Source organism: Chanodichthys erythropterus, chromosome 8 (genome assembly GCF_024489055.1).
Source record: "Chanodichthys erythropterus isolate Z2021 chromosome 8, ASM2448905v1, whole genome shotgun sequence".
Classification (NCBI taxonomy): Eukaryota; Metazoa; Chordata; class Actinopteri; order Cypriniformes; family Xenocyprididae; genus Chanodichthys; species Chanodichthys erythropterus.
The window spans coordinates 44,472,707-44,544,795 of NC_090228.1; the positions used below are offsets into that span (position 1 = coordinate 44,472,707).

The 72,089-nt window shown below is 37.8% G+C and overlaps 5 protein-coding genes and 1 pseudogene across 5 annotated transcripts in view; 4 read left to right on the top strand and 2 right to left on the bottom strand.

The window, feature by feature from the left end:
* Positions 1–6,117: 6,117 nt before the first annotated feature.
* Positions 6,118–7,933, bottom strand: LOC137025046 (aerolysin-like protein). Its single transcript, XM_067393064.1, has 2 exons — positions 7,891–7,933; positions 6,118–7,082 (listed from the first exon to the last, which is right to left on the bottom strand). Exon 2 carries the CDS (start codon positions 7,063–7,065, stop codon positions 6,118–6,120), a length of 948 nt encoding a protein of 315 aa, XP_067249165.1. The 5' UTR covers positions 7,066–7,082; positions 7,891–7,933.
* A 10,218-nt stretch (positions 7,934–18,151) lies between these two features.
* LOC137025033 (aerolysin-like protein) lies at positions 18,152–19,099 on the bottom strand. Its single transcript, XM_067393050.1, has one exon. The coding sequence runs from the start codon at positions 19,097–19,099 to the stop codon at positions 18,152–18,154; it is 948 nt and encodes a 315-aa protein (XP_067249151.1).
* A 3,632-nt stretch (positions 19,100–22,731) lies between these two features.
* On the top strand, positions 22,732–24,547 carry LOC137025047 (aerolysin-like protein). The gene is made up of 2 exons (XM_067393065.1): positions 22,732–22,774; positions 23,583–24,547. Exon 2 carries the CDS (start codon positions 23,600–23,602, stop codon positions 24,545–24,547), a length of 948 nt encoding a protein of 315 aa, XP_067249166.1. The 5' UTR covers positions 22,732–22,774; positions 23,583–23,599.
* Positions 24,548–33,620: 9,073 nt separating this feature from the next.
* On the top strand, positions 33,621–37,059 carry LOC137025304 (zinc finger BED domain-containing protein 4-like). Its single transcript, XM_067393309.1, has 4 exons — positions 33,621–33,836; positions 35,296–35,837; positions 35,938–36,254; positions 36,701–37,059. Exons 1-4 carry the CDS (start codon positions 33,621–33,623, stop codon positions 37,057–37,059), a joined length of 1,434 nt encoding a protein of 477 aa, XP_067249410.1.
* Positions 37,060–48,757: 11,698 nt separating this feature from the next.
* On the top strand, positions 48,758–50,610 carry LOC137025305 (piggyBac transposable element-derived protein 4-like; annotated as a pseudogene).
* Positions 50,611–71,511: 20,901 nt separating this feature from the next.
* Positions 71,512–72,089, top strand: part of LOC137025306 (uncharacterized) — a 3,311-nt gene continuing 2,733 nt past the window's right edge. Inside the window, exons 1-2 of the mRNA XM_067393311.1 lie at positions 71,512–71,602; positions 72,041–72,089. The exon at positions 72,041–72,089 is cut by the window's right edge and continues 164 nt beyond it. Coding sequence (XP_067249412.1) covers positions 71,512–71,602; positions 72,041–72,089 — 140 coding nt within the window. The remainder of the gene's footprint in view (positions 71,603–72,040) is intronic.

A 72,089-nucleotide genomic window follows, 5' to 3' on the forward strand; every position in this document is an offset into this window, starting at 1 on the left:
ACCTGTCTGACCTTTCTTGCAAGAAATAAAAGCTTTAAAGACAGTTGGACGTGTTTATCTCTTATGCAGTAGAGTCGGAGATGATTTTTGCCACAACACTTTGCTCATGAAGATCAACTGTGACTTGACTTTGTGTTGTTGTTGTTATGGCCGCCATTTTGTGAGTGTTCTCCTTAGCGGCAACCATTACATGATTCACCATGGTGTTGCATTTCTCCGCGACACCCACAGTAAATGGAGAGCCAACAGACAATAAAGCATAATCCAAGAAATGACTGAGGGAGGAACGGGGTCCATTTCTAACTAATTGTTCTTTGAGTGGTTGGTTAACACCCTCACAGAAAAAGTCAATGAGTGCACAGTCAGGCAGATCTGAATAATATGCAATGTCCAAGTATTCAGTGATGTAATCCTCGATTGATCATGTGCCCTGCTTGATACATAATAGTGAATATGCAATGTCCATATCGGGCCAATGTTCTCCTGAAAAGCCACTGGACCCTTGTGTTGGCGAGGTCTTCTGTAACAAGGCGGGACTCAGGGTAAGATCCATCTGCAGGCTTTTATCAAACAGAGTTCGTAGTAAGACAGGCAATGGTCAAACACTGGCAAACAGGTATGGCAGAGAGCAGGCAGAATCGTAGTCGAGGAACAGGCAATGAATCAGGGCAGGCAGATATCATTCACAAAACCAGGAAACAATTAACAGTCCAAAGGGTCCAAAGGGCAGACGAAAGAGATTCATACACGGGGAACAGACAGGATCAGAAACAGGCAGACAGACAGGGTAAATAACGCTTAGAATTGTCACAAGAATAAACAACCTCACAAAGTGTGTGAGGGTGTGTGTGAATTAAATAGTCCAGATAATGTGCTGCAGCAGTATGTGGCAATTGGTGATTGGTGGAGAGAGTGCAGGTGATTGCCAGGGAGAATTGTGGGAAATGTAGTCCGGGAATGACTGGGAACGTGACAAATACATATTTAGGTGCCTTCATTCAGCTTGTATCAAATGTGTTTGGCTTATAGGTGTGATGCTTATTATCTTTTTTTTTTTTGGAATACTTGATTGTTTCTCTGAGTGTTTTAATTTGAGTTTACTTGCATAAGCCACTTTTCATTAGAAGTCATGCTCTATAATTTTGTGCTGTAAAAGAAAAGTTTAAACTTTTTTTGTTTCAAGTTTAAAGTTGTTTACTGATACATACAACAAAAATAAAATATTTCATCAGAAAAAATATTATCTTCTGTGTGTACATTAATAATTAATAAATACATGATTCACATGTGTTCACTTTACATTAAGATTCACTTTCACATGTTATTAATGTTTATAACTCATTAATAAATGGTTCGCGTGTTCACTTTACATTAAGGTTCATTTTCACAGGTTATTAATGTTTATAACTCATTAATAAATGGTTCACATGTGTTCACTTTACATTAAGATTCACATGCACATGTTATTAATGTTTATAACTCAAAAAAGGGTTCACGGGTTTCCACTTTACATTAAGATTCACTTTAACAGGTTTTTAATGTTTATAATTCATGAATAAATGGATCACATGTGTTCACTTTACATTAAGGTTCACTTTAACAGGTTATTAATGTTTATAACTCATGAATAAATGGTTCACAAGTCATTCATTATTCATTATTTCATTATTAATATCTCATCAAGTTATAGTTATTATCTTATGTTTTAATTTAAAAATAAAGGTGGAATTTCATATTTTAACAATATGCCAACAACACAAGCCATTACGATGCGTCAGTAACAAATATGTTGAAGCCAAGTGAAATTAAATGACAGGTTCAAAAGAGCACCTAAAGTTCATCTTTGCAGTGACTGTTGATTCCCACTGAGCAGAACATCTGGCTGAATCATTGTGATGAATGAAGTGAAGAAACAGTAGAAATTACTACTATTTTTAAACATATTAACATATTTTCAGAGCTTCTGAAAGTGACTCAATAAATAGGTGCGGAGGGATTTATAATTCTCACTCGACCTGTCTGTACAGGTGCTGGTCATATAATTAGAATATCATCAAAAAGTTGATTTATTTCACTAATTCCATTTAAAACGTGAAACTTGTATATTAAATTCATTCATTCATTACACACAGACTGATATATTTCAAATGTTTATTTCTTTTAATTTTGATGATTATAACTGACAATTAAGGAAAATCCCAAATTCAGTATCTCAGAAAATTAGAATATTGTGAAAAGGTTCAATATTGAAGACACCTGGTGCCACAATCTAATCAGCTAATTAACTCAAAACACCTGCAAAGGCCTTTAAATGGTCTCTCAGTCTAGTTCTGTTGGCTACACAATCATGGGGAAGACTTGACAGTTGTCCAAAAGACGACCATTGACACCTTGCACAAGGAGGGCAAGACACAAAAGGTCATTGCAAAAGAGGCTGGCTGTTCACAGAGCTGATAGGTATTAAGTCATACCTATCAGACCGTCACAATTTTGTTTATATAAACGGGGAAAAATCTAAGATAACGATAGTAAACTATGGAGTGCCGCAAGGATCTGTGTTAGGACCTCTGCTATTTTCAATCTACATGCTGCCACTCGGCAATATTATAAGAAAACATGGGATTAGTTTCCACTGCTATGCCGATGATACTCAGTTATATATATATCATCACGACCAGATGAAATCTCTAAATTATCCAAACTGACAGAGTGTGTTAAAGAAGTAAAACATTGGATGAATAGTAATTTTCTTCTATTAAATTCAGATAAGACTGAAGTATTACTTATTGGGCCAAAAACCTGTACACAGAATCTCTCAGACTACAATCTGCATTTAGAAGGATGTACTGTTACTCCATCCTCGACAGTTAAAGACCTGGGTGTTATATTAGACGGCAACTTGTCCTTTGAAAATCATATTTCATATGTTACAAAAACAGCCTTCTTTCACCTCAGAAACATTGCTAAAATACGGAATATGTTATCTATTTTGATGCAGAAAAGTTAGTTCATGCTTTCATGACGTCTCGACTAGATTACTGTAATGCATTATTAGCTGGTTGTCCTGCTTCCTCAATAAACAAGCTACAATTAGTACAAAATGCAGCTGCTAGAGTTCTTACCAGGTCAAGAAAATATGATCATATAACACCAATCTTATCATCTATACACTGGTTACCCATTAAGTTCCGTATCGATTATAAAGTATTGCTAATGACCTATAAGGCTCTAAATGGTTTAGCTCCTGTATACTTAACCAATCTTCTATCGCCCTACAATCCTTCACGCTCTTTAAGATCACAAAACTCTGGACTTCTGGTTGTACCTAGGATATCTAAGTCCACTAAAGGAGGGAGAGCGTTTTCACATTTGGCTCCTAAAATCTGGAATAGCCTTCCTGATAATGTTCGGGGCTCAGACTCTCTCACCCAGTTTAAATCTAGATTAAAGACGCATTTCTTTAGCCAAGCATTCACATAACGCATCTCATATCAGATCAACTGCACATGACTATCTTTGCTTAAAGTTATGAACAGCAGCTACACTAATTGTTCTCCTTTTGCTTTTCTGTTTTACCTCGGGACACCCGCCCTGAGGTGACTAGAGAGTACATCAGCTTCAGCTTGTATCCAGCCTCTTAAGAAGACCTCAGATGACCATCACCTGTGAAGAAATGGCGCCAGCTCCTGCGAGGACTTCAGGAGACGCAATCATCTAGATCAACATTCACATTGCACAATCTCTATATCCTAATTTATTGTTAATGTAATTCATTTTCCAGGAGCTCATTACTTCTACCTTCAGTTAAACTGCTAACAGTGATTGTAATTACATAAAGTATATTATTTGCTAATTACATTCTTTAAATTGTAATGTTGACATCCATTTTCTGTAAAGCTGCTTTGAAATGATATGTATCGTGAAAAGCGCTATACAAATAAATTTGAATTGAATTGAATTGTTCACAGAGCTCTGTGTCAAAGCACATTAATAGAGAGGCGAAGCGAAGGAAAAGATGTGGTAGAAAAATGTGTACAAGCAATAGGGATAACCGCACCCGGAAGAGGATTGTGAAACAAAACCCATTCAAAAATGTGGGGGAGATTCACAAAGAGTAGACTGCAGCTAGAGTCAGTGCTTCAAGAACCACTACGCACAGACGTATGCAAGACATGGGTTTCAGCTGTCGCATTCCTTGTGTCAAGCCACTCTTGAACAACAGACAGCGTCAGAAGCGTCTAAAGACAAAAAGGACTGGACTGCTGCTGAGTGGTCCAAAGTTATGTTGTCTGATGAAAGTAAATTTTGCATTTCCTTTGGAAATCAGGGTCTCAGAGTCTGGAGGAAGAGAGGAGAGGCACACAATCCACGTTGCTTGAGTTCCAGTGTAAAGTTTCCACAGTCAGTGATGGTTTGGGGTGCCATGTCATCTGCTGGTGTTGGTCCACTGTGTTTTCTGAGGTCCAAGGTCAACGCAGCCGTATACCAGGAAGTTTTAGAGCACTTCATGCTTCCTGCTGCTGACCAAATTTATGGAGATGCAGATTTCATTTTCCAACAAGACTTGGCACCTGCACACAGTGCCAAAGCTACCAGTACCTGGTTTAAGGACCATGGTATCCCTGTTCTTAATTGGCCAGCAAACTAGCCTGACCTTAACCCCATAGAAAATCTATGGGGTATTGTGAAGAGGAAGATGCGATATACCAGACCCAACAATGCAGAAGAGCTGAAGGCCACTATCAGAGCAACCTGGGCTCTCATAACACCTGAGCAGTGCCACAGACTGATCGACTCCATGCCACGCCGCATTGCTGCAGTAATTCAGGCAAAAGGAGCCCCAACTAAGTATTGAGTGCTGTACATGCTCATACTTTTCATGTTCATACTTTTCAGTTGGCCAAGATTTCTAAAAATCCTTTCTTGTATTGGTCTTAAGTAATATTCTAATTTTCTGAGATACTGAATTTGGGATTTTCCTTAGTTGTCAGTTATAATCATCAAAATTTCAAAAGAAATAAACATTTGAAATATATCAGTCTGTGTGTAATGAATGAATATAATATACAAGTTTCACTTTTTGAATGGAATTTGTGAAATAAATCAACTTTTTGATGATATTCTAATTATATGACCAGCACCTGTAGTTTGCTTTTGGTTTCATGTCTTACAGGTATATAATACAGTCTCTTTCACTCTAGTGCATAGTCAGTTTTATCTTTACAAGCTGAAGTTGCAAGCATGTCTTCTTTTGGAAAATACTTTTTAGGCAGCATGGGAACACAGGAGAACACAAACCGGAATTCCCCAAGTAAGCGGAAAAAGTGTCTTTTACAGGTTCATTTGACGTTAATACTGTTACGTGCTAATTTTATGTTCTTTCTTAAAGTATGCAATCACACTGAAATAATTTCTGGAGCAGCATCTGTTGGAGGAACAGGTAGGAAGTGGCTCTAATATAACCTTTGTGAAACTAAAGCACATCTAGATTGAACTGTCTAATGTTTTCTCATATCAATTCTTGCATCTCAAAGAATAGAATTGTGTGTTTTTAATTCTTTATTTCAATGTTTGTGTGATATGTTAGGCTGCATTCTTTGATAATCTGCATTAGTCTCAGAGTAACTAGAGATTTTTCAAGTTTGGTAATTACATCAAAATTTAATTGCATCATCCTTTTATATGTTCTTTTTTCTTCTTCCTTAAGCTGTTTGTAATGCGGCCACAACAATGGTGCCTGTGATGCCTCCTCCTGGTAAGTTATATAATCAAGAAATATCTGATTTGGAAATGCCATAAAAGTTTATTAAAAGTCCTTAAAAAAACACATCACCACAAAATGTTAAGACAGATTGTCTTCTTAATGTTGAGACAGATTATATATATATATATATATATATATATATATATATATATATATATATATATATATATATATATATATACACACACACACATACAGTATATAGCTATATATATTTTCCCTGAACACCCAACCCTCCCAATAAAAAAAGAACATCAAACAATTTGGCCTTAATGTAAAACAATTGATACATGATTGACAAAATTAGAAGTAATCAAAAAACTTGTGTGTTACATGTGCAATTTGTCTTAACATTACAGAGGAGATTCCCAAGTCTCCACTTTGATATCAGTGTAAGTGACGCCTCTGTATGTGCCCTTGGTTTCGTACTGTAACACACTGCCATTCTTGCAGGTGATCTGCACTGTGCCAGTGTAAGGCATGTCAAAAGAGGCTCTTCCAATGGTGATGTTAACATCCAACTTCTTCCCTGGTGGCACAGTGACATCAGTAGGCAGAGTTTCAGTTTTCTCATGTGTGTCCTCGTGACTGTGAGTGCTTTCATGTCCAACACTAATACTGTATCCTGCTGTAACTTCTGCAATCTTTGGAACCCCAGCCTTGACTTCCATTTTAAATGTTGCTGTCAAACTTGTACTCACAGACCATGAAGATTTGTGGGTTATTTTCTTTACGATTTCAACTTGTTGTTTTTGAGGGACGGAGGAGCTGTTCTTGTAAGAGAGGGATTCGATTTCTTCTACTGCCACCTTTGGTATCAGTTGGTTGATAGTGGGATAGTTGACATTGGTGAGAACTGCTGATTGAACTGCATTGAGAAACATGAATCCCATGCAATCAATGTCGGCACCACCTCTTCCTACAACTCCCAAACAAAATCCAGAGCCGACATCAATGGGATATTCTGTTTTTAAACCCCAGCTTGTCATCTTTGCAAAGAATTCTCTCCCAAGACTGGTTTTGAATTTGATAGCTCCAAGACGTGTTCCTGCTCCGTTCCCCCACAAGGACAGTGAGGTGAAACACTCACCAGGCTGGAACTTGTACTCTTGATGATTTCCAGCTGGTTCTCCAAAAGTCTGAACTCTCCCATCTGAAAGCCAAACCCTGACAGCCTTCACCTGCCATCCTCCAACCCAAACCCCGATCTTCTCTAAACTGGCACCGTTGTTCTCACCAGTAAATGAAAATGGACCACCTCCTTGTCCACCAATTAGCTCTAGAGTTGTTGGGTAGGACATCTTGGAATGAAATTGATCTGAAAATAATAAACACAGATCAGAATTAGCATCAGCTATATACTTTCTTGCAGTGTTTCCCACCCCAGATTGTGGAGACACAACAACTGTACATGTTGGATTGCTTTTTTTAACTGACCCATCCATTTCTGGTCTTCAGGACATGGTTATATTCAGATAGTAAATGTCATATATTAAGTTGGGTGTCCACCTTAGAGATAATTACCATATGTATGATGAAACCATCATACTGTACTTAAAATAAGATATTAATATCATATAATAAAATTTTGTATGTATTTGTTACTACTGCAGAGCTTTATTAAATAATTATGGGATCTCATTCAACGCTTTCAGAATCTTAATTTCGTAAATAATTTTCTTTCTGTAAATTATATTTAAAATTAACATTTTAATGACTATGTTTACTGAACAAAAATTATTTTAATTATCAAAATAAACCAAACGAGGAATAAAACCAAATAGAACAAATTTAGCTAAGTATTAACTTAGATATTATTAAAAACATTATTCTAATTTCTAGTATTTGTATCAATACTTTATGCCTTTTACCACATGCTGGTTTTACCCTGTGTGGGGTAAAAGGTCCCCTCATACATTTAGATTTTTAAACAGTCAAACAAACCCCCTTTTCCCCCTGTTATCATACACTTTGGGAGTAGTGAAGAGCACATTTTTCTTACGACGTGCCTTTAGCCCATTTGTACCCTATGCGGTGCCAGAAAATGGGGTTGGATAATCTCATGCCGTTTCAGAAACTGTTAGCTACATCTTAAATCAAGAGCCTGTGAGAGGAAGCGTACTTACATGGATGACTGCAGTCTGAACTTCTTCTCGAGAGCAGCTGGTCTGGTCGAAGCTGGAAAAGTGAGATGTGTTTGGTCAGACTGCTGCTTAAATAGAGCTCCAAAAGGGGACAGGCAGTACCTAAAACACACCCCGAGTCAGTGTAATCAGCTCCCCCCACCTCTCACTCACAATTAAACGCAATCTTTTTAAAGATGCATGTGGAAGACTGGAGATTTTGCTTGCTGATAAAATTGCACTAAATTAAAAACATGCACAAAATTGTCCAAAGCAAGAGTCTATCACAAAAAACACTTCAACATTTGCAAAGTGAAAAAAAGTGAAAAGATAAAAATAAAGGGAAAATGAATGACAAATAACCCCGACTGGATTGAATGAAGAGACAGATTTTTTGTAGTTTCTTGTATTTTTTTCCTTGTCATTCATTTTTTTCATGAATTCCCCCCTTTTCCACTCTTTGGTTTGTTTTTAGGACACTTTCCCTTTTTTTCTCACTTTGCAGACGTTAAATTAAAGTAATTTTATAGTGATAGACCCTTGCTTTAGTTCATCTATGTATACATCAGCTCTGGAGAAAACAGTGATGTCATGTGAAAATGCAGACTAAGGATGCTCATATGATTAGCTTAGATTACTGTAAACCAATCACCAGAACAAATCAGAGTGAAGAACACATTGATTTTTACTCAACTGTAAGACTTCAATGAGCATGTATCTTTCTATTCATCAAGAGTCACTCAGTTGTTGTGATGAGTGACCTCCCGGCCGTAAATAACTTCATTTCTTCAAAGAGCAACTTGGAAGTCATATCAAGTCATCTATTGAATTCACCCAATCAGATGTTGCAAGTTGATCTCATGAGTTACCCTCATGTAAATGTTTTCCTTTATCACAATGGTTTGAGTCCCTCTTCACAAGTTTCATACAAATCCATTTTTAAAAGGTCAACCTGACTGTTTATTGGTGAGAAATATTTATGTATTACACCATGTTTGGTATTGATATTTCGGTAACACTTTACATTAAGGTTCCCTTTGTAAAGGGTTTATAAAGGTGTTTGTTAATGAGTATTAAGTAATTTACAAATGAATAATAAATCATTAATAAGCAGTTATAACTGCATGAATAAAAAGGGCGACTTTAATGCAATACTTGCCAAATAGTGAGCCGTTTTAAACTCACGTGTTATAAATGCTTAATAAATGTATTTATTAACACTTATTTAACCCAAAACCAGATTCCTAGTTTATTTCATGATGCAGCAAAAATTGACTATCATAATTAGACTGAAGGGTGTTTTATTTTTGCTTTTCTTAATAAGATCTCATGACTGACACTTTTCTTACTATGTTGCTTACCAGAAGTTTCTCTTACCCATGATACTCTCCAAAAAGGTCATGATGCCAATCCACAGCAGTGTATAAAAACTGATTTGTTGTTTTTTAAGATGAAATTCCAACTTTATTTTGAAAATAAAACATAAGATAAATGAGAATTTTTATTCCAGTATTAGTTACCTGTGAACCTTAAGAGGCTGCTGAATTGATTATTTGTGCAGTAAGAGAGAGAGACGGCTGGGGTAGAGGCTAGGATATTCTGTCTGTCTGTTATCAATCTGCTAAAGTTTAAACAAAACAATGAGACTAGAACCAAAACAACCCAGCTGACTTTTGTGAAAAAGAATTAAAATGAACAGAGATGTTTTGAGACTGAATAAAAGATCATGTAAGAAACTAAGTGAAGATCTACAGAACAAATGGGAAGTTTAAAGATATGCTTTTAGGATTAACACCAAGAGCAACTTTGAAAGTGAGCAGTTTATAGTCATGTGTGTCTTGTGTGAGTGAGTGTGAGAGTGACTGGACTTTGTTTTGTATGTGTTAGTTTGGGGAAAATCCATAGAGAGTGTATATGTCATTAACTAGTTTGAATGAGTTACAGATAGGTTAAGTGAAATGAGAAATTTGGAGAAGCAGATATTTTGATTGAATCTGATGAAAAGATGATACAGAACATGGGACGAGCTTTAAGTGGATTGTTTATCCAGCTCTGTCTAATGGTAATTATGACTACTGTTGTCATTTATGATGTTGATTTGAATTACTCTCTGGATCAGTAAGTTTAAGTATTTATGGAAAATTGGAATTGTGAAATTGAAGATTGCCGTCCATGGGTTAAAACCCCTTGTCTAAATTCAACTTGGGGTCTGAATTTAAACACTGTCAGCTATGTGTGATCACAATGCGAAATGTAAAAATGTAGACTTGACGGCAGAGAAACAGTGACACACTGGCAGTAAACAAGATTATCCAGAGAGCCCAGTAACCTTCATAGAACAAAGGATGATGAGAAGAAACATCATTGTTGTTTGACTATCCTTGATCAAGTCTGTACACCATGACTTGACCTGCTAGACAAACCATTTGATAACTGTGAGGATGTGTTGTTTGTAGATGGCTCTGTCTTCAGAGACAAAACAACAGACCGGAATGGCGAAGGATAAGTTGTGACCATGGGATGTGAAGTGTTGGATTCAGAGCTACTGTCCTTTAATTATTTGGCATAAGCAGATGAGTTTTGACCCTCACTGGAGGGGGTAGACTGACTGAAAGAATTGTAATATCAATTGAGAAACAGAGTAAAGAAAATCATTGCACAGTAAATGAGTGCGCTTCAGAAGTACACCAAGCATTGGCTGAGGTACCTGCTAATTTGAGCTAAACATAAGAATAAAGTGGTCCTGTTTGTCAGAGAGTGTGCTGAGGCTGAGCTTTTATGACAGAAAACAAGGGAGAAGTTAAGGTGGAAAGAATTGTGATTATCTACACAGGTGCCCATTGTTAGGTTGGGGTGGTAGATGATCTTTGGGGTGTTGTGGTTTGAATTTTTGTTTGTGTCCAAACTAATGAAAAAAAAAAAGTTTCTGTTTCTTTAGGAAGTGCTGGAGCAGACACAGGAGATTGTGTGTAATCTGTCATCTGAAAATAACCTTGATTTTTCAAACTCTTTACAGAGCATGTTCAGAGACAGAGAAAGCTGGAGAAAATCTGGTTGCAGAATTGAATATGTATTTTAGTTTAGTGTTGATGGCAAATGTTGTTTAGAGAAACATGTCTCCAACTACTATGATCAATTGATGATGAACAATGCATCAAAAAGGGGGAAGGTAACTAAAGAATGTATGGCTGAAGAGAAAATATGCCTAAAAATTTTAAATTAGGTTGGAAGAGCTATTGCAAAGCAATGTTTTCTATTTTCTATTATGTTTTCTATTTCTATCCGTATCCTGTCTAAAATTTTCATGTAGGTGAAATCAGCTCAAGGAATTCCAAATCACCACTGAGGCTGGACAATGATACATCATGGGCTACAAAATGGATCTGTTGTGATAAGATGTTATAGAACCTAAATTTGCATGCTATATGTCTGTAAAATGAAGGATTTCTATGATTGGGTGATGTATCTGAATTTGTTGTTTGTATGAAGATCAGAAATGAGGAGCATAAATGTGACAAGAATAAGATACTTTAATATGAATATGGATGATTAGTGGTTAATCCTTGAAGAATGTGATAGTAAAATGTGACCGAGGTATTTGACTTCATGGTAAAGCCCATTCTTTATCTATCCTATTTAGCTTGCTAAAACACAGGGTCTATCCCCACAGAAAAAGCCTTAAGCATTTTCTGACTTTCTTCACAAATTTAAGAGTGTGATGTGAAATGAAGTAGAAGTAATGATTAGTTATCAATGAATGATAAGAAGAGGGAATTGTTGTGGAAATTAAAATTTTTCATATGCTTTTTACCTGTATTCTTGTGAAATATGATGCTTACGGAACATGGCATGATGTTGGCTTAAGTGGTAATGTTTAACATAGTGTTAACATAGATGTTGGAAATAGAAATAGCAAGATATGGTATGGGGAAATGCAAGATGTATGTTAAAAACATGTCTGTGTTAACAATGTGTGGAAAGTTACAGCCACTAAGGGATGTTCCAAATATGGTAAAAGGACAGAGGCTTCGGCCTTGGAGGTTAGAGATATAAAAGTGAGAGGAAGCTTTCGTTCTTGGTATTACACTCTGCAGCTACTTGTGTTTCTGTATGACCTGTCTGACCTTTCTTGCAAGAAATAAAAGCTTTAAAGACAGTTGGACGTGTTTATCTCTTATGCAGTAGAGTCGGAGATGATTTTTGCCACAACACTTTGCTCACGAAGATCAACTGTGACTTGACTTTGTGTTGTTGTTGTTATGGCCGCCATTTTGTGAGTGTTCTCCTTAGCGGCAACCATTACATGATTCACCATGGTGTTGCATTTCTCCGCGACACCCACAGTAAATGGAGAGCCAACAGACAATAAAGCATAATCCAAGAAATGACTGAGGGAGGAACGGGGTCCATTTCTAACTAATTGTTCTTTGAGTGGTTGGTTAACACCCTCACAGAAAAAGTCAATGAGTGCACAGTCAGGCAGATCTGAATAATATGCAATGTCCAAGTATTCAGTGATGTAATCCTCGATTGATCATGTGCCCTGCTTGATACATAATAGTGAATATGCAATGTCCATATCGGGCCAATGTTCTCCTGAAAAGCCACTGGACCCTTGTGTTGGCGAGGTCTTCTGTAACAAGGCGGGACTCAGGGTAAGATCCATCTGCAGGCTTTTATCAAACAGAGTTCGTAGTAAGACAGGCAATGGTCAAACACTGGCAAACAGGTATGGCAGAGAGCAGGCAGAATCGTAGTCGAGGAACAGGCAATGAATCAGGGCAGGCAGATATCATTCACAAAACCAGGAAACAATTAACAGTCCAAAGGGTCCAAAGGGCAGACGAAAGAGATTCATACACGGGGAACAGACAGGATCAGAAACAGGCAGACAGACAGGGTAAATAACGCTTAGAATTGTCACAAGAATAAACAACCTCACAAAGTGTGTGAGGGTGTGTGTGAATTAAATAGTCCAGATAATGTGCTGCAGCAGTATGTGGCAATTGGTGATTGGTGGAGAGAGTGCAGGTGATTGCCAGGGAGAATTGTGGGAAATGTAGTCCGGGAATGACTGGGAACGTGACAAATACATATTTAGGTGCCTTCATTCAGCTTGTATCAAATGTGTTTGGCTTATAGGTGTGATGATTATTATCTTTTTTTTTTTTTTTTTGGAATACTTGATTGTTTCTCTGAGTGTTTTAATTTGAGTTTACTTGCATAAGCCACTTTTCATTAGAAGTCATGCTCTATAATTTTGTGCTGTAAAAGAAAAGTTTAAACTTTTTTTGTTTCAAGTTTAAAGTTGTTTACTGATACATACAACAAAAATAAAATATTTCATCAGAAAAAATATTATCTTCTGTGTGTACATTAATAATTAATAAATACATGATTCACATGTGTTCACTTTACATTAAGATTCACTTTCACATGTTATTAATGTTTATAACTCATTAATAAATGGTTCGCGTGTTCACTTTACATTAAGGTTCATTTTCACAGGTTATTAATGTTTATAACTCATTAATAAATGGTTCACATGTGTTCACTTTACATTAAGATTCACATGCACATGTTATTAATGTTTATAACTCAAAAAATGGTTCACAGGTTTCCACTTTACATTAAGATTCACTTTAACAGGTTTTTAATGTTTATAATTCATGAATAAATGGATCACATGTGTTCACTTTACATTAAGGTTCACTTTAACAGGTTATTAATGTTTATAACTCATGAATAAATGGTTCACAAGTCATTCATTATTCATTATTTCATTATTAATATCTCATCAAGTTATAGTTATTATCTTATGTTTTAATTTAAAAATAAAGGTGGAATTTCATATTTTAACAATATGCCAACAACACAAGCCATTACGATGCGTCAGTAACAAATATGTTGAAGCCAAGTGAAATTAAATGACAGGTTCAAAAGAGCACCTAAAGTTCATCTTTGCAGTGACTGTTGATTCCCACTGAGCAGAACATCTGGCTGAATCATTGTGATGAATGAAGTGAAGAAACAGTAGAAATTACTACTATTTTTAAACATATTAACATATTTTCAGAGCTTCTGAAAGTGACTCAATAAATAGGTGCGGAGGGATTTATAATTCTCACTCGACCTGTCTGTACAGGTGCTGGTCATATAATTAGAATATCATCAAAAAGTTGATTTATTTCACTAATTCCATTTAAAACGTGAAACTTGTATATTAAATTCATTCATTCATTACACACAGACTGATATATTTCAAATGTTTATTTCTTTTAATTTTGATGATTATAACTGACAATTAAGGAAAATCCCAAATTCAGTATCTCAGAAAATTAGAATATTGTGAAAAGGTTCAATATTGAAGACACCTGGTGCCACAATCTAATCAGCTAATTAACTCAAAACACCTGCAAAGGCCTTTAAATGGTCTCTCAGTCTAGTTCTGTTGGCTACACAATCATGGGGAAGACTTGACAGTTGTCCAAAAGACGACCATTGACACCTTGCACAAGGAGGGCAAGACACAAAAGGTCATTGCAAAAGAGGCTGGCTGTTCACAGAGCTGATAGGTATTAAGTCATACCTATCAGACCGTCACAATTTTGTTTATATAAACGGGGAAAAATCTAAGATAACGATAGTAAACTATGGAGTGCCGCAAGGATCTGTGTTAGGACCTCTGCTATTTTCAATCTACATGCTGCCACTCGGCAATATTATAAGAAAACATGCGATTAGTTTCCACTGCTATGCCGATTATACTCAGTTATATATATATCATCACGACCAGATGAAATCTCTAAATTATCCAAACTGACAGAGTGTGTTAAAGAAGTAAAACATTGGATGAATAGTAATTTTCTTCTATTAAATTCAGATAAGACTGAAGTATTACTTATTGGGCCAAAAACCTGTACACAGAATCTCTCAGACTACAATCTGCATTTAGAAGGATGTACTGTTACTCCATCCTCGACAGTTAAAGACCTGGGTGTTATATTAGACGGCAACTTGTCCTTTGAAAATCATATTTCATATGTTACAAAAACAGCCTTCTTTCACCTCAGAAACATTGCTAAAATACGGAATATGTTATCTATTTTGATGCAGAAAAGTTAGTTCATGCTTTCATGACGTCTCGACTAGATTACTGTAATGCATTATTAGCTGGTTGTCCTGCTTCCTCAATAAACAAGCTACAATTAGTACAAAATGCAGCTGCTAGAGTTCTTACCAGGTCAAGAAAATATGATCATATAACACCAATCTTATCATCTATACACTGGTTACCCATTAAGTTCCGTATCGATTATAAAGTATTGCTAATGACCTATAAGGCTCTAAATGGTTTAGCTCCTGTATACTTAACCAATCTTCTATCGCCCTACAATCCTTCACGCTCTTTAAGATCACAAAACTCTGGACTTCTGGTTGTACCTAGGATATCTAAGTCCACTAAAGGAGGGAGAGCGTTTTCACATTTGGCTCCTAAAATCTGGAATAGCCTTCCTGATAATGTTCGGGGCTCAGACTCTCTCACCCAGTTTAAATCTAGATTAAAGACGCATCTCTTTAGCCAAGCATTCACATAACGCATCTCATATCAGATCAACTGCACATGACTATCTTTGCTTAAAGTTATGAACAGCAGCTACACTAATTGTTCTCCTTTTGCTTTTCTGTTTTACCTCGGGACACCCGCCCTGAGGTGACTAGAGAGTACATCAGCTTCAGCTTGTATCCAGCCTCTTAAGAAGACCTCAGATGACCATCACCTGTGAAGAGACGGCGCCAGCTCCTGCGAGGACTTCAGGAGACGCAATCATCTAGATCAACATTCACATTGCACAATCTCTATATCCTAATTTATTGTTAATGTAATTCATTTTCCAGGAGCTCATTACTTCTACCTTCAGTTAAACTGCTAACAGTGATTGTAATTACATAAAGTATATTATTTGCTAATTACATTCTTTAAATTGTAATGTTGACATCCATTTTCTGTAAAGCTGCTTTGAAATGATATGTATCATGAAAAGCGCTATACAAATAAATTTGAATTGAATTGAATTGTTCACAGAGCTCTGTGTCAAAGCACATTAATAGAGAGGCGAAGCGAAGGAAAAGATGTGGTAGAAAAATGTGTACAAGCAATAGGGATAACCGCACCCGGAAGAGGATTGTGAAACAAAACCCATTCAAAAATGTGGGGGAGATTCACAAAGAGTAGACTGCAGCTAGAGTCAGTGCTTCAAGAACCACTACGCACAGACGTATGCAAGACATGGGTTTCAGCTGTCGCATTCCTTGTGTCAAGCCACTCTTGAACAACAGACAGCGTCAGAAGCGTCTAAAGACAAAAAGGACTGGACTGCTGCTGAGTGGTCCAAAGTTATGTTGTCTGATGAAAGTAAATTTTGCATTTCCTTTGGAAATCAGGGTCTCAGAGTCTGGAGGAAGAGAGGAGAGGCACACAATCCACGTTGCTTGAGTTCCAGTGTAAAGTTTCCACAGTCAGTGATGGTTTGGGGTGCCATGTCATCTGCTGGTGTTGGTCCACTGTGTTTTCTGAGGTCCAAGGTCAACGCAGCCGTATACCAGGAAGTTTTAGAGCACTTCATGCTTCCTGCTGCTGACCAAATTTATGGAGATGCAGATTTCATTTTCCAACAAGACTTGGCACCTGCACACAGTGCCAAAGCTACCAGTACCTGGTTTAAGGACCATGGTATCCCTGTTCTTAATTGGCCAGCAAACTAGCCTGACCTTAACCCCATAGAAAATCTATGGGGTATTGTGAAGAGGAAGATGCGATATACCAGACCCAACAATGCAGAAGAGCTGAAGGCCACTATCAGAGCAACCTGGGCTCTCATAACACCTGAGCAGTGCCACAGACTGATCGACTCCATGCCACGCCGCATTGCTGCAGTAATTCAGGCAAAAGGAGCCCCAACTAAGTATTGAGTGCTGTACATGCTCATACTTTTCATGTTCATACTTTTCAGTTGGCCAAGATTTCTAAAAATCCTTTCTTGTATTGGTCTTAAGTAATATTCTAATTTTCTGAGATACTGAATTTGGGATTTTCCTTAGTTGTCAGTTATAATCATCAAAATTTCAAAAGAAATAAACATTTGAAATATATCAGTCTGTGTGTAATGAATGAATATAATATACAAGTTTCACTTTTTGAATGGAATTTGTGAAATAAATCAACTTTTTGATGATATTCTAATTATATGACCAGCACCTGTAGTTTGCTTTTGGTTTCATGTCTTACAGGTATATAATACAGTCTCTTTCACTCTAGTGCATAGTCAGTTTTATCTTTACAAGCTGAAGTTGCAAGCATGTCTTCTTTTGGAAAATACTTTTTAGGCAGCATGGGAACACAGGAGAACACAAACCGGAATTCCCCAAGTAAGCGGAAAAAGTGTCTTTTACAGGTTCATTTGACGTTAATACTGTTACGTGCTAATTTTATGTTCTTTCTTAAAGTATGCAATCACACTGAAATAATTTCTGGAGCAGCATCTGTTGGAGGAACAGGTAGGAAGTGGCTCTAATATAACCTTTGTGAAACTAAAGCACATCTAGATTGAACTGTCTAATGTTTTCTCATATCAATTCTTGCATCTCAAAGAATAGAATTGTGTGTTTTTAATTCTTTATTTCAATGTTTGTGTGATATGTTAGGCTGCATTCTTTGATAATCTGCATTAGTCTCAGAGTAACGAGATTTTTCAAGTTTGGTAATTACATCAAAATTTAATTGCATCATCCTTTTATATGTTCTTTTTTCTTCTTCCTTAAGCTGTTTGTAATGCGGCCACAACAATGGTGCCTGTGATGCCTCCTCCTGGTAAGTTATATAATCAAGAAATATCTGATTTGGAAATGCCATAAAAGTTTATTAAAAGTCCTTAAAAAAACACACAACCAAAAAATGTTAAGAGAGATTTTCTTCTTTATGTTGAGACTATATATATTATATATATATATATATATATATATATATATATATATATATATATATATATGAGATTATACACACACACACACACACACACACACACACACACACACACACACACACACACACAGATATATATATATATATTTTCCCTGAACACCCAACCCTCCCAATAAAAAAAAGAACAAACAATTTGGCCTTAATGTAAAACAATTGATACATGATTGACAAAATTAGAAGTAATCAAAAAACTTGTGTGTTACATGTGCAATTTTTTTAACATTACAGATCAGATTCCTTAGTCACCACTTTGATATCAGTGTAAGTGACGCCTCTGTATGTGCCCTGGGTTTCGTACTGTAACACACTGCCATTCTTGCAGGTGATCTGCACTGTGCCAGTGTAAGGCATGTCAAAAGTGGCTCTTGCAATGGTGATGTTAACATCCACCTTCTTCCCTGGTGGCACAGTGACATCAGTAGGCAGAGTTTCAGTTTTCTCATGTGTGTCCTCGTGACTGTGAGTGCTTTTATGTCCAACACTAATACTGTATCCTGCTGTAACTTCTGCAATCTTTGGAACCCCAGCCTTCACTTCCATTTTAAATGTTGCTGTCAAACTTGTACTCACAGACCATGAAGATTTGTGGGTTATTTTCTTTGAGGTTTTAACTTGTTGTTTTTGAGGGACGGAGGATCTGTTCCTGTAAGTGAGGGATTCAATTTCTTCTACTGCCACCTTTGGTATCAGTTGGTTGATAGTGGGATAGTTGACATTGGTGAGAACTGCTGATTGAACTGCATTGAGAAACATGAATCCCATGCAGTCAATGTCGGCACCACCTCTTCCTACAACTCCCAAACAAAATCCAGAGCCGACATCAATGGGATATTCTGTTTTTAAACCCCAGCTTGTCATCTTTGCAAAGAATTCTCCCCCAAGAGTGGTTCTGAATTTGATAGCTCCAAGACGTGTTCCTGCTCCGTTCCCCCACAAGGACAGTGAGGTGAAACACTCACCAGGCTGGAACTTGTACTCTTGATGATTTCCAGCTGGTTCTCCAAAAGTCTGAACTCTCCCATCTGAAAGCCAAACCCTGACAGCCTTCACCTGCCATCCTCCAACCCAAACCCCGATCTTCTCTAAACTGGCACCGTTGTTCTCACCAGTAAATGAAAATGGACCACCTCCTTGTCCACCAATTAGCTCTAGAGTTGTTGGGTAGGACATCTTGGAATGAAATTGATCTGAAAATAATAAACACAGATCAGAATTAGCATCAGCTATATACTTTCTTGCAGTGTTTCCCACCCCAGATTGTGGAGACACAACAACTGTACATGTTGGATTGCTTTTTTTAACTGACCCATCCATTTCTGGTCTTCAGGACATGGTTATATTCAGATAGTAAATGTCATATATTAAGTTGGGTGTCCACCTTAGAGATAATTACCATATGTATGATGAAACCATCATACTGTACTTAAAATAAGATATTAATATCATATAATAAAATTTTGTATGTATTTGTTACTACTGCAGAGCTTTATTAAATAATTATGGGATCTCATTCAACGCTTTCAGAATCTTAATTTCGTAAATAATTTTCTTTCTGTAAATTATATTTAAAATGAACATTTTAATGACTATGTTTACTGAACAAAAATTATTTTAATTATCAAAATAAACCAAACGAGGAATAAATCCAAATAGAACAAATTTAGCTAAGTATGAACTTAGATATTATTAAAAACATTATTCTAATTTCTAGTATTTGTATCAATACTTTATGCCTTTTACCCCATGCTGGTTTTACCCTGTGTGGGGTAAAAGGTCCCCTCATACATTTAGATTTTTAAACAGTCAAACAAACCCCCTTTTCCCCCTGTTATCATACACTTTGGGAGTAGTGAAGAGCACATTTTTCTTACGGTGTGCCTTTAGCCCATTTGTACCCTATGCGGTGCCAGAAAATGGGGTTGGATAATCTCATGCCGTTTCAGAAACTGTTAGCTACATCTTAAATCAAGAGCCTGTGAGAGGAAGCGTACTTACATGGATGACTGCAGTCTGAACTTCTTCTCAAGAGCAGCTGGTCTGGTCGAAGCTGGAAAAGTGAGATGTGTTTGGTCAGACTGCTGCTTAAATAGAGCTCCAAAAGGGGACAGGCAGTACCTAAAACACACCCCGAGTCAGTGTAATCAGCTCCCCCCACCTCTCACTCACAATTAAACGCAATCTTTTTAAAGATGCATGTGGAAGACTGGAGATTTTGCTTGCTGATAAAATTGCACTAAATTAAAAACATGCACAAAATTGTCCAAAGCAAGAGTCTATCACAAAAAACACTTCAACATTTGCAAAGTGAAAAAAAGTGAAAAGATAAAAATAAAGGGAAAATGAATGACAAATAACCCCGACTGGATTGAATGAAGAGACAGATTTTTTGTAGTTTCTTGTATTTTTTTCCTTGTCATTCATTTTTTTCATGAATTCCCCCCTTTTCCACTCTTTGGTTTGTTTTTAGGACACTTTCCCTTTTTTTCTCACTTTGCAGACGTTAAATTAAAGTAATTTTATAGTGATAGACCCTTGCTTTAGTTCATCTATGTATACATCAGCTCTGGAGAAAACAGTGATGTCATGTGAAAATGCAGACTAAGGATGCTCATATGATTAGCTTAGATTACTGTAAACCAATCACCAGAACAAATCAGAGTGAAGAACACATTGATTTTTACTCAACTGTAAGACTTCAATGAGCATGTATCTTTCTATTCATCAAGAGTCACTCAGTTGTTGTGATGAGTGACCTCCCGGCCGTAAATAACTTCATTTCTTCAAAGAGCAACTTGGAAGTCATATCAAGTCATCTATTGAATTCACCCAATCAGATGTTGCAAGTTGATCTCATGAGTTACCCTCATGTAAATGTTTTCCTTTATCACAATGGTTTGAGTCCCTCTTCACAAGTTTCATACAAATCCATTTTTAAAAGGTCAACCTGACTGTTTATTGGTGAGAAGTATTTATGTATTACACCATGTTTGGTATTGATATTTCGGTAACACTTTACATTAAGGTTCCCTTTGTAAAGGGTTTATAAAGGTGTTTGTTAATGAGTAACAAGTAATTTACAAATGAATAATAAATCATTAATAAGCAGTTATAACTGCATGAATAAAAAGGGTGACTTTAATGCAATACTTGCCAAATAGTGAGCCGTTTTTAACTCACGTGTTATAAATGCTTAATAAATGTATTTATTAACACTTATTTAACCCAAAACCAGATTCCTAGTTTATTTCATGATGCAGCAAAAATTGACTATAATAATTAGACTGAAGGGTGTTTTATTTTTGCTTTTCTTAAAAAGATCTCATGACTGACACTTTTCTTACTATGTTGCTTACCAGAAGTTTCTCTTACCCATGATACTCTCCAAAAAGGTCATGATGCCAATCCACAGCAGTGTATAAAAACTGATTTCTTGTTTTTTTAAGATGAAATTCCAACTTTATTTTGAAAATAAAATATAAGATAAATTAAAATTTTATTCCAGTATTAGTTACCTGTGAACCTTAATGTAGGGTGGGCACTTGTGAACTATTTATTAATGAGTTATAAACATTAATAACCTGTGAAAGTGAATCTTAATGTAAAATGAACACATGTGAATCATGTATTTATTAATTATTAATGTACACAAAGAAGATAATTGTCACGGCTACACAATCTGCACCTTCAAACACGGACACTTACGCCACTCGTTCACAATCACCGGAATACTGAACACCTGTGCATCATCACCAGTGCCACATATAAGCACACCAGTCCCATTCACTCATTGTCTGGTCTTGCACCGATCCCTACACGTCACTCGACCTCGTCTTACCTGAACATTGTACCTACTGTTGTCTTCATCGTCTTCATCTCCAGTCCTGAGTCCTCCGTCATCATCTGTGTCACCATTGTCATCTGCCAAGGAAAGTTATCATTGTTTTACCATTCGTCAGTTCTACGTGTCAAGATTATCTACCTGTGTCTGAAACCTCTGTTAATAAACACTGTTGCACTTACCTCATCTGTGTCCTCGTCTGTGTCTGACAATAATATTTTTTCTGATGAAATATTTTATTTTTGTTGTATGTATCAGTAAACAACTTTAAACTTGAAACAAAAAAAGTTTAAACTTTTCTTTTGATTTGTTCTGGTGATTGGTTTACAATGATCTAAGCTAATCATATGAGCATCCTTAGTCTGCATTTTCTGTACATTTCATGTTGACAGAAATATTTCTATCACATGACATCACTGTTTTCTCCAGAGCTGATGTATACATAGATGAACTAAATTAGACTAAAGCAAGGGTCTATCACTATAAAATTACTTTAATTTAACGTCTGCAAAGTGAGAAAAAAAGGGAAAGTGTCCTAAAAACAAACCAAAGAGTGGAAAAGGGGGGAATTCATGAAAAAAATGAATGACAAGGAAAAAAATACAAGAAACTACAAAAAATCTGTTTCTTCATTCAATCCATTCGGGGTTATTTGTCATTCATTTTCCCTTTATTTTTATCTTTTCACTTTTTTTCACTTTGCAAATGTTGAAGTGTTTTTTGTGATAGACTCTTGCTTTGGACAATTTTGTGCATGTTTTTAATTTAGTGCAATTTTATCAGCAAGCAAAATCTCCAGTCTTCCACATGCATCTTTAAAAAGATTGCGTTTAATTGTGAGTGAGAGGTGGGGGGAGCTGATTACACTGACTCGGGGTGTGTTTTAGGTACTGCCTGTCCCCTTTTGGAGCTCTATTTAAGCAGCAGTCTGACCAAACACATCTCACTTTTCCAGCTTCGACCAGACCAGCTGCTCTCGAGAAGAAGTTCAGACTGCAGTCATCCATGTAAGTACGCTTCCTCTCACAGGCTCTTGATTTAAGATGTAGCTAACAGTTTCTGAAACGGCATGAGATTATCCAACCCCATTTTCTGGCACCGCATAGGGTACAAATGGGCTAAAGGCACACCGTAAGAAAAATGTGCTCTTCACTACTCCCAAAGTGTATGATAACAGGGGGAAAAGGGGGTTTGTTTGACTGTTTAAAAATCTAAATGTATGAGGGGACCTTTTACCCCACACAGGGTAAAACCAGCATGGGGTAAAAGGCATAAAGTATTGATACAAATACTAGAAATTAGAATAATGTTTTTAATAATATCTAAGTTCATACTTAGCTAAATTTGTTCTATTTGGATTTATTCCTCGTTTGGTTTATTTTGATAATTAAAATAATTTTTGTTCAGTAAACATAGTCATTAAAATGTTAATTTTAAATATAATTTACAGAAAGAAAATTATTTACGAAATTAAGATTCTGAAAGCGTTGAATGAGATCCCATAATTATTTAATAAAGCTCTGCAGTAGTAACAAATACATACAAAATTTTATTATATGATATTAATATCTTATTTTAAGTACAGTATGATGGTTTCATCATACATATGGTAATTATCTCTAAGGTGGACACCCAACTTAATATATGACATTTACTATCTGAATATAACCATGTCCTGAAGACCAGAAATGGATGGGTCAGTTAAAAAAAGCAATCCAACATGTACAGTTGTTGTGTCTCCACAATCTGGGGTGGGAAACACTGCAAGAAAGTATATAGCTGATGCTAATTCTGATCTGTGTTTATTATTTTCAGATCAATTTCATTCCAAGATGTCCTACCCAACAACTCTAGAGCTAATTGGTGGACAAGGAGGTGGTCCATTTTCATTTACTGGTGAGAACAACGGTGCCAGTTTAGAGAAGATCGGGGTTTGGGTTGGAGGATGGCAGGTGAAGGCTGTCAGGGTTTGGCTTTCAGATGGGAGAGTTCAGACTTTTGGAGAACCAGCTGGAGATCATCAAGAGTACAAGTTCCAGCCTGGTGAGTGTTTCACCTCACTGTCCTTGTGGGGGAACGGAGCAGGAACACGTCTTGGAGCTATCAAATTCAGAACCACTCTTGGGGGAGAATTCTTTGCAAAGATGACAAGCTGGGGTTTAAAAACAGAATATCCCATTGATGTCGGCTCTGGATTTTGTTTGGGAGTTGTAGGAAGAGGTGGTGCCGACATTGACTGCATGGGATTCATGTTTCTCAATGCAGTTCAATCAGCAGTTCTCACCAATGTCAACTATCCCACTATCAACCAACTGATACCAAAGGTGGCAGTAGAAGAAATCGAATCCCTCTCTTACAAGAACAGCTCCTCCGTCCCTCAAAAACAACAAGTTGAAATCGTAAAGAAAATAACCCACAAATCTTCATGGTCTGTGAGTACAAGTTTGACAGCAACATTTAAAATGGAAGTCAAGGCTGGGGTTCCAAAGATTGCAGAAGTTACAGCAGGATACAGTATTAGTGTTGGACATGAAAGCACTCACAGTCACGAGGACACACATGAGAAAACTGAAACTCTGCCTACTGATGTCACTGTGCCACCAGGGAAGAAGGTGGATGTTAACATCACCATTGCAAGAGCCACTTTTGACATGCCTTACACTGGCACAGTGCAGATCACCTGCAAGAATGGCAGTGTGTTACAGTACGAAACCAAGGGCACATACAGAGGCGTCACTTACACTGATATCAAAGTGGAGACTTGGGAATCTCCTCTGTAATGTTAAGACAAATTGCACATGTAACACACAAGTTTTTTGATTACTTCTAATTTTGTCAATCATGTATCAATTGTTTTACATTAAGGCCAAATTGTTTGATGTTCTTTTTTTATTGGGAGGGTTGGGTGTTCAGGGAAAATATATATAGCTATATACTGTATGTGTGTGTGTGTATATATATATATATATATATATATATATATATATAATCTGTCTCAACATTAAGAAGACAATCTGTCTTAACATTTTGTGGTGATGTGTTTTTTTAAGGACTTTTAATAAACATTTATGGCATTTCCAAATCAGATATTTCTTGATTATATAACTTACCAGGAGGAGGCATCACAGGCACCATTGTTGTGGCCGCATTACAAACAGCTTAAGGAAGAAGAAAAAAGAACATATAAAAGGATGATGCAATTAAATTTTGATGTAATTACCAAACTTGAAAAATCTCTAGTTACTCTGAGACTAATGCAGATTATCAAAGAATGCAGCCTAACATATCACACAAACATTGAAATAAAGAATTAAAAACACACAATTCTATTCTTTGAGATGCAAGAATTGATATGAGAAAACATTAGACAGTTCAATCTAGATGTGCTTTAGTTTCACAAAGGTTATATTAGAGCCACTTCCTACCTGTTCCTCCAACAGATGCTGCTCCAGAAATTATTTCAGTGTGATTGCATACTTTAAGAAAGAACATAAAATTAGCACGTAACAGTATTAACGTCAAATGAACCTGTAAAAGACACTTTTTCCGCTTACTTGGGGAATTCCGGTTTGTGTTCTCCTGTGTTCCCATGCTGCCTAAAAAGTATTTTCCAAAAGAAGACATGCTTGCAACTTCAGCTTGTAAAGATAAAACTGACTATGCACTAGAGTGAAAGAGACTGTATTATATACCTGTAAGACATGAAACCAAAAGCAAACTACAGGTGCTGGTCATATAATTAGAATATCATCAAAAAGTTGATTTATTTCACAAATTCCATTCAAAAAGTGAAACTTGTATATTATTCATTCATTACACACACACTGATATATTTCAAATGTTTATTTCTTTTGAAATTTTGATGATTATAACTGACAACTAAGGAAAATCCCAAATTCAGTATCTCAGAAAATTAGAATATTACTTAAGACCAATACAAGAAAGGATTTTTAGAAATCTTGGCCAACTGAAAAGTATGAACATGAAAAGTATGAGCATGTACAGCACTCAATACTTAGTTGGGGCTCCTTTTGCCTGAATTACTGCAGCAATGCGGCGTGGCATGGAGTCGATCAGTCTGTGGCACTGCTCAGGTGTTATGAGAGCCCAGGTTGCTCTGATAGTGGCCTTCAGCTCTTCTGCATTGTTGGGTCTGGCATATCGCATCTTCCTCTTCACAATACCCCATAGATTTTCTATGGGGTTAAGGTCAGGCTAGTTTGCTGGCCAATTAAGAACAGGGATACCATGGTCCTTAAACCAGGTACTGGTAGCTTTGGCACTGTGTGCAGGTGCCAAGTCTTGTTGGAAAATGAAATCTGCATCTCCATAAATTTGGTCAGCAGCAGGAAGCATGAAGTGCTCTAAAACTTCCTGGTATACGGCTGCGTTGACCTTGGACCTCAGAAAACACAGTGGACCAACACCAGCAGATGACATGGCACCCCAAACCATCACTGACTGTGGAAACTTTACACTGGAACTCAAGCAACGTGGATTGTGTGCCTCTCCTCTCTTCCTCCAGACTCTGGGACCCTGATTTCCAAGGGAAATGCAAAATTTACTTTCATCAGACAACATAACTTTGGACCACTCAGCAGCAGTCCAGTCCTTTTTGTCTTTAGACGCTTCTGACACTGTCTGTTGTTCAAGAGTGGCTTGACACAAGGAATGCGACAGCTGAAACCCATGTCTTGCATACGTTTGTGCGTAGTGGTTCTTGAACCACTGACTCCAGCTGCAGTCTACTCTTTGTGAATCTCCCCCACATTTTTGAATGGGTTTTGTTTCACAATCCTCTCCAGGGTGCGGTTATCCCTATTGCTTGTACACATTTTTCTACCACATATTTTCCTTCGCTTCACCTCTCTATTAATGTGCTTGGACACAGAGCTCTGTGAACAGCCAGCCTCTTTTGCAATGACCTGTTGTGTCTTGCCCTCCTTGTGCAAGGTGTCAATGGTCGTCTTTTGGACAACTGTCAAGTCAGCAGTCTTCCCCATGATTGTGTAGCCTACAGAACTAGACTGAGAGACCATTTAAAGGCCTTTGCAGGTGTTTTGAGTTAATTAGCTGATTAGATTGTGGCACCAGGTGTCTTCAATATTGAACCTTTTCACAATATTATAATTTTCTGAGATACTGAATTTGGGATTTTCCTTAGTTGTCAGTTATAATAATCAAAATTAAAAGAAATAAACATTTGAAATATATCAGTCTGTGTGTAATGAATGAATGAATATAATATACAAGTTTCACGTTTTAAATGGAATTAGTGAAATAAATCTCTTTTTGATGATATTCTAATTATATGACCAGCACCTGTACAGACAGGTCGAGTGAGAATTATAAATCCCTCCGCACCTATTTATTGAGTCACTTTCAGAAGCTCTGAAAATATGTTAATATGTTTAAAAATAGTAGTAATTTCTACTGTTTCTTCACTTCATTCATCACAATGATTCAGCCAGATGTTCTGCTCAGTGGGAATCAACAGTCACTGCAAAGATGAACTTTAGGTGCTCTTTTGAACCTGTCATTTAATTTCACTTGGCTTCAACATATTTGTTACTGACGCATCGTAATGGCTTGTGTTGTTGGCATATTGTTAAAATATGAAATTCCACCTTTATTTTTAAATTAAAACATAAGATAATAACTATAACTTGATGATATATTAATAATGAAATAATGAATAATGAATGACTTGTGAACCATTTATTCATGAGTTATAAACATTAATAACCTGTTAAAGTGAACCTTAATGTAAAGTGAACACATGTGATCCATTTATTCATGAATTATAAACATTAAAAACCTGTTAAAGTGAATCTTAATGTAAAGTGGAAACCTGTGAACCATTTTTTGAGTTATAAACATTAATAACATGTGCATGTGAATCTTAATGTAAAGTGAACACATGTGAACCATTTATTAATGAGTTATAAACATTAATAACCTGTGAAAATGAACCTTAATGTAAAGTGAACACACGAACCATTTATTAATGAGTTATAAACATTAATAACCTTTGCATGTGAACCTTAATGTAAAGTGAACACATGTGATCCATTTATTAATGAGTTATAAACATTAATAACATGTGAAAGTGAATCTTAATGTAAAGTGAACACATGTGAATCATGTATTTATTAATTATCAATGTACACACAGAAGATAATATTTTTTCTGATGAAATATTTTATTTTTGTTGTATGTATCAGTAAACACAACTTTAAACTTGAAACAAAAAAAGTTTAAACTTTTCTTTTACAGCACAAAATTATAGAGCATGACTTCTAATGAAAAGTGGCTTATGCAAGTAAACTCAAATTAAAACACTCAGAGAAACAATTAAGTATTCCAAAAAAAAGATAATAAGCATCACACCTATAAGCCAAACACATTTGATACAAGCTGAATGAAGGCACCTAAATATGTATTTGTCACGTTCCCAGTCATTCCCGGACTACATTTCCCACAATTCTCCCTGGCAATCACCTGCACTCTCTCCACCAATCACCAATTGCCACATACTGCTGCAGCACATTATCTGGACTATTTAATTCACACACACCCTCACACACTTTGTGAGGTTGTTTATTCTTGTGACAATTCTAAGCGTTATTTACCCTGTCTGTCTGCCTGTTTCTGATCCTGTCTGTTCCCCGTGTATGAATCTCTTTCGCCTGCCCTTTGGACCCTTTGGACTGTTAATTGTTTCCTGGTTTTGTGAATGATATCTGCCTGCCCTGATTCATTGCCTGTTCCTCGACTACGATTCTGCCTGCTCTCTGCCATACCTGTTTGCCAGTGTTTGACCATTGCCTGTCTTACTACGAACTCTGTTTAATAAAAGCCTGAGTCCCGCCTTGTTACAGAAGACCTCGCCAACACAAGGATCCAGCGGCTTTTCAGGAGAACATTGGCCCGGTATGGACATCGCATATTTACTATTATGTATCAAGCAGGGCACATGATCAATCGAGGATTACATCACTGAATACCTGGACATTGCATATTATTCAGATCTGCCTGACTGTGCACTCATTGACTTTTTCTGTGAGGGTGTTAACCAACCACTCAAAGAACAATTAGTTAGAAATGGACCCCGTTCCTCCCTCAGTCATTTCTTGGATTATGCTTTATTGTCTGTTGGCTCTCCATTTACTGTGGGTGTCGCGGAGAAATGCGACACCATGGTGAATCATGTAATGGCTGCCTCTAAGGAGAACACTCACAAAATGGCGGCTATAACAACACAAAGTCAAGTCACAGTTGATCTTCATGAGCAAAGTCAAGTCACAGCAAACATGCCAGTGCTGGGTAAGTGGGTAAGGTACTAAATCCCATATGGGACCCATGTGGGTAGTCCATGTGGGGCCCACAGACGTTTTGCCCTTTGGGGCCCCTATATGGGTTTTCTGTGGGCAAGCCCAAACGTAGGCTTGCCCACAGAAAACCTAAACAGGCCCAGTGTGGGTGAGCCCATGCGGGCCCCACGTGAGTTTACCCTTTTGGGCCCCCATCAAGGTTTTCCATGGGCCAACCCACTGTGGGCTTGCCCACAGAAATGTCAAACAGGCCCCGTGTGGGTTAACCTATGTGGGGCCCATGTGATTTTGCCCTTTTGGGCCCCCGGGGCAGTTGTGGCCTAATGGATAGAGAGTTGGACTTGTAACCCAAAGGTCATGGGTTCGAGTCTCAGGTCGGCAGGGATTGTTGGTGAGGGGAGTGAATATCCAGCGCTCTCTCCACCCTCAATACCACGACTGAGGTGAGACCCTTGAGCAAGGCCTTGTACCCCCAACCGCTCCCCGGGCACTGCAGCAATGGCTGCCCACTGCTCCGGGTGTGTGTTCACTGCTGTATGTGTGCACTTGGATGGGTTAAATGCAGAGCACAAATTCCAAGTATGGGTCACTATACTTGGCCACATGTCACTTCACTTTCTCTTTCATGTGGGTTTTCAGTGGCTGACCCACTGTGGGCTTGCCTGTAAAATTATTATTTTAATTATTATTAAAATTATTATGGCTTTATTTAACCCTAAAAGGGGCGAAGTGGGGGATACAAACATTTGAGAGGCAGGGAATATTTGGGTCTCATTTCTTGGTTTCAATATAATTTAATTGAAAACAGAATGCTTGGTTGGTAATGCGCATTACAACATTATAGCCATATTCTTTAAACATTTTTTTCTCTTATAACTTAAACTAAACATTCTTTGTAAAATTCTGTTGAAAAGTAAGTATATTGCCTAATTATGATACCCTACTGTGTAATATTTAATATGCACATTTCTAGAGAGAATAAATGGTTTTAATATGTTGTAACACACTGCCAAACAAGCATTCTGTATTCACTTATGAAATTGACATATCCTGGGAGATACAAACATTAAAAAAATAAAGTCATGTTTAAAAAATCATGAAATTGTATTATTTCTGTCCTAAGATGATGGAAAATAGCAAAAAATAATTTTCTGATGTCTCTTTATTTGCCCTTTTTAGTGTTAAAACTTCCACCAAAGACAGGCGTTGACATTTTAGAGGGCAGGTTCCCAAATAAAAAAGGGGCATTTACTCATAATTATTTTAAAATAAATAAAGTCAGTTGAATCACTACCAATAAAATCTTAAGCCATTCAGAAATCCATATGTAATGGCTTTTAAATCCAGTTCAGCAGGTATAAATGCATTTACAAGTAAAATTACAACTGCATTAATATACTTGATGATTATAACATTCGAAGACTTCAGATGCAAAAACCAAAAGTGCCATCTGAAATTTTTTTTCTAAAATTAGCATTTTTATCAAGCTTGTATGTTTAGGGTCAGTAATTTCATTCTAATGGCAATTAATCGGTCCTTTAATGGAAAAGTTTTGTTAAAAACATATGTGATTCTTATATGGTCCAACAGAATATTATAAGGGACATATATGCTGCAAAAAACACATATACAAATTGCACAATATTTATGTATTTTCAATCCTATATGTCATATATGTCCCACATATAACTAAAGTCTTACAGATTTTCATGATGTAAAAACAGGTAAATAATGCAAATTTAATAGGCCTATCAATGTCCACCATATCTCTTAAGATGTGTATTAAACATAGTGCATCAGTATAAGGCTGTACTTCACTCATTACTCGCTCTTATCTTGTCCTAAGTGGAGCTTTACGCCTGTCAATCAGTCATATAATGTATAATCATAGACTTTCAATCTTAGATGAAACACATATAAACTACACGCAAGCACATGTATTAATTACAAAATTAACATTTTAATTACAAAACTAATTAATTAAATTAACATTTTAACGTGGGATGACACTTGGTGACTTCAGTTGCATTAGCTATGTGAACACAAAAATCATGGACATGATACAGATATGTTAAGGGGTCAGGAGAAAAAGTCCTTCGCGGTTAAAAATGACCGCCATAGGAAATTGATGAGAAATACGAAAACATACAAAAACTCTTGGTGGTACAAACTACAAATCAACCACTGTGCAGAAAAAAAGTGCACAACAATGAATGAAGGGGTCACGCTCTAAAATATCAAGAGTGCAAAACACACATCTACCCACCCCACACTAGCGTGACTATAAAACAGAGCAAGTTTTACAAATGGGAAACAATCAAGAAAATCAAGAATTCAGTAGCTCAGCAGGAATATGGGCGCATTCATAAGTCCCGCCCACTGGTCGCACCAGCGCTGCTTTCAGCGTGAGCAGATGAGTGAGAGTCAGAGCAGATCAGCACAGACCAGACAGTTTCTCCAGAAAATCCATTGATCTAAATGGAGATGTGATTGAGTGCACTGAAAGTGGAGCTTTTGAAGTCGACACGTCAGCCTGAAGTGTCAGAGACAGAGAAGAGAGAGACTGAGCAGATCCAAGCGGCAACCTCCCCCAGTCTCTCGTGAAGCCAATACGGAAGTGACTTAAACTGCGATTCATCGACTGGCCACTAGGGACAGGCTCCAAAAGAGAGCAGAATCTCATAGAGTCCCATGTTAAATTGGCCAAGTTTACAGCAGAAAAAAACATGTTTACAAGTTGGTTCAAATTGTGGTTTTGGTCTATACTGCTAATTTTTCCCTTCATGACAACTCTGAGGGGGGTGAATTTTTTTCTAACTCATTCTTTTAAATTATATTAAGCCTTAAAGTTCTGCATAATTAAGGGCGTGGTCACTTGAGTGACAGGTAGATGCCGCTGCTGTCTGTGAGCCGTCATGTTACCTCAGCTAATTCCAGCCGCTGAATTTGGCATCTCTGCCGTATTTGTGCTCGATTATTTTATACAATTATAAAATATGGCTTGCTGCATAATATTCGAGACTGATGTGTGTCTGTGTAGATGTGCTCGCATTGGGGAAGAGACACAGAACACACGTTGTTGGATCGTGGCATTGGCTGAAAATTTTGTTTGTGAGATTTACTACAATGACAATACCAGGAGGACAGCACTGCTTGGATATTATAACTAAAACTGCTGCACTATTTTGAAAAAATATACTTTGGACACAGGCTCATTTGTTTGTTAGATACGATCGTATACGGTTTTACAACATAAAGGCTGCTCAGATTGCATTATTTCTTGAAGAACGATGACAGAGATCAGATCATTCAGAAGAAATGTTATGCAAACAATGGATAATATATCAATATTTCATGGACAAAAAGTACTGTTTATTGTTTTGCAATGGGCATTTATATTTTACCCAAGTGCCACAGATTGGATTCATCTCACAATCTCTATTATAAAGGTATGAAGTCCCATTTTGATTTTCCATGTTATTTGCACACCCAACACAAATTACTGGTGTTGGAGCATCTATATCTTAAAGGTGCCCTAGATTGTTTTTTTACAAGATGTAATATAAGTCTAAGGTGTCTCCTGAATGTGTCTGTGAAGTTTCAGCTCAAAATACCCCATAGATTTTTTTTAATTAATTTTTTTAACTGCCTATTTTGGGGCATCTTTAACTATGCAATGATTTTTTCAGCACGGCCCCTTTAAGAGATGCGCTTCCTCTGCCACACGAGCTGTCGACTATATATACATCGCATAAACAAAGTTTACACAGCTAATATAACCCTCAAATGGATCTTTACAAGATGTTCATCATCCATGCTGTATGCATGCTTCGAATTATGTGAGTAAAGTATTTATTTAGATGGTAACGTTTGATTCTGTATGAGTTTGAGGCTGTGCTCCGTGGCTAAAGCTAACATTAAACACTGTTGGATAGATTTATAAAGAATAGTCCTTTTTCACAAGAATCGGAAATCACGTGACGCAGTGTAAATTTTCTTCCGGTCTAGTAGCCGCTAACGCTTTTTACGCTGAGGGAAAATGGAAAGGTTCTTCACAACATCTCTCTCCACTCTGCCGCGAATCAGGTTTGAGGATGTAAGCCGAATTGTTGCAGAACACTCTTCCACGATGGAATCGAGACTAAAGAAGGGTTATAAATTCTTTGTTGAAGAATTTATTCATGGATATCAGGGTAAGTTTATAATCAGTGGTGTAAAGTAACGAATTACAAATACTCTCGTTACTGTAATTGAGTAGTTTTTCTCAGGAATTGTACTTTATTAAGTAGTTTAAAAACAGTGTACTTTTACTTGTACTTAAGTACATTTTTAGTGCTGTATCGGTACTTTTACTGCGCTATTTTCTCTCAACCTGCAGTCGCTACATTGCATTTATTTTTTTCCTGTCAATGATGATTGGCTAAGGAGAATAATCAGTTCAGTGATTCCCGTCCAATCAAATCGCGCATAGAAAACTTGCATCAGACTTCAAAACACCTGGCGCCAATTTAGTTTAATCATGGAGGAAGAGGAGGAAGGAAGTGTGGTGGATGCTTCAACATGCAATAACTCAAATACAGCACTTCAGCATCCTTGGCCATACCTGAAGGAGCTTTTTACAATGAAGGCAAAGAAGGGCAATTGTGTCGTTATGTCATGCCTACTTTGCTTGCCCAGACCGGTTGAAATATCAGCATTCAAGAGTTCTTCCTCTAATTTAAAAAAGCACATCGAGGTAAGTTTTTAATATTTGTTAAGTATTATATCTTAAATATTTATGTTAAATGGTATAATAAACGTCACAAATATAGTGTGGGGGGCATAAATAAAAGTGTGTTAGGTTTTATGAGCCTATGTGAATTAGGGATGCACCGAATGGTTCAGGCAACCGAAATTATTCGGCCAAAAATAATTAGCGATTAGCAACCAGTTTGAGTTGAGAGGCACTGTCGTTTTATTTATGCAGCAGTGTGGAAGTGTTCGAGAAGACGCAAAAATCATCACAAGCAACGACTGCTTCGTAAGACTGTTGCTGCGTCCCAATTCGCCTACTTATACTACGTCCTAAAAGTATGTACTGTTTTTGTAAAGAAAAAGTACATACTTTTGAGTTTGTAGTAGAAGAGTATTCAAGTTTTGGGACATACTACCTCGTCATAACTGCGTCTTTAACGGACGTTCTGTTGCTTAGTTACTCAACCTGTAATTGTTTAAACTACCTGTCAATCATCTTGTCACAGTTAAAATCCTCCACATTGAATTAAATTTATTTTCCTACCGTTTCGGAGAGAAATGTAGTCGCACTGCCAGTCATGGGTCTTTCATGCAGAGAACTCTCCTCATCTTTGCATAATGATGCATTTAAAAGTTAATGACCTAACACATCGTTATGTTCACAATGCTGTTGCAGATGAAATATAATGTGGATAACATATCTTTTTGTCAGGTTAGACACTGCTTATTAATCATTCAAGGCCTTTATCTTAAACGTTGTACCTCGCACGTCCGTCATGTTTGTAGTTTTTAAACACTTTTTATTCGTATTTGTAGTTCTAATCAAATCCTCGTCCACAGCGCAATGTGTTATGGGCAATATTAGCCGTTAGAAGTGTGCACGGATCTGCACTTCGAATTCTAACCGGAAAAAAGTACACCATCCGGGTATCTTTGGAATACTCATTTCAACATACGATTTGGGACATACTAATTCTTTTTTCGAATACTATTTAGGACGCATAGTATGCAAATTGGGACGCAGCATGTATGTCGTCAGTCGTCGTCATTGATAAGAAGAGGGAGCGGGGTTGTTGCTGGCTTAAATCGCAAAATGGCTTTAAACAGTTACTAAATACACTGCAGAATGTTACGTTTTCTAATACATGTGCAATTTTAATGTATTTTGTCAGTGCTGCACGAACTCGAGGCGCCAGCTGCTGGACACCCTTAGCTTGTTAGCAGGGTTCAAAGTGCATTATCATTAGATTTATGCCCCTTACACATATTTCGCTCAACATATAAACGCATTAACCTACTTTTTGTCGGCTTAATTATTGATGTATATGTTAATGTAATGTGTTCTTGCATGGCGATTTGAATGTGTATGTATATGTTTCTTTTTATTTTTAAATGATGGTAGCAAATGTTTATCAGTGGTGTAAGATGTGAGTTGATTTTGAAGTGTATTCTTTTTACAGAGAAAACATCCATCAAAAATAAAGCAATACAATGAATGCGTCTTGAAAAGAAAGAACTCAGAAGAACAGAATGATTCAGCTGTGAAACAGATGAAGATTAAAGACTATTCCATGTCGTGCAGGATGGTTGCTCAGTCCACAATTGACAGACTTGTAGTTGAATTTGTCTGCGAAAGCCTTCAGCCCTTTACCGTAGTTGAACTTCCAGCATTTAAAAATCTAATCCATACAATGCAACCTGGCTGTACAGTTATGTGCAGACCAACTGTGAAGCTGAGAATTGAGGAAGCTGCCACAAAGGTTAAGAACAACATCATTGCTGAGATGGCAACGTTTGCGAAATGCCAGGCATTATACAATAAAACCAGCCGGTCTGCCATCAATGCTGAGATCGTCCAAGAAGAATGTAAGCTGCAGTTCATTCAGCCCAACCAAACAAGATGGAACTCAATGTACAATGCTGCAGAGAGGGTAATGCGGATCCTGAAGGAGCAGGGAGAAGCATCTCTTCGGAATGTATGTGCAGCGTTCAAAATCAAAATGTAAGGCTGTTTGCTCAATCTCCGTGTGTTCTAATTGGAATACTTAAGTTGTTTGTTTAGATTTGACTTTGTTTGTTGTTGTCATTTAATTTTTAAATAGGCTAAATCCTGCTGAAGTTTCTTACCTCTCTGAATACTGCATTGTGATGAAGCCTATTTCCATGGCCTTGAACATCCTTCAGTCTGAAACAAACACTCAGATGGGGTGGCTGCTTCCCACCATCTACCTTCTTGATTCCAAGCTCAAAAAGATGGAGGCTTCAATCAAGGTATGTCTTCCCCTTATTTATGCTCTGCAGAAGGGTCTACAAAAGCGCTTTGGGGAGTTTATGGAAGATCCGGAACTCATCAGTGCTACAATTCTTCTTCCAAAATTCAAAACGTCATGGACTGACAAGGCCCACATCATAAAAGCAGGTAAGCGATTTCTATTTGTTCATGAATACAGATTATCTGATGAAATTGATATTTTATGCCGGTTTTGTTCAAGATTGAGAGCATGGAGAATTGTTATTTTGATTTTTAATGACAGGAGTCATGGATACATTTCGCTTATCCCACTTGTAACTGTTCCACTACTTTATGGGTTTATGTGGCGTTAAGCTATTGGTTCGATATTTATTTACTTGCCTACTGTAGCACAGTTAGACTATGAAACTATGTTCGAAAAGACAAGGGTATTGAGGGGTTATAGGGTAGTAAATGCAACGGCGATTATGTAGCAAGTAAACAGCTTTATTTCATTTCTAAAATAACCATGACAACCACAAAGTCCATAACACACTAGTAAACATGCTGTAGTTTGTCTATCAGCGTTATCTGCTATTATTATTATTAATGTTTCTATTTTGTGTATATGGTAGGGATGGATTACATCCTGCATCATCTTGACACCATTAAGGACACCCAGCAAAACGACTCACAGCATGATGCCTCTGACGAGGATGACTTCTTTTCTTCCATTAAGACTGTTCAATCTCCAACTGCATCTGAACTGGATGGATACTTGGCTTGTGCCTCAGAAGAGATGGGACTGCTTCACTCATTTCCTTTGGTGAAAAAGCTAAGCCTCAAACTGAACACACCCTTACCTGCCTCTGCAGCATGCGAGCGCCTTTTTAGTTGTGCTGGGCAACTGTTTACACCTAAACGAGCAAGGCTGGACAGTACAAATTTTGAGAATCAGCTCATTGTAAAACTGAACAACAAATTCAAAATGTAGGATTGTTGTCGCCCCCTACATTAAAGTCTGCATTCATGTTAAGAGACTTGTTGGTTAATGCATGTTAATGTAACCTTTTTAAGTTAAATTGTTAATGTACAATGCCGCTTTTTTTTTTTTTTATTAAGCTGCAAGAAGACCTCTACAGAGGTCATAAATGTTATCTGATTATTGGCTGCTTTTTCAAATATTACATGCCTGGATTTTCAGTACTAGCAGTCAAAAATAAAACTCTTTGAGTAATTGTTTTTATTTTTTTTTACTGAGAAACATCCATAAAAGAGAATGACACTGTTTTAAAGCTACATTTAATTAAGGTAAAATAAGTCACAGCATAATACTCACTACTCACTACTCTTGAGTACTTTTGAAGGGGCTACTTTGTACTCTTACTTTGAGTGGTATTTAGGACAGGTACTTTTACTCTACTCACATTATATTTTTTGGTAAGTAATAGTACTTTTACTTGAGTATGATTTTTCAGTACTCTTCCCACCACTGTTTATAATTAGCTATGGTCACTAGCATATAGACCGCTAGTAACTGTTAATTTACATGTAAGTTATTTACATGTAAATAACATTTATTTTATCCAAAGCGGTTTACAAGTGAGGAATACAATAAAGTATATACGTTTTTTTTTCTAAATATGTTACAGATATGTTGACTTTTTTACATTGTTTATGTATGCTCAGTGTCAAATGTAGTCGACAGCAAGGTGGTAGTCAGAGCTAGATGCTACTGGTCAATGAAGAAAAACGAGGAACCCCACACACTGGAGGTTATACATAATCTGCCGGTTGGCGTCTGACATCAGATTAGCTATCATTGTTCTGATAGCAAGTTCAAATTTTCTTAACGTAACTGCTGTTGCAGTTTTATTTTTTGTTAAATGCTTGTGTTCTAATGTAATATACATAGTTTCTGCGGTTGCAGACTAATTGCAGGTTTTCCACTGTTATTCTTGTATATTGCTATGTTAATACGACGGCACTACGTATCTGTAGCAAGTTTTAAAGTAAATATTTTGTGTCCTTTTTTACAGATGTCTTTGGAGTCACATGGGGAGCCTTGTGTCACTGCTTATGCATGTAGTTGTGCAGCGGGCAAAGGGTTGTGTAACCATCTGTCAGCTCTGTTGTATCAAACAGCCCACTATGTGCAGCTTCATCTAAAGTCTGTCCCACCAACAGTGGCTTGCACAAGTGAACCACAGAGATGGCATCGACCGAGAACACAGGTAAGTATAATATTTTCCAATCTTTTCTGCATTGGCAAAAATTCTTGCTTAACTCACTTTTGTTTATACTAAGGGCATCAGTCCAGAGGCAGTGAGTCAACTTATAGTCCAGAAACCAAGTTCTCTGGGGAAGACATGAGTAAAATCCACACTGTACAGGGCTTACACAGGTAATACACAACTCTTTATGAATACATACATGTTTATCTATATTCTTCATATACAGACAGAAGACACATACATAAATATATATATGCATACATTAAAGATAGAAGACAGACACAGACACACATAAATATATATACATACATTACAGACAGGACACACACACACACACACACACACACAGACACACAAACTCATACGTACAGTTACATACACACAGACAGACACAGAAAACATTTACAGTTATTTCTTGTTGTTGCATATTTTATAGGTTAAGATTAATACTCATTAATTTCTTCAGGTCCACTTCCAGATCCACACATCCTGGCTTCTGGAGCAAAACTGAACCAGATTCACCCAAAACCTTTGTTGGCTCATATATTAGGCGGCATGTCAAAAATGGAGTTGGTCCACTCACAGTTTGGTCCTTTACCTCGTGGCAGTCCTCTTTCCTACCACTATCCACTCCTGGCTGCTGATCTTCCTGCTGTAGATTTCCCCAATCTGCCAGTGCCTGGTAGTCAGCTTTGTACAAATCTTAATTTTGTTCCCACTCACCGCCAGTCCTTTCATTTGCAGTCCATACAAGTGTCCCACATCTTATCTAGTCAGATTGAGCATGGTACTAGGCTACAGTCAAAATGTGCTGCCTGGGCACAAGTACGTCAACCAAGAGTCACCGCAAGCAGGTTCAGGGAAATTTGTCATGTGGTTGGAGAATCTGCTAGTCAGTCTTTAGCAGCACGCATACTAAAAGGCACAAGGCAGACAAGTGCTATGAAACTTGGACTTGAACTTGAACCAGATATTTTGAAACGATACTCTGAAACGAAGAGCGTTTCCATTTTACCTTGCGGCTTTGTTGTTCACCCAGATGCACCACATCTGGGAGCCAGTCCAGATGGGAGAGTATATGACCCATCTGAAATCTTCCCATTTGGTCTGGTGGAAGTAAAAAGCACCTCTGCTGAAAGTGTAGGTCAGGCTTCATTCATTAAAATACAAAAGGGTGAAGCCAAGCTCAATGAAACACACAAATATTATTGGCAGGTTCAAGGCCAGCTTGCAGTAACCGGTCTGCACTGGTGTGACTTTGTGACTGACACACAATCAGACATAACCATCCAGAGGATCTGGCGAGACAATATCTTTATAGCATCCATGAAGGAGAAGTTGGACATGTATTACTATTATGTATATATGGACATGTATCTTTCCAGGGTTTAAACATTGCTACATTTTAAAGGAATAGTTTGCCCAAAAATGAAAATTCTGTCATTAATTACTCACCCTCATGTCGTTCCACACCCATAAGACCATTGGAACACAAATTAAGATATTTTTTGATGAAATCCAGAAAAAGAAAACAAAACACACATGCATGCACACACATGTGGAATTAATGACAGAATTTTAATTTTTGGGTGAACTATTCCTAACTACAGTATGTATATATGTATAGAGTTACTAATTATAAATTGTTTTACAACTATGTTTGCAAACTCCCATTGAACTTAGTAATTTGGTGTAATTGTGTATCATAGATTAATTTAATACTGTACAAATTTGAGTCCAATAATGAAATGTGTGAATTGACAAATGGACCAACAAAAAACAGCAGATTGACATGTTTATTTGACCAAGAATAATTATTAAACAAAGACTGTCATTTTTCATTTTTATCTGTCTCCATTATTTTCAGTAAACTATGTGCAAATTTTTGTTTTATAAAGTAACGAATCTGCCTCTGAGAAAAAGGGAAAAAGAAAAGGATATATTGTAATTATTAATTTTCTTAAGAAATCATTCTTCAAAAGTAGATGTGAGGTAAAATAGCAATAACAGGTTATTGTAAGAATAACAACAGCAACAACAAACTAAACAATGTAACAAATCAGAAATCATTTACTGCTCAAGAAACATTGGTCTCTGGTAATTGACCATAAAACAACAGTTATGCCAGATCTGATCAATTGTTCCTGACAAGCTGAGTGGTACAGCAGAATCCCAAATGTGGTTCTCTTTAACCCTTCGGATCACTCTTTCCACCAGAATTCTGAGTCGTGCAATGGTTTGTGTTTTTTCACAGTCTGTCTTGCTGAATTGCCGGTCACGCTTGAAAGGTGGAATAATCAGCCTAACGCCAACACTGGTAAGCATGTCCTCAATTATGAACCCTTTGTCTGCCATTACCTCATCTCCAGGTTCAAGCAGGTCCAAGATGCCAGACTTCTTTGTAATCTCTTTGTCCGAGATTGAGCCTGTGTACAGACGAGAGATGAAGGTCACTGCACCACATGGAGCCACTCCAAGCAGTCCTTTGAACGTTGTGGTGCTCTTGTAGTTGGAGAATATCTCTGAGTGGAGTGTCAGAGATGTGGGACTCTCACAGCGAATTTCTGTACAGTCCAGGATTACTCGTACATTTGGACTGAATAACCTGAATTTCTCAGGCATGGAAGAGCTGATTTGTTCCCTTGACATCCAAATGGGTACCGAGCCTAAAACAAAGTACAGATAATTTGCCCAGGTGATGATTGTCCTGCTTACTGTGGCCATGCTTACACTGAAGATGTCAGCAATTACTCTCTCCCTAAGGCCAGTAGATACACGGCAGCAGTACATGAAGAGCTCATCAATGAGCTGGACTTTCCTTGCAGGACTTGGTGTCGGGGAAGCTTCTTGACCCATCCTCTGTGCTTTTGTCCAGTAGACAAGGTTTGTGGCAGATGGACAAACAGACTCCCAGAAGATCTGAAACACTTCTTGTGAGGGAAACCTGTGTAGTAGCGGATTGTGTGATCAGACACACAAAACCTACTAAAAGTAGTTGGCGTCTCCAGTGAAATTCTCTTTAGTCTGGTTTCCAGCTCTGCTATGTATTCCAAGGCTTCATCCAGTGCACCTACAAAATGACACACAAATTTAAAGGTTAAATAAAGAAATGAAGAGAAAAAAAAACATGAAACTACTCAAGTAACTTAATTATGTAGCACTTTATACAATACTGATTTTTTTCAAAGCACCATTACAAAAATAAACTGAATTCAGAGATGCGAACACTTTAAATCTGTTGTAAAGCAGCTCTAAAAAAAAACAACAGTATATATAATGTGTATATTTGCAAAAACACATTATGATATTGTTACTTTTTAAATGCATTATAAGTATTTTATTGTCTTATTCTTCATTAGCATACACATTTGCATAATATTTTTCAAGTTCATAATGATAACTGAATATTATACAATGTTTTCCAGGTGCAGGTTCTGACTCCTAAAGTACCCAAATATTTACGCAATTGTGTGAATATTTTGCATCTACACTTAAACTCAGATACTTACCGGGAGGGGTGTGTGCCACATAGTCATGGTCCTTGATGCTAACTTCCAAACTAGTCGGGACATCCACAGTCTTCGGGGCACGCACATCTACTCCTTGTCGAGCGCTAGATCTCTCGTATGCAGACTGCTTTTGAGGTTGTACATAAAAATGGTTCCACTGAAAAAGACTGGGAACTACGCCAACCTTCAGACGACAACTTCCCTGAATGTAGTCAGCAGCGGTGAAATGTTGACTACAGACTAATGTGCTGGCTCTTCGAATTACAAACGTCGGCCCTACATCTCTTCTGATTGCACATACCCACTTTTTTCTTTGAAGTGCATTTGATGGGAAGTCGTGAAAACTTAAATAAGGTTGTTTTTGTTTTGAATTGCTACACTGAGGCACACAACAGAACGACCTGCTACTGGACTCCGCCATAGTTTTTACCGGAAATAAAGTTACACTGCGACGGCCATTACCGGAAACAACTAACACGGAAGTGTGAAATTGGCCTATGAAGTTGTGTTTATGAATTATACAGACTGCAAGTGTTTAAAAATTAAAATAGCGACGGCTCTTGTCTCCGTGAATACAGTAAGAAATGAAGGTAACTTTAACCACATTTAACAGTACATTAGCAACATGTTAACGAAACATTTAGAAAGACAATTTACAAATATCACTAAAAATATCATGATATCATGGATCATGTCAGTTATTATTGCTCCATCTGCCATTTTTCGCTATTGTTCTTGCTTGCTTACCTTGTCTGTGTACAGATCCAGCCGTTAATACTGCCTTTCCTTGTCTAATGCGTCGAATGGGCTGGCATTATGCAAATATTGCGGTCATACATATTAATTATGTTGAGATCCGAGTGTTTTCCGGAAGTCTTTTAAACAAATGAGATTTACATAAGAAGGAGGAAACAATGGAGTTTGAAACTCAATGTATGTCTTTTCCATGTACTGAACTCTTGTTATTCAACTATGCCGAGGAAAATTCAAATTCTGATTCTAGGGCACCTTTAAAAAAAACACAGTAGATTGACAGTAAACCTTTACAACTTTCTAATGATAAAACTTATCTTCATTAATAATTTAGATAGTATCTCTAGATAGCTCCTTTGCTGCTAACATGGTCACGTCGAGCTAGGCGGGCGTGGTTTCAGGAACCAGTCACATTAGCTCAAACCACCTCCCCGCCTCTTTGCCCATTTTCAGTTATCCGGGAGTGACGTGCGGTGACGCACAGCTAAGATGGCCGCGGCCTCATTTACGCGTCAAAACTGCTGTTCAGAAATCTATGGGTGACGTCACGGATGCTACGTCCATATTTTTTTACAGTCTATGAGTGGATCCCAGAGTGTTGAAGCATTGTGAGTAATCTTCCTTGTGTGAATAAAGATATGATTCTATTCTGCTTTAGTGAGTGAAATTCCAGATATTAATCAGAATATAATGTAAATGGCATGTTGAAGTTTCTAAAATGATTAATTCTGAGCCGTTTTGAGTGGGCCACGTGCACACAGCGCGAGCTGAACTGATTAACACATGGGCTAAAGCTAACACGAGAAAACGTGATAATTGTCATGAAATGAGATAAAGAGTTATATATTAGTGTCAGTGTGTTTAATAACTGCATATTAATGTTCAGTTTGATTGTGTCAATTTGAGAGATTCATATGATTTATGGAAATGTCTGAATCAAAAGTTAATTGTTTTGTTTTGCAAGGCCTGTCTTTCTTTCTGTGTGTGAACATTATAGTTTATTCTGGTCAATAAACCTAAATCTAACTTTCACTTTACAACAGGGGATCAAATTTTGTTACACACTTTTAGCAATTTATAACTAAACCAGTACTAATTAAGCCAGCCTGCCTGCCTGCCTGCCTGCCTGCCTGCCTGCCATTGGCGCTGGTGGCAGCTGCCAGTCTGATTATGGGAGGTCTGTCAGAGGTTCTGGTGGCTGGCAGAGTATAACACGTTCCCTATATCTCTGTCGCTGCATGTAAATACATAATTGTATTATTAATAATATAACATTATGACTCTATTCTTTTGTATAATTCACGTTTTAGATGGGTTTATCTCAATTAAAGCAGTAAAATGACCGTGATCTCAACTGGTGGAAAATGACGCATAGCCCAGCCAGCCACTGCTGAGACGCGAGTATAACGCGCTCTCTAATCACTCTCGCTGCATGAAAATACAATACAAATGACCGTGATCTCAACTGGTTGCTATGCTTTGCTGGACGCTCAACCATCCAGCCACTGTTGCCTGTCATTCCAAAGAAATCATTCTAATTTGTATGCATACTGCTAATAGTTGTGACGATTTTATGTTTTGTAATAACACGAGTTATGCAATAATATATAGCATAAAAATGGCAATTGAAACGTGAATTATTCTAATAATACGACCATTTCTCAACATTAATCCTAAATCTGGATACAATAATTTTAGCGGCTGTGGGGAAGTTTAGGTCTCATTTCTTGATTTCATTTTAAAAAGGTGTGTTTGATGTAAATATTTAGATACATTGACTTTGTTCATTTCTTTTAAGGTCACGGGCAGCATAAGCAACATGACCATCTGTAAATCTGCTCATATTCTGAGAAAACTTGTTTCACAAATATGTTTCACATATTTACAATATTTGGAGGGGATTTGCATGTTTAAAAAGTTGTTGTTGAGTGTTAGCTTGTAAGTAAGTGTAAGATAAAAATTTTGTGGAATGCAGCAACTTTGATTTACCTAATTATTCATGCCTCTTTTTTTAATGTTAAAAATAATAAAATACATGTTTACATTTTTTAATGCTAATGTAAACAACAGGCGTTTGGGTAACATTTATTTGTCCATTTCTCATTAATTATATATATATATATATATATATATGGGAGGATGTACAGTTTATACAGTATAAATAAAAATCACGAGTCCCAGTGCATGTGTGTATGAAATATGATACTCAAAAGTATGTGCATGTTTTTGTTGTTGAGCATCATATTTATACATCAGGCTTTTATAGGTCAATTTTTTGAAAATCAATCATAATATAATGTTCCCTGAAAGCATGCTGTGTTATATTTGACACTTACATTAACACAAAAAAAGTAGTTTATTAGTAATAGTAATTTTTAGCATTAAAAATTGTGTATAAATATGAATAATCAAGTTGCTTCAGTACAGTACATTTTTGCCTTACACATACTTCATATGTAGGCTATGTACTGTCAATCAGAGGACAGAAAGCATTAAGTAGATTGTATATATATTTGAGGTAAACCCATCTGAAACGCCAACCATACAACAGAATATAGTCATAAGATTAGTTGTATTAATAATAATAAAATTATGTCTTTCCATGCAGCGAGAGTGATTAGAGAGCGCGTTATACTCGCGTCTCAGCAGTCTGAGCGTCATTTTCCACCAGTTGAGATCACGGTCATTTTACTGCTTTAATTGAGATAAACCCATCTGAAACGTGAATTATACAAAAGAATAGAGTCATAAGATTATATTAATAATAATACAATTATGTATTTCCATGCAACGATAGAAATAAGGAACGCGTTACACTCTGCCAGCCACCGCTGACAGACCTGCCAGAATCAAGACTGGCAGCTGCCACCAGGTCATGTGACCTGTCAGTGGCTGCTGCCGCCAGCCAGTTGAAGATTGAACCCCCACTCGCAGAGCGTGCCAATTATCGTGCCGAACGTACATACCCTGATAGCACACGTACATCTCGGAGACGTCTATTTGATGTGCGTGTTTACGTCTGGAAGACGTATTTTTTAGGGTTTTTGCTCATCTGGAATACGTCTATAGGACGTATCCTGTCAGATGTCAAATAGACGTTTAGAAGACGTCTTTAAGATGTTTATGATTTAGAATGTATGTAAAACTGACATCTTAAAGACGTCTATTAGATGTTTGTAAACAGCAGATGCTTTCCAGATGAAGTGATCTTTAACAGACGTCTTGTATACGTACGTGTGCTATCTGGGTATAAGGTACACTAGAGTCGGAATATGGTTACCATGTTTATATTGTTTCACATTATAATGTTGAGGAAAAACAACAATATAACGTGTATGATTATATTCTCAGGTGAGAAAACAAGCCCTGCTGACACAAAGATAACGGTGTTAAGTGAAGTTTCTAACAGCACTTTGTGTTTTCTGTTCTTAAACCCTCGACAAAACTTAAAGGAAGAATTTGTCTCAAGATCATGATTTGCATGAAATGCATTTTGCTATCATATACGTTATCTCGCTCTCACTCGGTGAACATCTGTGCTTAACATTACCTGCACTCGCGAATGCAGTGATGGACAGCTGTCCTCATTCGACTGGTGTTTGGTAGTGATGTGACGTTTGACACCGAGACTTTATCAAAAAAACGAAACATCTCACAGTGAAGCACTGTATCTTGATTCGTTTTGCCATAACCACGTGATCGGTGACGTCCGAAGCTTCGTTTTCGCACACAACAACGTGACTGCTTCATATTCTGATTCACATAATATGAACCTTTGCGCAGATGTGAAGTATCATTTGCTTTTTAGCAAAAAATATGCCATAATACGAATAAATATTTACATTTGTTCAGTTTGTATTTATTCCCAGTTCATACTTCATTCTATAACAATCATTTATTTTGATAATATATGCCAAAGCTTGCCTATTTGTCCCCCCAAATTTTATTCAGACTCATTTATTCAAATTGTGTAAGTGAAATGACACGTGAAAGACTTTTTTTATGTATAATAATAATTTACATTGTTTTATACGCTTTTCATAGCAAAAACTGATTTATTACACGAAACTCCAAAAATAGCTGCGTCGTCTGGGACGCAAAGGCAGTTTTTTCCACCTTTTGACCACAAGATGTCGTTAGTGTGCACTGTGTTGAAAAGCTTCGAGTAATGAACCTTTTTACGATACACTTGAGAGGAAAGCCTCGGTGCTTCACAAAGCTTCATTTCGCCATCACTAGTGTTTGGATTTGATGTGATTTCTCAAACTCAGTTTCATTAATTCATTTTATCAAAAGTAACAGAGAACATTTTGTAAGATCATTTTCATCTAAGTAATTCCAAGCATCGCGAGGCAGATGACGACATTACTTATTAACACAACACACTCCGCACCACCACCCAGTGGATTTAGTTATAACTGCGAGTTTTAGTGGGATTTATCATGGATTCACTGCATTTACGGCCAGCAAAGCAATATAGTAAAATTTGAATATTATTTTTATTTTTTGAATATTAATTACAGATCGAATATTCATGCACACCCCTACTAGCTAGCCGGTTGAATCCCTGCTGTCCATTGGACATGGGGTTCGGTTTGTTACTGATCCTGGTGTTACGATGGAAGAGGCTCTGCTCGCAGTGGGTGAACAGGTTGGTTATGATAATATATCTCATGCTTCTCGAATGAATAAAGCTGCTGTTGTTTTTCTAAAAGAGGAACGCCTAGTTCATGATTTGATGAAAGCGGGGTATTTATCAATGATTTGTTTGTTCAAGTTTCACCGCTATCAGTACCTTCTACAAGAGTAGTTGTTTCAGGTGTTCCACCTTTCATTTCTAATGAATTAATAGAACAATAGCTACGTAGGTTTGGAAAATTTGCAAGTGGTTTTAAGACGGTGACTCTTGGGTGTAAAGATGCGCATTTAAAACATGTAATCTCGCTTCGCAGACAAGTGTTCATGTTCCTGGATTCTCCAACACAGTCTTTAGATGTCTCCTTTAAAGGGTTACTTCAGGATTTAGCATTAAGCTTTGTATTAGTAGAATACCACTAGTATTTTCGAATTAGCGTGCTTTCCCCCTTCATATCAGCCCGAGATGAGAGATTTATGCATTTTAACCCTCAATTGGACCTTGGGGTATATATGACCCCAATGGACATTTCATTAGTTAAAAAAAAGGGTTCCCTTAATCTCAGAGGATTAAAATTTTGTGACTTTTCCTGAATTGTCTAGCTATACATCCACAAAAAAACTGGGATTGATTCGGTCGTTCTGAAGGTATGCAAAAAAATTTTTTATTAATCTGGTCTTTGGGGTCAATATGACCCCAATTGAAAATGAATGGGAAATGCAAAAAATGTAATTTTTTTTTTCAATTTGTCAAAAAAAAAAACAATAAATGCAACATAAATCTGAAAATTTTCACACCGAAATGAAGGCCTGGTACTTGAGCACAAATTCAATGTGGAAAACACATGCTCACACAAACACACACAGAAATACACACACCTAAACACACACAGGTATGACTGCCACAGAGAGCATTTGTATAGAATTTGGCAAATAAAATCAGTCACAAATGCAGAAAAAAAGATATAAAGGGGTGAGACCTAATGCACGCACAAACACACATACACACACACACACACACACACACACACACACACACACACACACTCTCTCTCTCTCTCTCACACACACACACACACACAAACACAAAAAGACACTTACACACAAAGACAAACACACACAGAGACAAACACAGAGACACGCACACATGCTATCTCTCTCTCATACACTCACACTCTCACTCACACTCTCACACACACACACACACACACACACACACACACACACACACACACAGACAGCCACAGAGAGCATTTGTATAGACTTTGTATAGAGAGAGGGGTATGATTGCCACAGAAAGCATTTTCAAATTAGGCAAAGGTAATCAGCCATACATGCAGAACACGTGTGTGTGCGGCCTAATGCATGCACACACATTTAGAAAGAGCTAGAGAGAGATCAAACAGAGATGAAAGACAAATAACCTTTTCCACTTCGAGAAAGTTTATGTTGAGATGTAAGGGCTGCATCTGTGTTTTGAAAACAAAAAAGTAGTTCCCACGCAAAAGGTATAAAAGAGTGCCTTTGGTGTCCTGCACATGGATCATTCTGTGCTGGCAGCATGGCAAAGAGGTACACTCTTCATGAGACCGTGGAGTTTCTGCTGGATTCCAGCGAAAATGAAAACCTAGAAGACTCTGAGCCTGAGGACTCTGAGCCAGAGGACTGCAATCCCCTGAAGAAGAGGATGAGGATAACCAGGAATCGGAGGATGACTTTGAGGAGGCAGATGCAGACCAAACCTTAATTTCTAAAAATGGGCAAATAACCTGGTCTACCATTCCACCTCCACAGAGGCCAGGGAGATCACCAGCTGCACAAGTTATAAAGTTGACACCTGGACCAACTAGGTATGCTTGTTCTCGTGTAGAGGACATAAAGTCCAGTTTTTTATTATTTTTTCCATCATGCATCCAAAGCATCTTGGTGGAGATGACTAATCTTGAAGGAAGGCGTGTTTATGGAGCTGACTGGAGGGATGTGGACTGGACAGATATGGAAGCATATATCGGTCTGATACTTCTTGCAGGAGTTTATCGCTCCAAAAATGAAAACCTGGAAAGTTTGTGGGATGCTCAAACTGGGCGTGCGATTTTTGGTGCAGAAATCATGCCGCTGAAAAAATTTAAAATTTTTTCAAGAGTCATCCGTTTCGATGACAAGGCCACAAGACCTGCCCGACGAGAGAATGACAAGCTGGCACCAATTCGGGACCTGTGGAATTCATGGGTGGAGCGCCTTCCAATGATGTTCAACCCTGGTCCAAACATAACAGTGGACGAGTGCCTGGTGTCATTCAGAGGTCGTTGCATGTTCAAACAGTACATGCCTAATAAGCCGGCAAAATACGGTATCAAAATCTGGGCAGCATGTGATGCCAAGACAAGCTATGCTTGGAGCATGCAGATTTACACCGGCAAGCCTCGTGATGGACCACCTGAGAGAAATCAAGGCATGCGTGTGGTCCTTGATTTGACCACTGGACTCCAGGGACACACTGTTACGTGTGACAATTTCTTCACTTCCTATGCCCTTGGACAGGAGCTCCTGAAAAGAAAAATGACCATGGTCGGAACTGTTCGCAGAAACAAGCCGGAACTCCCATCAGCACTTTTGACAACGAGAGACAGAGCTGTGCATTCCTCTCTTTTTGCATTCACGGAGACGCACAGTCTTGTCTCATATTGCCCCAAAAAGGCATAGAAATGTGCTGCTCATGAGCACCTGTCACAAGGATGCAAAAATCAGTGACCGGGAGGACAGGAAGCCAGAGGTCATCTTGGACTACAACCGCTGTAAAGGCGGAGTTGACAACCTTGACAAGGTATTTACAAATTTCATGATTTGATGCATTATTTTGATAGTGAGTGGTATTTCTTTTGCCTGCAGATTTACTGATATATGTGTGTGTTTGCAATATTACAGATGGTTGCAAGTTACAGCTGCAAGCGTAAGACTAATCGTTGGCCAATGGTTGTCTTCTCTACCATCCTTGATGTCTCGGCCATAAATGCCTTCGTGGTGTGGAGAGAAATCAATCCATCTTGGGAGAGAGGGAAGAGCACGCAAAGGAGGATCTTTCTCGAGCAGCTGGGCAAAGCTCTGGTGTCCCCTCTTATGGAGCGACGGCAACACCTGCCTCGTGCACCAGCATCTGCATCAATCCTAAAACGACAATGGGATTCTTCCAATGCTCCAGGGCCCTCCACTGAACCACAACCAAAGCGAACAAGGTGTCAGGTTTGTCCACGGGCTAAAGATGCAAAAACTGACAAGCAGTGCGTGATCTGCAAAAGAGCCATTTGTGCTGCTCACACAGTGTTCTTTTGCCAGAAGTGCGTGGAATGATTACTTTATCATGTGTTTTACACCATGTATTTTAGAAATTTTTGGTAGTTTGTTATTGCTTTTATGTTCAATGTTAAGAATGTGATTGTACAAAAATAATTTGTTGTCCACTTTTACTTCTGTTCATGTCTAGATATTGCTGTTGGTTATTTACACTTTCTTTTATTTTGTTTACATTCTAAAGTTAATTATTCTATTTTTTTTTTACACTTGATTCATTAAAATGTTCAATAATATGCAACTAAAGTCTGAATCTGTTTTTTTTTCCTTTAGGTGTGACTTATGTGGCATTAGTAGTTGACCACATCCAGTAAAATGAATGGCTTTCAATGGCCCTCTGCTGGTCAAAACAATTTACTGCTTAAACTGTAATCCCCTTAGGTTTTTCATTAACCAACAGATGGCAGCATTCTACTTCTAACACCTAGATGAATATCCAGAAACAATTTAAATTAAATTTTGATAATAATTTAAGTGATTTTTTCATAAAAAAATGATATTTCATGTGCTAGCTAATTGTGTTGTTGCAGATTTTTGTGGTAAATGGGTACAAAAGTCCTTCAAATCTCCCAAAACACAGTATTAATGCATAGATGAGAAGTAAACAAAAAAAATGATATATTATTTGTATTATTGAAAATGTATATTTTTTCCACAATTATGCTTTCAATTTTGGGGTCATATTGACCCCAAAGACCAGATTAATAAACAGGAAACGAGGTCCATTTGAAGGTTAATTCTGTAAAAAAGCCTCCGATGACGCAAAAATCGTCATTTTGCGTCATCGGAGGCTTTTTTGGCCAGAGGCTTAAAACTACAGCCAGTAATAGCAAGTAGTTCTGCATTTTTTCACCACACCCATACTTATGCGCATTTGAGGTTACTCACGGACATAGATCAAAGATTTTATCAAAAGTGGGTGTCAATTATATTTTTAAGCTTACAGTAATTAACTTTATTTTGTCTGCACTACATCAGTGGTTCATCTCGCAAATTTATCGGTCTCTGCAGTCATCTCAATACAGCAACAGGCTTTTGTGGTAACATTAGCATAAATAGATAAATAAACTCAGTTTTACAGAACAAAGGCTTTACTTTGATAACAGTCAACTTATATGTAATTGTCTATCTAACGTTACTTTGCTAAGTTTGCAGTTTTACTGCTACCTACAACACTACATATAGGCTACTGTGTTATCAGTCTATTATCAGCGAGTCTTACCTCTGGGCGAATACGCTTAGTGCCAGATGCCCAGGCTGTTCGTCCTCTGGGAAAGTGAATATCGACGGTATCGCGGTGTCCTTCAGAATGGTTCTCTTCATTGCAAGGATATTAGTAGTCCTCGTGCTTGAAATGGAGACTACATATTCTGCGTTTTTTTTAGGTTTTCTATAACGGTGTCATCTCCAAACTTCGGGTGTTTGATGGCCTGCAGCCACTGTTTACATCGCTCCAAATCTTTAACTGAATCGGAAAATGATGGAAACTTACTTGTCCTTTCCTGGTTTTGGGTGTACATCCAGGTACAAAGCAATTTAGCACCATTTCGCTGTAAATGAGATTGTTGAGGTAAATCGAGATGGTGAAGGAGATGGTGATATTTTGGAGCAGTCAAATTCGGATTATAATGCTGTTACGTCCCCAGCTAGTCTAGGGTTTAGGGGACAAGTAACAGAATAAATATGGTGTGATGTGTGGAGGCAGCAAGGTGCAATTCCCAACCCAAGGGCTTTAACAAAGACCAAAGGCAACTCAATATCAAAAACAAGTTCATTTATTATACAAGTGTGGGAGGATTAAAGCTTCAAGAGGGGACAAGGCCAAAATAACAAACATAAGCCCTCTAACTATTTAGGAAGAAACTAACTAATCTACAAAAGAAAAGAAACCAAAATACAATAATACGCTAACTCCCTAACTAGCTTAAACAAGAGAAAACAAGATATAAAGAAAATGGCACCCACCTCTCTACTAACCCTTCCCCAAATAATTGACAAGATAAACTTAGGTAAAAGGAAAACAATAACAAAAGTATATACAAAAGAAAAGAACTTACAAAACATAAGGGTTTTCTAGTAGCACCAAAGTACAACAAAAAGTGTCAACACAATGACACTAAAGGGAAAGAAAAACAATTCCATCAACGAGATATAAATCAAAAAAACAACTAACAAGGCTTTCTGGGTTGGAAAAAGAAGCCTCACGATGCAGCCTCCACACACACACACAGCTCTGTGCACTGGTACTGCTTAAATCCCCCACAGCTCCCTCTCCTCCTCCAATCACATCGGATAACCAATTATTGATCATTGGAGCCAGGTGACAGCCATTACTTCCTGCTGATGAAGGGAGAGCGAGAGAAAGAGAGAGAACAGGAAGAAAAAAAAACAAAACAAAAACATACGTCCTTGGACGTAACACCCTCACCACAAAAGATTACAGCCAACAGGTTGTAATTGAGTTTACGGACAAGTCTTAATTTCCCAGAACATAAGTTCTAGACAAAGCGTCTGCAACAACATTATCAACTCCCTTTTTATGACGGATATCAATGTTGTATTCTTGCATAATAAGAGACCAGCGCATAAGACGTTGGTTGGAATTGGACATTCTCAAAAGAAACACCAGGGGGTTATGATCAGTGTAAACTGTAATGGGGTCATTACTTCCACCCAAATACACCTCAAAATGTTGGAGTGCTAACAATAAAGCCAATGCCTCCTTCTCGATTGTACTGTAGTTCTGTTGACTCTTAGAAAACTTCTTAGAGAAAAAAGATACAGGATGTTCAATGCCCGCTTGATCTTCCTGGAGGAGAACTGCACCAGCTCCGGTAGCGCTGGCATCCACCTGTAACTTGAAAGGTGATGAGAAGTTGGGAGCAGAGAGAACAGGAGCGGTACAAAGGAGGTCTTTAGCAGCATTAAAAGCACTTATACACTCTGATGTCCACACAAATTTCTTAGATGTACTTAAGAGGTCAGTAAGTGGTGAAACAATGGCAGCAAAGTTTCTGCAGAAGCCACGATAGTATCCGGCCATCCCCAAGAAACGCCTCAACTCACGCTTGTTAGTCGGTGTAGGGAACTCAACAATTGCAGAGACTTTAGCTTCTACTGGTCGCACTTGACCCTGTCCCACACACTTTCCAAGGTATACAACTACAGCTTTGGCAAATTCACATTTTGCTAAATTTAAGGTTAGTGAAGCATCAGCTAACCGTCCAAACACTTTGTCCAACTTGATCAAGTGATCTTCCCATGAGTTGGAGTACACCACAACATCATCCAAATAGACTTCAGTATTCTGCAGTCCTGACAATACTCTGTTCATGAGTCTTTGAAAGGTGGAAGGTGCATTTCGCATGCCAAAAGCCATGACAGAGTATTGCAGGAAGTTATCAGGGGTGACAAAAGCTGATATCTCTGAAGCACGAGGTGTTAAGGGAACTTGCCAGTACCCTTTTAGCAAGTCTAATTTTGTGACGTAACGGGCACTACCAACTCGGTCTACACAATCTTCCATCCTTGGAAGAGGGAAGGAATCTGGCTTGGTCACAGCATTAAGTTTACGATAATCGGTACAAAACCTAAAGGTGGAATCAGATTTAGGTACCAATATACATGGAGAACTCCATGGACTTTGACTAGGCACAGCCAGGTCATGATCAAGTAGATATTGAACCTCAGATTTCATAAGGTCACGTTTTTTTGGGTTCACTCGGTAAGGATGTTGCTTAATTGGTTGACTGTTACCGACGTCAATGTCATGGCATAGTACAGTAGTTTGAGAAGGCACATCAGCATAAAGGCTGGGATATTTACCAATCAAGTGGCTGATGGCTTCAAACTCACTTGCAGACAAATGGGAAAGGCATGCATTCAAGTTAGCCAACACAGCAGAATTCTGTAAACGGGCACACGAAGTTTGAGCATCTTTTGCCAGCAATCCATCTTCCTCGGGGCAATATGCTGAGGGCAAAACAACAGTAGACACCGGCACTGGCTTAGGAAAACTCACTTCACTCACATCCCGTGCAACATAAGCCTTCAACATGTTCACATGACATACCCTGCTTTTACGCTTCCGGTCAGGAGTAGAGATGACGTAGTTGGTATTACTTATCTTCCTCTCTACCGTATAAGGTCCAGAGAACCTAGCCTGCAATGCTGAACCAGGGACAGGAAGCAGGATGAGCACAGACTCGCCAGGCTGGAAAGTACGCGTCACACTCTTACGATCATACTGCACCTTCATCCTAGTCTGGGAGTTGGAAAGATGAGCTTTAGCAATCTCACAGGCTTTATGAAGTCGTTCACGGAAAGAACTGACGTAGTCTAGAATAGACATGGGTGAAGAACTCTGTGAAAGCAACTGCTCACTGATCAACCTGAGAGGACCTCTTACAGTGTGTCCAAACACCAGCTCTGCTGGACTGAAACCCAGCGACTCCTGGACACTCTCTCTTGCAGCAAACAATCAACGGTAGACCCTCAACCCATTCCCTACCAGTCTCAATACAAAATTTTCGGAGCATCGACTTAAGAGTCTGATGGAATCGTTCCAGTGCACCTTGGGATTCCGGGTGGTAGGCACTGGCCAATTGATGCTTAATACCCAACTCATTTAACAACTGTGAAAATACTTTAGATGTGAAATTGGTGCCTTGATCTGATTGAATCACCTTTGGTAAGCCAAATATAGAGCAAAACTTAATGAGCTCTTGAACTACGGTCCTTGCTTTAAGAGTGCGAAGAGGAACCGCTTCTGGGTAACGCGTCGCCGCACACATAATGGTCAGGACATACTGATAACCTGACTTTGACCTAGGCAAGGGCCCTACGCAGTCAATGATTAATCGCTCAAAAGGCTCACCAAGAACTGGAATCGGATTAAGTGGAGCAGGCTGAACGATTTGGTTTGGATTCCCTGCCAATTGACAAGTTGGACAGGAACGCACAAATTTGGACACAGATGACTTCAGACCCGGCCAAAAGAAATGCTTGGAAATTCGATGAAAAGTTTTAGTCACGCCTAAATGGCCCGATAAAGCATTTTCATGAGCTAATTGCAACACTTGTGAACGATACCCAGAGGGTAGAACAATTTGGTGAACCTCTTGCCAATTCAAATCAGAACACTGAGGCTTCCACCTACGCTTCAGTACACCATCCTCCAAAAAGTAAGCTACACCAGCTTCAGGCACTTGCATAAGGTCCACTACAGAATCCCTACATGAGACTAAGGATGGGTCAGAAGTCTGAGCTGCAATCAAATCCTCCTTACAAACCTTTAAAGAAAGGTCTGGTGATGCACTTGATTCAGTAGGTTCTGGAATAATCTCAGGTACAACTCTCAGCTCACACTTTTCACAGTCAGGCTGAGAGAAGAAAACAGTGTCAGATAAGTCAACAGTATTTTCAAATTTCTTTGACTGTGCACGGGTCACAACACAGGCAGGAAATACAGCAGAGAATTGAGTAGAGAGATCAGGCAACTTAACACTAGGTTGGTGTACTACAATGGGTCTAGGAAAAACCTTACCACCAGCCAGCTCGTTTCCCAGAATAAGACTGACACCATCTACAGGTAACTGTGAACACACTCCCAGAACAACTGGTCCTGTGACTAGGTCAGACTCCAAATACACCCTATGGAGAGGAACATTAACACATCCCATTTCACATCCACGGATTAATACATCACTACCTGTATAGGACTCTGGTGAAAAAGGTAACGTTCCCTCCAGAATTAGTGACTGCATAGCTCCTGTGTCCCGTAAAATTCTGACTTGCTGTGTCTCAGAATCAGGTGAAAGAGAAACTGAGCCAAAGGAAAGAAAAGGCTGGTAAACAATAGCATCATCATTTAACTCTGGTACAGATTGTACTAGTGCTACATTTTTAGGCTTAACAACACTTTTCTGTTTCCAAGCCTTACACTCCGAGATTAAGTGACTTGGATCGAGACAATAAAAACAGACCCGCTTGTCCCCTGCACGCTTAGGACTAGATTTACGTCTACCTCCAGCAGACATCTCTGATCTAGCAGAACGAACAGAAGCCTGAAAAGGTTCTAAGCCCTCCATAACTGAAGATTGACCTTTAGCCTGACGTACAGAAGAAAACACATTACGATGGGTCAATACAAACTCATCCGCTACAACAGCAGCATCAGATAAGACTTGCACCTTCTGTTCATTCAAGTGAACAACAACATTTTCTGGGACACAAGATTTAAAATCTTCTAACAAGATCAACTCCTGGAGCTGCTCAAAAGTAGTAATCTTGCTAGAAAGGCACCACTTTTCAAAAAGTGCCTTTTTCTCTCGTGCAAATTCAACATAAGTTTGTCTGGCTGTTTTTGCGTGTGCTCTAAACTTTTGCCGATAAGCTTCTGGCACCAGTTCATATGCCCGTAACACAGACATTTTTATAGCATCATAATCTAAAGATTGTTCAATAGGTAATGCAGCCGTAACCTCCTGTGCCTTACCTGACAGATTGCATTGAAGTAGTAAAGCCCACATATCCCTAGGCCACCGCAGTTTAGCAGCAACACGTTCAAACGCTATGAAATAGGAGTCCACTTCAGTCTCTCTAAATGGCGGAACCAGTCTAATATATTTACTAACGTCAAAATCAGATTGTGACTCAGAAGATGAATCAGAGGAACTTTGATTAAGGGTCTGAGCAGAATCTGCTATCGGCATTACCGGTGAAGAAACTGAAGGTCTAGCACGAGGTGATGGAATAGGCCTACTACGTAATTTAAGAGCCTCCATCTCATTCCCATGCCGCTCACTATCCCGCGCTCGCTCAGCTTCTATCACACGAAGCCTGATGCGTTGAGACTCACATTCCTGACGTTTTAACTCAAGATCTAATTCTTTCAGCTTAATTGCCAATATAGCATCAGAACCAGAATCTTTTGAGTCTATGTTGAGAACAGAATCAAAGCCAGCAATCTCTGCAGTCTCAGATTCTTTCCCAAAAGCCCCATCTGATGCGGCCAAAATGCCAGCTTCTACCAGCTCCCCAAATAATTCCTCTTTGATAACCCGTTTACTCGCCTCTTTAGGTATGCTAATGTTAAAGAAGTCTGCTATGGAGATTAAATCCTTTTTACGACAACGGTTATACACTTCTACAGTGGGAACTAAAGTAAACGAAATTAAATCAAACTCCATAACCCAAGCATTAACTTTTCCTCCCACGACAAAGAGCAAAAACAGCCAGGCAAAACAAAGAGAAAAAGGACACTTACCAATTAAAGATCCGATCACCCACCAATGGAGTAGTTCAACGCTGTTGCAAACAGGATAACAATCTGTTACCACCTGTTAGACGAGCCCCCAAATTCTGTTACGTCCCCAGCTAGTCTAGGGTTTAGGGGACAAGTAACAGAATAAATATGGTGTGATGTGTGGAGGCAGCAAGGTGCAATTCCCAACCCAAGGGCTTTAACAAAGACCAAAGGCAACTCAATATCAAAAACAAGTTCATTTATTATACAAGTGTGGGAGGATTAAAGCTTCAAGAGGGGACAAGGCCAAAATAACAAACATAAGCCCTCTAACTATTTAGGAAGAAACTAACTAATCTACAAAAGAAAAGAAACCAAAATACAATAATACGCTAACTCCCTAACTAGCTTAAACAAGAGAAAACAAGATATAAAGAAAATGGCACCCACCTCTCTACTAACCCTTCCCCAAATAATTGACAAGATAAACTTAGGTAAAAGGAAAACAATAACAAAAGTATATACAAAAGAAAAGAACTTACAAAACATAAGGGTTTTCTAGTAGCACCAAAGTACAACAAAAAGTGTCAACACAATGACACTAAAGGGAAAGAAAAACAATTCCATCAACGAGATATAAATCAAAAAAACAACTAACAAGGCTTTCTGGGTTGGAAAAAGAAGCCTCACGATGCAGCCTCCACACACACACACAGCTCTGTGCACTGGTACTGCTTAAATCCCCCACAGCTCCCTCTCCTCCTCCAATCACATCGGATAACCAATTATTGATCATTGGAGCCAGGTGACAGCCATTACTTCCTGCTGATGAAGGGAGAGCGAGAGAAAGAGAGAGAACAGGAAGAAAAAAAAACAAAACAAAAACATACGTCCTTTTGTTTCAAAAGATGTTGAAAATACAGGGGGAAAAACTTGTGCAATTGAAACCACAGGTGAAAGTGTGTCTATTGAACAGAACGCAACTAAGAACATTGATGCGATTGCTATGGCAGTTGTTAGGAATCAAGTTGAAAGTGATATTGAAGAGATGGAACAGGATGAGTCAGATGATGAAGGATTTGATGGGCCAAACAGGTTGAAGGATTTGTATTCGTTGGAGGAAATTAATCATTTCCTAGATGAAACATTTGGACAGTCTGTTAAGGTTGATGAATATTTTGCTGACACAGAGAAATTTATCAGGTCAGTGGCAGTATTGCAAAAAATGGTCCGTTTTTTGTTAGATGAACGGAACGGTATCGTTTGAGGAAACATGTCACTGCATTGAAAAAGATATCCAAGTCAAATAAAACTAGGAAATGCAAAAAAGCTATAGCTAAAAATAAGTGATGTCAGCCTTGATCTTGTCTGTTCGATCTGTCTGTTCTTCTTTTTTTTTTCTTTTTTTTCTATGGGGAGTTTAAGGGTGGGTTCTTTAAACATAAATGGTGGGAGGGATAGACAGAAGAGAGAATGGTTAAGGAGATAGTTAAAATTAATAGACTTGATGTAATCTTTTTACAAGAAGTTCATAGTACGATAAAAGATGAAGTTGACTGGGGTTTATCTTGGGGTGGTCAACTTTTTCTAAATCATGGACGCAATGTTAGTGGCGGGGTGGCGATATTGTTTTCTAGTAACTTAAAAGCTAATGTTTTAAGTTCCTGTGATTTAGTTAAAGGTCGAAGTCAAATGGTTAAAGTTAAAATAGAGGATTCAATTTATTGTTTTATTAATATCTATGCCCCTAATATTGGGACTGAAAGAATTTTTTTCTTCAATAACATAAAGGAAGCTCTTGAAGTGAACGATTTTGCTTTTTTGATTTATCTTATTCTAGGTGGAGATTGGAATTGTACTGTTGATTTTAATATGGATAGGCTTTGTGAGGAGCCACACTTACAGTCTAGTAAAAATTTAAAAAGTTTATTGATTCAGTTTGATTTGATATATGCATGGAGAATTACATTTCTTAATGAAAAGCAATATACATGGGTCAAAATTTTAGATAGAAGAGTAAGTGCAGCTAGACTAGATAGGTTCTATTTGTCACAGGGACTTAGATCGAAGTTAATTGATAGTGCAATTAGACCAGTTAGTTTTTCTGATCATCACCTTATTATTGTGAATATTTTTTTGAAACAAGATGTTAGTAGATCTCAATGGTATTTTAACAATAAATTGCTCCAAGATGGAATTTTTTTGTGGAAATTTTAAAATTCTTTGGGAAAAGTGGAAAGAAAAAAAATGTTCTTTTGAGTCTTTAAATAAGTGGTGGGAGGTTGGAAAGACTCAAATCAGAATTTTTTGTCAACAATATACTTGTTTCTCTTCTGCTATGTTAAAACAGGTCATAAAGGAGGTTGAGGAGGACATAAGAAAGATTGAATTTAGAAAAAAACTAATGTGAAAGATCAGCGCATGACATGTCTAATGCCGGGGACACACCTAACGATTGTAAGGCCGATTATGAATGTAATTTGATACTTACGACTGGTCATGTCCAATTGCGCCCAGTCAGAGCCAGTTGCGTTCAGTCGGTGTTTACAGTTGGTGCTTAAAATAGTGCAGTGTGCTGCGTCTAACGATTCTAGTCTTAGAATTTTAGAAACAGTCAATGCCAGTCCTCCTCACAAAGATTCTTCTCAAATTTGATAATTCCCACTTCTGAAGTAGTGGTTGCGAGCAAATTCGCGTTAAATTTTTTTCAAGGAAAGCCATCTTTACAATAGCGCTGAGAGCACGTGAAGGCAGCATAATATTTGCGACCGCTAACGTCTCTGTTTCCTTGGAGACTGTGTCAGGATTGTAAACAAGAGGCGAAATGGCGTCAAAAAAAGTTTGCAACATAAAAACACATTGGACAACCAGTATGGAAGAAAAACTGGTTGAACTCTGGCAAGAGTACGAATGTCCATACAACATATCTTCGAAGGAATACCATAATAGAAGCGATAAGGAAAGAAGCTGGGCTGCTATTGCGGAAGCTTTGAATGTGTCAGGTAATGTACAGGGCCGGATTATCCATAGACGGCATTGGGCGAGTGTCCTGGGGCACCAGCCAATCGGGGGGCAACAAGTGATAAAGATAATGACTAGACTTTTTTTTTTATTCTTTTTTTTATCATGTTTTGTATATATATTATTTATATGGAAAGATACGGATACAAAATTAACAGTTAATCATACAATATATACAGAGAGAATATAAAGAGCTATGCCCCTTTGATCGCGAAAGTGAAAGTGCCCTTTGAGCATAGGCATAATTTGCTGGTGGGACATGTCCGCACCACTTTTTGAAAGATCTCGCGGCATCTCGCGGATATCTAATACAAAAGAAACACCTCTAGTTGATTATCAATTTGTGTTAATTATAGGCTATCTGGCGCTGGGATGTGTTGTTTTTGAAATCATGTTGAGTGCTCGTTGTTGCTGTTATCAGAGGCGCAACAGTGTTGCTTAACAACGGCCGACACCACCGGAGTGCAAGCTCTAAAAATAGATTAATTTAACAAAGTTACTCACCTCAAATTCTCTCTGTAGAGAACAAAGTCCACGTTGCCTCTCCAGCCAGGACCTTACCCATACCCTGCACATTTTTCCTCTTTTTTTGTTATTTTCCGCACAAATATAGCTGCAGATGAAGAGCGCCAGCTGTTTGTTTACATCCATTTTCAAGATCCCGCGCACAGTGTGTTGCTTAGCAGCGGTCTCAATCGTAAACGTTTGTGTTCTTCTCCGACTGTCAACGATTAAAATCGGCTCCAGTCGAAGGAAACAATCGGTATGTGTGTTCAGTTCAGTCTTAGAATGTTACAGCTAATCGTTAGGTGTGTCCCCGGCTTAAGATGTCCAGATGGGCATGTAACAGCAGATGGAGGGGAAATGAGGAGATGCGCCACAGCTTTTTATACAAAACTATATGGAAAGGAACAATGTGATCAGGAATGTGTTCAAGAGCTTTTAAAAGATCTTCCTAAGCTTAGTGGAGCTGAACAAAATGAGCTGGACAAAGAAATAAGTTTGGAGGAACTCACTATAGCTGTTAATCAGCTGACTTCAGGGCGCTCACCTGGGATAGATGGACTCAGTATAGACTTATATAAACATTTCTGGAGCATTATAGGACATGATGTACATGAGATCCTGGTGAGCTCTTTTAAAGAAAATCTACTTCCAACTTCCTGTAGAAGAGCTGTTTTAACATTAATTCCTAAAAAAGGAGATTTAACTCAACTCAAGAACTGGAGACCTGTTGCGCTTTTATGTACTGAATATAAAGTGCTTTCTAGAGCTCTGTCTAATAGACTGAAGCCTTATATTGGTTTACTTGTGCATATGGATCAGACCTATTGTATTCCAGATCGGACCATAATGGATAATCTATTTTTAATAAGAGATATTCTAGATGTGTGTAAAGTCTATGATCAGAATGTTGGAATTTTATCCCTGGATCAAGAGAAAGCTTTTGACAGTCGATCATAGGTTTTTGTTTTCAGTCTTAAAAGCTTTTGGTTTTGGAGAGAAGTTTATAGCCTGGGTAAGTCTCCTTTATAACAGAGCTTCATGTATGGTTAAAGTAGGGAAGGGGCTAAGTCGACCAATACCAGTAGAAAGAGGAATAAGGCAAGGTTGTCCTATTTCCGGACAGTTGTATTCACTGGTTATTGAACCCCTTTTATGTTTTTTAAGAAATCACATGAATGGTTTGAACCTGCCAGGCAGTAAATTTGACTCCCCTTTAGTTGTATCAGCATATGAAGAGTTTGGTTCCAAAACGCAATAAGTCCATTTTGATTAATTTGAGTAAAAAGGTGTTTTCTTTACCAAGAAAGTGGCAAGATGAAAACCACTATTTTCTGTTTCAAACTTTCACATAGCATCTTTTGGTTATAAAAACATTAAAAATTCAAATCTACATTTTTATTTTAAAAAGTTTATTATAAAAACGTATTATTTTTTTCCCAAAATGCAATAAATCCATGACATTTTTTTTTCCAAAATGCAATTAATCCATCAATATAAAAGTTATTTTTCAAATTGAAAATACACAACAAAGCAAGTTAATTCACATATATGACAGAGTCTAAACTTTGCCAATATTTATTTTATATACAGGCATTTTACTAAAAATACATTCAGCCGTTGCTCCCAAAATGAATTCAACGGATCATCTTGTTAATGTTATAAATTATTTGTCATCACCGATTAACGAGTATCTGGCGCCACCGCACGGTTAAATAAACACATTTGCAGAGTACATTGGTATTAAAACGGCTTTTTAAAAAAGCCTTCAATGTTTACAGTGGGTGGAATGGTGCGCTGTGATTGGTTGAGCGGATATATCACGTTCTGCAGAAAAAGGAGACTGGCGTTTGTCGCGTTTTGGAAAGAAAGGGAGAAAACATGACAGAATAACATGACGGATATCACATTTTGCGCAAAAATGATAAATGACTTTTCAATACAGACCAGATACTATACTGATTTTGGCGGAAACTCAATTTTTTTGAAAATGGCGTTTATCGCGTTTTGGAACCAAACTCTTCATATGCTGATGATATTAATGTATTTATTAAAAATGATGACGATGTATGTACAATTGTAAAGGCTTTGAAGTGGTATGAGCAGGCCTCCTCTTCAAAGGTTAATTGGGATAAGACAGGGGAGCAGATAGGAATTTGTAACTGGGGGGGACCAAGCTGTCAGCAAATGATTTAAACTCAATTAGTTATTTGGCGTAATTTGGGCTTTAACTTGTGCTCAAGTAGTTACTTTGCAAAATTTGGGTTAATGCTTTGCACTTAAAAGCCATTGGGGGATTCTTATTTGGAATCACGGATAAACAACAATGAACAAAGGTAAACAAAGGCCTACCTGATCACCACTAGCAATGCATGATCAGACTGTTATTTACTAGTATGCCAATCACCCACCAAAACTTAATTTGTCTTTAGCAAAGTATGTTTTATTTAAACATTTGCTTATCTCAGCACAGAAAGGCTATCATTATGAACAAAAAAAGCAAAGAACCTATGTGCAAAGTAATAATAATAATAATAAAATAACAACAACAACATATTTACATAAATAAAAATAAGTATGTATACGGAGTATGAGAAATTCCGTCTAGTGCAGCCAAACAAATTTACTTAATGAAGGACCCAAAAACATCTCTCCTCCTTTCATTACCCTGAACATACTGCTGGGCAATTTCTTGTCTGTCCAGTCTGTCAAGTCTCTCTTGGTGAATATGGCACACAGCAATGCCATTGAGTCTTTTTTGTGTCATGGTTGATCGCAACCAAGTTTTCAACCTGCGTAACCCACTAAAACTGCGCTCTGCCTCAGCAGATGATATGGGCACCACCATCAACAATCTTACTAATGTCTCTACACTCTTAACCCGAATTAGTTGACTTTACTAGAAAATTGCGTGGAAACCCGTTGCACTAATCTGTTTTAGTTTTTACACAAGATGAAACTAAACAGGTTAAGTTGTATGAACATAAAATCTTAAGTGGTGCAGTAGTCAAATCAAGTTTATATTAGTAGTCTTTACTGAAATTCATTAGTTCACATTATTAATGTTTTTGAGTATAGATTATATAAAATAACTATTAAGTTATACAAATGATTTTAAGTACAAATAAATGTTATATTTAAGTAATGCATTATAAATAAATGATACTACAAATTAATACAAAAATCTAAATTTAAGAAAACAACAACTCAATGTTTTTTTTTATTGACAAAAAAACAGAACAAAAAAGGAAACACTTCAATTTGTCAAGCAAAAAGACAAGTAAAAAAATGTGCATAAGCAAATCTTTTTGCTTAACAATTGTAAATTGTTTAGAGGAGGAAAATGAACAGTGTTCAACAATATGCATACAAGCATTAAGATGAATGTAAATTAAAGATTAAAGAAAAAGACCACACACACACACACGCACTCACATACTCCAACTGTTGACAACTTTTATCAATAGAGCAACAATATGCCGCTTTGAATATACAGTACACTTTTAGCGCAGAACACTGGTAAACTTTAGAGTACTTACTGCAGTGACTGGACAATCTGAACAAGAATCTTCACCTTTCTTGAGAACAAAAAACAGTCATGGTAACTTCTTATAATTCCTTTGTGAATATCAAATTGTAAGGTTTTTTAGTTTTTTTTTAATGTTTGTAAGCTGGGTTTTAGTTCACTGTGGCCCAATATGAGAAGTACTTGTTGGGTCAACTGGAATGTGTTCTTCGTTGATTTGGGGTAGTTGAGATACAGTGCATATGCAAGTCCAAAGAGAGTGCACACATCTTTTGGCAAGTCTTTAAAACCTTCCATCACAACTTCTCCCTCAATGATGATCTTAATTAAAGCTGGATTGAGATGAAGGGAAGATGGGAGCACAGGACCTTCATGCTCAACAAGGAGGATCCCAAAGTCAAGGTGGCAAAATGTGTGATCACCATCTGAGTCCTAACAATAGAGAACATTCATGACATTTCTCATTACATAACTATCAACAATGTTAAAGAATAGAGTCTTGTAATGAAACAGACACATGAGAGAATGTGTGAATTGGTTGCAGAATATGACTATAGATAAATAGTAGCAGAATATGAATATAGAAATAGATTAGAAAGACCTTTTGCTACTAAGTTTCAGTGATTTAAAAGGGTTAGTTCACCCAAAAATGTAATTCCTGTCAAAATAATGTCATTAATTACTCACCCTCATGTCGTACCACACCTGTAAGACCTTCGCTGATCTTCCAAACACAAATTAAGATATTTTTGATGAAATACAAGTGTTTCTGATCCACACATAGATAGCCAAGTCATTGCAATTTGACGTCCATAAAGGTACTAAAGACATCGTTAAAATAGTCAACATGACTGCAGTGGTTCAACCTTAATGTTATGAAGAGACGAGAATAATTTTTTGTGCACAAACAAAACAAAAATAACTTTATTCAACAATTTCTTTTCTATTTCAGTCTCCTGCACAGTTGACATAGTGAACACAGTGCTTCCAGGTTCTACGACAGAACACTGACTCAGTATTGGCCAGCTCCTGTGTCAGCGTCACACGCATGCATTGCGATGCTCACGTGTACTGAGTTGGTGACGTAAACACGGAAGTGCTGCAATGTGTTTCCTACATCAACAGCATAGGAAACTGACAGGATAGAGAAGAAATTGTTGAATAAAGTCATTATTTTTGTTTTGGAGCATAAAAAGTATTCTTGTTGCTTAATAACATTAAGGTTGAACCACCGTCATGTGGACTATTGTAACAATGTCTTTAGTACCTTTTCTGGACCTCAAAAGGTGCAATGACGTTGCTGCCAATGTGTGGTTCACAAACCCTCAGATTTCATCAAAAATATCAATGCGTGTTCTGAAGAGGAACAAAGGTCTTAAAGGGTTTGGGTGAGTAATTAATGACATAAATTTCATTTTTGGGTGAACTAACCCTTTAGCTCTATGCATACATTTCATCAAACACAAGGATTATCAATTAATAAAAGAATTATGTTGTCATGGTCCTTTGAGAAAATAAGTTACTTACAAAGCATGCTTTGAAGAAGTTTGTGAGGTTGTCACCAAGGACAATCGGGAGTCCTCTGAGCACCAGTGACGTAATATCAGTTGGTTCTTGAGTCTATTGGGTAGTAAAACAAAACACAAAGTTACATAGGTAGAATAACAAGAAATTATCTACAAGATATCTGAACCAACAAAGCACAATTCTGATTGTATCACTTATTGTGACGTTTTCATTACTGTAAAAAAAACACTGCAAGTGTATAATGGATATGGACTAACCCTGGTTTGGGTCAACAGCTGTCCAGCATTCCCTCTCTTAGATCGAAAGATATCAATTAGATGAAGACGGTGTTGATCAATGCTTTCAGAGAATTCCTGCTTAAGGTTCTTTCCCACAATCCTGTTCAACTCCACGAACACCTGCAAGATATAAAAAAAAAAAAAAAAATACAGAGCAGTACATTTAAAAACTAAATCATACTGTGGTTGAAGGTACCCATGTTGTGTGTGAGAAAAGATAAAGGGATAGTTCACCCAAACATGAAAATTTGCTCATTTACACACTTATGCTGTCCCAGGTGTTTATGAATTTCTGTCTTTCTTTGGATGAACACTAAGAAAGTTTTTCATAAGTCATTTCTGTGAGCTTGTGTATAATACAAGTGTACAGGACTGTAGTTGATGCTTCAAAAACCACACCAAGCAAACCAAGACATTGATTCATCAACTGTGGTTGTGTGGATTATAGTGTTTGCTTTGTGTGATTTTTAAAGTGTCAATTTAGGGGGTCCTGTATACTTGCATTATATGGACTCAGAGATTAAATATTTTCTACAAATATTTGTTTGTGTTCATCTGAAGAAAGAAAGTCATATACTTCTGGGAAAGCATGAGGGTGTGTAAATGACACTGAACAATGACATCAAATAATAATAGAAAGATAGATCGGTAATAGCACTCTTGATCATACCTGATCACCTGTAAAAAGAGCAGGACAGCATTCCACCATCTGGCTTATGGACCTTAAAAAGAAAATTTTTCAACGGTTACCAAAATACATCAAAGAGACATAGGCTATGCTAATGTTAGCCACAAGCATGTGTACATACATTCACACATGCTGATATGAACAGACAGAAGAAAAAAAACAAAGAAATGCAAACTGTGAACATACAGAAACACACTGGCTAACGTTATAAACTGTGACCTGACAGAAACAGCGAATTTAAATGTTAACGTAAGCTAATCTGTGAACTGAAGAAAAAAAAAAACAACAATGTCCGACCGGTACATTAACACTACATTTTCAGCGTTCAACTAACATCAGCCCGGTTTTGGGATAATCACTTTTGTCAGAAATATAAGATTAATACACTCACCGTTTAATGTTTCTTTCAAAAATCCATGTTTAGTGTGCAGCATCGGCAGGAAGATTGAGCAGACTTTTCAAACAGCGCGCTCCTCTCACTGTCGGTCACCTGTTTCAATAGGCCCCTCCCTCCCTCACAAAAGTGTAACATTCCGAGTTATCACAGCTTAACATGATCAGTGCACTCAATATTTAATCTGATTAGTGCAAACAACTAATTTGATTTAGTTATGACAGTGCTTTTTCAAAAACAACAAAGAATCAGTAATGACCACTTAAAATGTTTCATTAACACAAAATCCGGGTTTAGAGTGTACCTGATCAAATAGGCCCCTGACTTCAGGGGGCATTTCTCTCAAAACATGCACAGCATATGCAGTTGTGCTGACCTTGTACTTGTTTTTAAACATGGCTAATTGGACTTTCAAGTTTTCCTCGTTCAGTTCAGGATATTTACAAACTGCTGCGTTATTTGTAATGGGAATCAGGAGTGAGTTTTCCAGTTCTTTTAAAGTTTGAATGCCTGGTTGCATAAACTTTTCAGTAGTTTGTGCATCTACTGTGTCAAGGACACGGTAGAACTCTACTCTGTAAAAATCCACAGCTGATCCAGGTGTGTATGCAGGAGCCTGCCCAGAATATCTCTTAGGGGGCCTATGTGTGCGTGGTGGAATAATGGTCTCTAGAGACAGATTGCCACACATGTCTTCTGCATCCTTAAAGACTGCGTCAAAGTGTTCAGTGTTTCTTTTGGATTTCAAACTTTCTTGGACCAGAGAAACTGCAGAGAGCATGCCCTCCACTGTCTGAGTGTTTTTCTGGAGAGATGCATTTAGAACCTCTAGTTCACTGATCACATCTAAAGCAAGGAGAAGTCCCAGTACAACATTACCCTGTTGCAGTCGAACACGTAAGCCCTCTGCCCGGCTTGCAGATCCAGAATTACTTGCAGCCATCTCATCCAGTGCATTTAGTACCATCCCATATTGGCTGAGAACAGCACGGATAGCAGGTGAGCGTACAGTCCACCTAGTGGGACATAAAGGCCTGATGGACAGGGCTGGCCCTTCCCCTTCAGCTGCAACAATGGCTTTAAACTTGTCTTTCAGCTTACCAGACTGCCCAAAAAATGTGCCAAGTTCATGTATCCAGTCAAGTGCATTTCGCACAACACTGGAGGCTGAGCAAGCTTGTTGTGTAATTAAATTAACACAGTGTGCTCCACAATGTATATATGGAGCTAGTGGCTGTGCTTGTTGAATAACAGCCTGGGCACCTGAGTACTTTCCAGACATATTTGAAGCCCCATCATATGCTTGACCTCTGAGGCCAGATATTGGCAAATTCAGTCTCAACAGAACGTCCAAAATGATTCTGGCAAGGTTTTCACCTGTTGTAGAAGTTGTTTCATACAACCCTATAAAGTCTTCGTGGACCAGCAAATCAGTGTCAACATAACGTAAGCACAGCGCCTCCTGCTCAACACCAGAGATATCCCTTGTCCCATCCATAATTATCGAATACTGCAACACTGGAAGGGACCGGATCTCATCTGCAATTGTCTTGATAATCGATGAACTCATCAAATTTATACGCTCATTTTGACAATCCCAAGATGTGTGCACCCCCCTCTTTGCAGATAACCACCTAGAGAAAGGTTGATCATCTTCAGCTTTGTATTTTAAAAGCTGGTCAAGGTTACCTTGATGATGTTCATGCCCCCTAAAGGCCAATCCCTGCCTCGCCAGAAACATCTCACCCCCTATTATTTTTAACAGGCTAGCTCTGTTTTCTGCCTGCTGTGTACTGACTCCACTGCTCAACTGTGTAGTAACTGGCCTGTTTTCATAGGCAGCAGTTGTAACAGCAATGTTGTGACCCTCTGATTTCTCATGCATGGAAAATTTTTCAAGAGCTTTTTTCCAGTTTTTAAATCCAGTACTGACAAAAGCTGGGTCTATACTCTTGGCTTGTGCTGGTTTCCCTTTCTTGAAGTACTTAGAGCAATGAAAACACAGAACACTATCTGTACCCATACTAACATGCAGCCAAGGATACTTCTCATGATTTTTGGAATGTCAGTGTCCGGTCTTTCATCACTTGTTTATGCAAAACTTTAGGGTCAGGTTGATTTGGCTTTGTATATGTCATTATCATGTCAACATCCTCTCCCTCTGTGTTGCCACCTGTCCCTCCTTGTTGTTCTGTCCCTGCTTTGTCTGTCTGCAATTCTACTGTCCCTCCTTGTTGTTCTGTCCCTGCTTTGTCTGTCTGCAATTCTACTGTCCCTCCTTGTTGTTCTGTCCCTGCTTCGTCTGTCTGCAATTCAACTGTCCCTCCTTGTTGTTCTTCCGTCCCTGCTTCCTCTGTCTCTTCTTCCTCATGCTGTCTTTTTCTACTGTGGCTGCCCTCCTGCAGATCCTCAGTTGACTGACTAGGCCCTGCCTTAGTGTCATCAGAAATTGCCTGCAGGCCAGGAAAACAACATTTTAAATCTTATCATTTCATTTATACATTTACATTTATGCATTTGGCAGACACTTTTATCCAAAGCAACTTACATTGCATTCAAGATACACATTTTACATTTTGTCAATACTTGCATTCCCTGGGAATCGAAACTATGACCTTGGCGTTGCAAGCGCCATGCTCTACTGTTTGAGCTATAGGAAAGCTAAACACTCTTTGTCCCTGGGTGGGCACGATCCACCAACCTTTCGATTAACAGCCGAAATTATAATTTCATAATTTTTCTATACCTCTATAGAATTTCACAACAATGTGAAATACAACATATTCCTGAGAATGAATGGCTAAAACTACTATTTCAAATGTCTAAGAATAACTAAACATTTGAAATTTAAGTGTTAATTACAAGTTTGTTGCAATTTACAGAAATATCTTTCAAATGATTTTTTTTTTTCATCCTAGCCCATAATTTAAGAATCTATATCCTCCGTTGCTCCATACAAAAAAAAAAAAAAAAAAAAAAACCTGATTTCCTGCTATAAGAGGATGTCAAAAGTTTATGTAGGCCTTTATTTGTTGTTTGCATAAACCTTGCACCACACACATTTACTTATTATAATTATTTTTATAGTGGCTTGCATGACAAGTGAACTCAATTTATACAGTACAATGGGTTAAATGATCAGATAAAACATTATTTCCATTATGTTTGGTTATATGAATGGTAGTCAATTAGCCACAGTTTTACCACAAATACCATGGTTAAACTCGGTTAGAGTAGCAAAACCATGGTTAATTTGTGGTTACCATGGTTTAACTACATGGTTTAACTACATTTTTTTTGGTTTTATTTGAAGTAAAACCATGGTTCATTTTCGTAAGGGCATTATTGTCAAACTAGCTATTCTCCTTCAAAAAAATCTAACCTGCCACATATGGGAAAGTCAACAGGCACAGGATACTTACATTGTTTGTTTTTTTTAAAAACGAGGTGATTGTTTTTTGTCTCTTCATTCCGAAATCACAGACTCAGTCGGTGTCAGCTCAGTCATAGTATAGAGATTACTGATGTGTCGTTATCATGACGTATTCCCAGTGGTGAACGCAAAGCATTTTGGGGATCCGCGGCACAAACATACAGGCGCCAGACTTGCATGGAGAGAAGCATGTAGTGTTCAAGATGCCGTCTACCTGCTGTGTTATAAAGTGCAATAGTCGTTCTCACGATAGAAGTGGCTTAAAGCTTAACGGAATATCCTTTTATCGTTTTCCAGCGTGGAAAAATAATAGTTCAAGCCATGTTTCAGACGTGACGAAAAGGCGACGAATGGCATGGATAGCAGCAGTAAGGAGGCCCAAGATTACCTTTAATAACACTCCACCACACATGATGGTGTGTTCAAAGCATTTCCACAAAGGTAAGTTAATTACTCTCTGTAAATGTCATGTTGTGGGCAAATAACCAGCGTGTCTTTTTTTTGTTTTTTTTGTGACTTAAAGGTGCTAAAGAGGATCTTTTACGCGATCATCGGCTGATGTTTTTAAGGCCCTACCTTGTGCACAGATGATGTATATTAATATTATTCCTTTCAGTGCACCTAATAAATAGTCTTTTATCAGTTAGTTAAGACAGTTTCAAGTAATATTGCAAAAATGTATAAAACAAAACATCCTCTTTAGCACATTTAAATAGACCATTAGATTTGACATTAGGCCAATGTTAACTGTGAAAAAAAAATGAAATGGCTACAAAATGAGCTTAAGTTAAGCTTAATGTACTAAAGCGTAACGTTAATCAGTTTTAAATGTTGTAAATCTAGGCTACATAACAATTTATTTGGTGACTGTGTTTTCAGGCAAACCTGCCTATGAAATGTTGGAGTGTGATCCTGACTGGGCCCCTTC

What these genes read in the sequence shown, in the direction of transcription:
- LOC137025046 (XM_067393064.1), bottom strand. Translation starts at nt 7,065, where the DNA reads ATGTCCTACCCAACAACTCTAGAGCTAATTGGTGGACAAGGAGGTGGT.
- LOC137025033 (XM_067393050.1), bottom strand. Translation starts at nt 19,099, where the DNA reads ATGTCCTACCCAACAACTCTAGAGCTAATTGGTGGACAAGGAGGTGGT.
- LOC137025047 (XM_067393065.1), top strand. Translation starts at nt 23,600, where the DNA reads ATGTCCTACCCAACAACTCTAGAGCTAATTGGTGGACAAGGAGGTGGT.
- LOC137025304 (XM_067393309.1), top strand. Translation starts at nt 33,621, where the DNA reads ATGGAGGAAGAGGAGGAAGGAAGTGTGGTGGATGCTTCAACATGCAAT. An exon ending in ATTTAAAAAAGCACATCGAG is followed by an intron (nt 33,837 to 35,295) that starts GTAAGTTTTTAA and finishes TTCTTTTTACAG; the next exon opens with AGAAAACATCCATCAAAAAT. An exon ending in GGCCCACATCATAAAAGCAG is followed by an intron (nt 36,255 to 36,700) that starts GTAAGCGATTTC and finishes TGTATATGGTAG; the next exon opens with GGATGGATTACATCCTGCAT.